Consider the following 72,089-nt stretch of genomic DNA (forward strand, 5'->3'; position numbering starts at 1 on the left):
CCGAGTTGAGTGACGAGGTGGAATGTCTTGTACATGATCTTCAGGCGGAGCAGGAGCAGGGGAACCAGGATCAAGGTTGGGTAGCTCGTCTTCGACCTGTTCATCTTCCACCTGTTCATTAAAAGGGGAACTAGGAAAGGGATCAAGGAGGCAGAAAAAAAAATCGTATACTGCTTCAAAGAGAACACTTTTGTTTTGTTCTTTCATGTGGTCACATCAAACATGAAAAGTATGTTTGCTATACACATCAATCAAACAGGAAATTATTTTAACATCAATCTTATGCATTCATCTTTTCCCTAAAGGTCACTCGTGACTGAATTATATATCTACTCAATTTAGCCGAGTAATATTTTCAAGATTCCCAAGACCGTTTGATAGAGAAGTTTTAATAATGTTATCTGTAGTTTTTTGAAATATGTATGGATGAAAAAGTGTATAAAATTATTTAAAAACTGAAAATGTGTATTAGAACCAATCGGCCAAACAGCTCCACAGTTTCTTTAAATTATTTCCAGCTAATGCATCAGTATCATTCAAATCAGTATAATTATTTACAGACAGTCATGCGTATCAGTTCACTTTCATCAACAATAATTTTTTATTAAGACAAGTTTTCTTCAACAAAATTATCAGTCCAACGAAGCACAAGAATCAGTCTTATCTCTCTTCGATTAAGAATTATTTGGGCTTTTCATTATTTGGTATCAGTTATCCAATAGAATAATCGAAATTATTCAAACTTTTCACTATTTGCAATCAGAAGAATCAAATTATTTAAGCCTACCACTGTTTTTATCAGTTTTGCAGATCATGTACTTGTAAATTATGTGATAACTCCTTATCACTTTGGAAAGGTAAGAGTATAGTTTGCACTGTTTTCATTCAAGAAAATTTTAATTTGTCATGATCTGAGACAAACTTTTCAGGAAAAAAAAATTTCGGTTAGTAATTTTATTTAATATAAAATAATAGTATCATTATTAGACTTACAAATGAAATAAAATTCAAATGATAGTTTAATAGTAATCAGCTCAAAAAAAAAAAAAAAACCCTTATTTATAAGAAATGTCGGTGGGTTAAGACACCCGTACCATGTGTAACATGTTTATGATTAGAGGCAAATTAATGTAACTGTTTACGTACGTTATCTATCACGTGTACAAAATCGTTTATGAAGTGTACAACATTGTCATTAAAAATAAGCAAAAGAAAAGTAAATTGTAATCAACATCAATTGAAGAGTTTGCAGTTCAATAATATTGACATGAGCACATGACTATCAATAATTGTATAGTTTCGTATAAAATAAAATAAAATTGTACAGTTATATTTTAACTTTTTTAAGAGATAGCTTTGACTTAAAGCATTCTTATTAATAATTTTTTATCATCAAACCAAAATATAAATTCAAATATGAGAGATTTTACTAATTGAGTTAACTGAAACTCACTGTGATAATTATACAAATTTATTCTCTAGGTTTTGTTTTTGGTACAAAATTCATTGTCATTAAAAATAAGCAAAAGAAAAGTAAATTGTAATCAACATCAGTTGAAGAGTTTGCAGTTCAATAATATTGACATGAGTGCATGACTATCAATAATTGTACAGTTTCGTATATAAAAAAAATTGTACAGTTATATTTTAATTTTTTTAAGAGATAGTTTCAACCTATAGCACTCCTAATAATAGTTTTTTATCATTAAACCAAAATATAAATCCAAAGATGAGAGGTTTTACTAGTTAAGTTAACTAAAACTCATTGCGATAATTGTACAAATTTGTTCTCTAGGTTTTGTTTTTGGTACAAAATTCATGTGGACAAATAGAGCAAATACTTAGATAGTTTTGGAGCAGTGCTTCAGTCTCTCACAAATGGGGTGGGCCCCACACATGGGCCTCACTATGGGTCCCCTTTATGAGAGCCTAGAGTAGTGCTCCAGGACTAAGTATTGCCCGACAAATGGGGAGGCATCAATTTAAAGTGAAAAAAATGCATACTATCTAATTAGAAACTTTAAAATAATGCTTTTATATCATCTAGTAGGTTAGAGAATGAAACCCTAGAAAAGACATGTCATCATTAGCTAAAAATTAGATATGAGATTTCAGGATCTATGTAGCTCGATAGATCCAGAAGTATCGGTGTTTATTAAATCTTTGATCAAGTTGCTTTCTCTTCTACAAGTGTGTGTAGTGAAGAACTTTGTATCCAACAATAAGTTTCAAGTTCCTTGGAGTTCAAATCAAAAAAGAAAAAAAAGTTTCTGGGAGTTAGTCATAGAATGAAGATTTGTGCAATTAAAGTCTTTACAAGATTAAGTTTAATTGAAGATTAGCTTAAGGGTTCTACTGTAAATAGGTACTTTGGGATAGGGTAGGAGGGTAAGATTCCTTGTCCTTGATTAGTAGATTCTTGGGAGGAGTAACTAGAAATTCACATGGTAGGGTTTTTGCATTGTGAAAGTTTTCTCCGTTAGACAACAAATCACTTTGTCAAATTTCGTTACCACTACACTCTAGATTAACATTGTGATTTGTTGGTACCTCCACTAATTTTATGTAATTTGACTTAATTAATCAATTTGGGTAATTAATTAATTAGGGTTAATTTATAACCCAATATATATAAATTAATTAATGATGTCAGTATATATAAGAAAATATATCAAGAAATGGGCGAAAATGGGCAAATGCCCATTTCGCACAAAAAAAAGGGCAAATGTTCATTTTCCCAAACTAATTAGGGAAATGTTCATTTTTTTAAATTCGATTTTTTCAAAATTGAGTTTCAAAAAAAAAAAAAAAAATTCTGAAGCCCTATAATGACATTTCAATGAGCCTATAGTGACGTTTTAAGGACCTATAGCGGCGTTTTGTAACTCGACCTCCATGAAATCGAGTTACATGCAAGTTTTATTTTATTTTTTATTTTATTATTATTATTATTTTTACTTATAACTCGACTTTATGGAGCTTGAGTTACAAAACGATGCTCTCTATATAAATTTAGTTACCACTACACTCTAGATTAACATTGTGATTTGTTGGTACCTCCACTAATTTTATGTAATTTGACTTAATTAATAAATTTGAGTAATTAATTAATTGGGGTCAATTTATAACCTAATATATATAAATTAATTAATGATGTCAGTATATAAAAGAAAATATATCAAGAAATGGGCGAAAATGGGCAAATGCCCATTTTGCACAAAAAAAATGGGCAAATGTTCCCTTTCCCAAACTAATTAAGGAAATGCCCCTCTTTTGAAACTTGATTTTTTTAGAATCGAGTTTCAAAAAAAAAAAAAAAAAATTTCTAGAGCCCTATAGCAACATTTTAAAGAGCCTATAGTGACATTTTAAGGACCTATAGCGGCGTTTTGTAACTCGACCTGCATAAAATCGAGTTACATGCAAGTTTTATTTTATTTTTTATTTTATTATTATGATTTTTTTACCTATAACTCGACTTCATGAAGCTCGAGTTACAAAGCGCTGCTATATATATAAATTTAGTTATCACTACACTCTAGATTAACATTGTGATTTGTTGGTACCTCCACTAATTTTATGTAATTTGACTTAATTAATCAATTTGGGTAATTAATTAATTAGGGTCAATTTATAACCTAATATATATAAATTAATTAATGATGTCAGTATATAAAAGAAAATATATCAAGAAATGGGCGAAAATGGGCAAATGCCCATTTTGCACAAAAAAAATGGGCAAATGTTCCATTTCCCAAACTAATTAAGGAAATGCCCCTCTTTTGAAACTTGATTTTTTCAGAATTGAGTTTACAAAAAAAAAAAAAAATTTCTGGAGCCCTATAGTGACATTTTAAAGAGCCTATAGTGACGTTTTAAGGACCTATAGTGGTGTTTTGTAACTCGACCTCCATGAAATCTAGTTACATGCAAGTTTTATTTTATTTTTTATTTTATTATTATTATTTTTTTACCTATAACTCGACTTCATGGAGCTCGAGTTACAAAACGCTGCTATATATATAAATTTAGTTACCACTACAGTCTAGATTAATATTGTGATTTGTTGGTACCTCCACTAATTTTAAGTAATTTGACTTAATTAATCAATTTGGGTAATTGATTAATTGGGGTCAATTTATAACCCAATATATATAAATTAATTAATGATGTCAGTATACATAAGAAAATATATCAAGAAATGGGCGAAAATGGGCATATGCCCATTTCGTATAAAAAAAAAGGGCAAATGTTCCCTTTCTCAAACTAGTTAGGGAAATACTCCTCTTTTAAAACTCGATTTTCTCAAAATCAAGTTAAAAAAAAAAAAATTATCTGGAGCCCTATAGCGACATTTTAAAGAGCCTATAGTGACGTTTTAAAGACCTATAGTGGCGTTTTGTAACTCGACCTCCATGAAATCGAGTTACATGCAAGATTTATTTTATTTTTTATTTTACCTATAACTCGACTTCATGGAGCTCGAGTTACAAAACGCTGCTATAGGTCCTTAAAAACGTCACTATAAGCTCCTTAAAACGTCGCTATAGGGCTTAACTAAATTTTGAGAAAATCGAGTTTCAAAAGAGGAACATTTCCTTAATTAGTTTGAAAAAGAGGGCAACATGCTGATTTTTTTTCATGAAAAGGGCAAAAGCCCATTTTGACCTCAAGAAATGTATCATTTTATCCAAGTCTAGATGTCTAATCAAAATCGCTAATCCAAATTTTGTAACAATTTTAAATTACAAGACTTCCATTTATATGCTAATCTTTACGGATAAGGATTCCTCTTATAATTGGAGTTATTTACCGTGTTGAAAGACCTTTGCTTTACTTGATTGATTTGCATCGTAGTAAGAGGTCCTTCAGTGGAAACATGATAGGGTAAAGATTGGGTACAATATCCTGTGATCTGACCCCGCTGAAATGCGACACATGATGTGAATTTAGAAGTGATAGTTAACAGTTAACACACTATATCCTACTTTGACATTTTCTTGCGGAAAAGTTCAAAGAATAATAGTGCATGATTATTGTCTTTTTCTTTTTTAAGATATGAATTAAAATAAAATACAAAGTTCACAAATTTGGAAACGTGGAGGTATACAAGGCAAATCAACTCCAAAAAACAAAAAGAAGAAACAAAGCACAGGTCGGTTTCACAAGGTGAGGCAGAACAAAACATAGATCGTATACTGTATCAAAGAAGAAAAAAAAACATAGTTTTGTTTTGTTCTTCATATGATCACATCAAACATGAAAATTATGTTTGTTATACACATAAAACAGGAAATTATTCCCATAAAAAAAAAAAGGAAATTATTAACATCGATCTAATGCATGCATCTTTTAACCAAAGCCTCACCCATACCCTCATGACCGAGTTTTTTTTTTTTTTAGAGAGAGAGAGAGAGAGAGACATCTACTTAGAATAAGCACAATATGTAAACGAACTTCTGTTTTATTTTAAATTTCCAAATGATAAGAGAAAATTATTAATATCTTATTTATAAAATCTTTGAATTTTAAAATTTTCATATTTTTAAAAATTATGTACAAAACTTAAGTTAATTGATAAAATAATAAATAGTTAATTTTATATCTACACAAAATTAAACGCAGCAATATTTTTAAGATTCCCAAGGTACGTTTGAAAACTATCGAGAGTACCAGTTTCTTTGAATTATTTCCAGCAAATACTTCGGTATCATTCAAATTAGTTTAATTATTTCCAAACTGCATGTCATGCGTGTCAGTTCATTTCAACAAATCATTTAGTACCACTTCCACAATGATTTTGTATAAGACAAGTTTTCTTCAACAAAAGTATCAGTTCAATGAAGCACAAGAATCAGTCTTATCTTTTCAAATAAGAATTAATCAAGCTTTTCATTATTTTATATCAGTTATCTAGTAGTTAGAAGAATAAAAATTATTCAAGTTTTTTACTATTTGCTATCAGAAGAATCAAAATTATTCAAACTTTCCTCTGTTTGGTATCAGCATTGCAGATTATGTGACAAGAACTTTCTAAGGAAGAGGAGATTCATTAATGGTTTTTTTTTAGAGGATCGTAATTCATAATAGATTAATTAGTAAGATATTCATATAACATAAAACCAAAAACATCGAAAAATGTTCAAAAATGACTGAAACACTTTCAGTTTTACCTCTAAATTTATCGAATTAAAAAAGACTATATATGAAACACTTACAATTTTCCCCTCTAAACCTATTAAAATGTGACAGTTCTTGTTATCGGTACTTACATGGTATATAAATTTAGGATCTAGGTCTTTTATATAAATGGATTAAAAAAAAAGTGGTATATTATTAATGCCCAATCTCCCTCAATCTCTAATGTATGTGGTCAAGAGTTTTATAGTTTAGTTGCAATGATTTATCTCATTTTTATATAAGCAAAACTATATATGGTTTGAGTCCTCTCTCTCCAATTTGTAATAATTGAATTATTTTTAAGGAAAAAATACACTAATATATGTGGGCTAATGACCTTTAGGTCAAATGACATTTCTTAGTATTTTAGTGTCCTTTTGGGATCTATTTATTTTGCTGAAACTAATTTTTTTTTGCTGAAAGTACTGTAAATTAAAGTAAAAATTAGCTGAAATAAGACAATAAGACCCATGAATTGTACTAAAAAGTACAGTAGAACACATGAATAGTAATAAAAATAAGCTGAAGTAGTAAAATAATTTGGCAAAAATAATTCATGCCAAATGCACACTTTTAATATTCACATATCCAAATCCTCCCTCCCAACTTAAAATCTACAAATAAATAAATAATGTATATGAGGTATTTATGTCTTTCAATTTTGGAGTCATCTATGTTATAATTTCAATTTTGAGACATATGTAGTAATAATGATTGTTTACATCACCACAGCCACAACTTCCAATTTTAACAAATTACTGAAAAATTATGCAAAATATAGCAGCTTTTTTTTTTTTTTTTACATGAAATAATAGCATAGTAATTACTTGAATTCAAATGGGTAAAGTTTTATCAAACTGTCTCTGTCTCAAAAGAGAATGAAAAAATAAAAAAAAGACGAGCATAATTCTTTAGTGGTAGACAGGTCATGCACAACACGGGTCAATATATATCTCATGCCCTACACAATTTTTTTAAACTATATATATATATATATATATATATATTCATTCATGAAGGTTTTTGACTGGTTAAACATGAGTGTTTCTCCCAGCAAAGTTGTAGAAATTTCAATGGGTACACAATGCTAGCTTATCCATATTTTTAGTAAACAAGACTTTCCCGTTGGACTTCTGAGTATATGAATTGTGAGATGGAAGAGATATACGCATAGACTCAGATGCCAGTTTTGCCAATTTTTCAATGACACACGTGCTTTGATTAAGCTGGTTCATTGTAAGTCTTTGCAATGTTAATTTTATACAAATTGGTAGGAGGAAATAATAAACTAATAAAGTTATTCTTTGGTTGTTTTTAATTGGGTATTTATTTTAAAGAATGAATTCAATCAAACTTCGATGGTGAATTAATCAACTGGACCATTGGCAACTGGGCTCGTTCATATAGATTGGCTCCATAAACCCAAAAAACACGTATTGCAAAGAAAGATTGGCATATTGGCAACTTGTTCATTAAACTATGAAAATTAAACCAAGGATTGCTATCTTGTTCATTAAACTAAGAGAATTTTGAATAAAATATCTATCTTTATGAATGGCCTAAAATTATATAAATCTCTCTCTTTGCAACAGAAAATCAGTTGTGGATCGAGTAGCCAAGAAATCCCTAAGAGTTTGGACCCTGTCAGCTGAGCTTTGTGTGGATCGGTGTGCGCGGTGTGCGTGGTTGGCAAAGCCTATTATTTTATTTAATTGGATCATGCATGTTGAGAATTTTTAAATTAATAAAGAAAAAGTCCCACCGACAGCAGAAGATGGATCAACGTGGGAGGAGTGAGAGGCTCTATGGATGCACAAAAGGGCAGCTTAAAACTAAAGATGCCCTTTAATTTCTTCAAAATGTTTGTGGGATTTTTTTTTGTGTGCATTTAGTATCATTTTAGTTAGTTGTCAAGTTTACAAAATTATTTAGCAAACTAACATCTTGAGTGTCTAAAACTTGAGTTCAAAGATGGAACTCGAGTTTCTGAGACTTGAGTTACAAGCGATGACAATCTGACATGGAAAAAAAAATCTACTTGGAGCTTGAGTTTCACCATTCTCTACATACATTAGTTCCTCTTCTTCTTTTCCTTCCTCTTCCTTCCAGATATGGTCCTTTGTTCTTCTTTTTCTTCATTTTTCAGATCTACTTCTATAGAACTTGAGTTTAAAAAACTCGAGTTCCATGTAGATAAATTGTTTCACATCAACACTAGAACTCGAGTCTTAAAGGCTCGAGTTTGTCACTAAACTCAAGTCTCAAAGACCTAGATGTTAGTTTTTTTAAATAGTTTTAAAATCATGATTACTAACGAAATAGTTGATGCTAGTTGGAAAATTTCCCCCTATTTGTAGGTGTCTAATATATGGGTCCCCTAGCTAGTACAGTACACACACCTTGCTCATCCTATATATTATTAGATCAAATCATTATGAATTCAAATAAGAATAAGATAAGATTTCTATCTGACATGTGAGGTCCAATAATGCGAGTGTATAAGATCAACTCACTGTATATTTCTGGAAAAAAAAATCACTTTATATTTAATATTTTATTCATCTATTAAATTCTGTTCACGATTCTCTAAAAAATGAAATTTTGAACCATGCTTGTATAAAATGCTCTACAAATAAACTTCATTAAGACATTGTTAACCAAAATAACCATTTTAATTTTTAATTGTATTATTATTTTTAGTTACATTGAAAGAACCTAATGTAAATAGGAGGTATTTTTTGACAAATTATAACTTACCCACGTGTGGTTTGCCTGAAATTTAAGTTGCTTACCTGTGATTTAAAATTTGATATTTTACCCACCTGAGATTTGACCAAAATTTAAATTGCCTATCTGTAGTTTGAAATTCCATGATGTATGCAAGTGTTCCAATGAATAGTTTTTGATCTTGTATTTTTATGTTTTTTGTATTTTTGGAGGAGAGAAACATAAAAATGAAGCAAAATTACATATTTAGCTCTATTTTTAACAGATGTGGGTTATAGAAATTCAGCTGAGTTAATCTCATGTGAATAAGGTATCAAATTTTAAATCACAGGTAGACAATTTAAATTTCGGCCAAATTACAGATGAGTATATTGTAATTAATGGCGGAGCTAGAATTTTAGTCTAGAGGGGGCAAAATTAAAAGATGATATTAAAAGTGAAATTTATCTAAAAAACATTAATCAACAATAATAACAAAATAAATAAACAATTGTAAGCAAATATGAATATATTTCATATTATTAAAACAAATAAACAAAAACAACCAATTCATAGCTACTAAAAAATTTACAAACTGATGGAGTAAAAATATGATTAGTGTTACTTAAAAAATATAATGAATAAATGTTTGAAATTATTTTTTGTGATTGGTGACATGCCAATTTGTAAGATATAAGTAGAAAAATTTGTAATATCTCTAGCATCATTCAAAGATAAAATGATATGAAAAGTATCATAAATAGTAAAATTAGTGTAAATAATGATATAAAAAAAAAATAGTGAAATAGGTGGTTTGGTTACTTTCAAGTTTTAACAAGTAGAAGTCTTTTTCTTTTTTCCCCCTCCATGTGATTACTAATAAAAAAAAAAAAAAAAAATTAGAAGTCAGGGGGCAGGTGCCCCTGGCCCCCCTCTAGCTCTGCCAGTTATTGTAATTTCCCTATTTTATTTTTTTTGAGAAGATAAACAGGAGGTTATTAATGGATTTTACTTCCAATGCCATATAATAATTTCAAGTGCTGATAAGATTTACTGTGTACCATCGTCTGTCCTTTTCCTAGTTTCTTTTTTCTTTTTCATTTTTCCCAGTTCCGTAATCATTTCGATAATATATTGCTACTCTATAAAAGGCCCTATGGTGGTACCTAGAATAACCAAGATATCAGTTATGGAGTTTCAAGGCTATAAACTCTTAGGCTTCCTACTTCTGCTTGGCTCTTTGAGTCATAGCATTGCTGTTGCACCAAGAAATGTCACTACTTCACTCAACCGGAACAGCTTTCCGGCCGGTTTCATTTTTGGGACAGCATCGGCTTCTTACCAGGTAAGTCCTTGGTTTTGCACATATTTGTATAGTATCTAATGGAGTTTTGCTTCAAGTGTCCTGAGAGTCTGAGATATCATGCATAACGCATATGTGCAAATGTGTGTTTAAATTTCAGTATGAAGGTGCAGCAAAGGAAGGAGGCAAAGGACCAAGTATATGGGATATTTACACCCATAAATATCCAGGTCTCTCTCTCTCTCTCTCTCTGCGCACATATGCTTACCCTCTATCTCTAAAAGTTACGCACTGAACTCATGACATAACTTAAAAAGTCTCGACTTCAATGCATTTTGAACAATGTATGAATTCACACAGTGTGTAATAAAACTACCTACGATAAAACAGTTCATTTCATTTTTTTGAGTAAAATACAGAAATTATTTTGAGGTTTGAGTTAATTAATGTCAAGTATTATTAAGTTTTTTTCAAAAATATATAATTTTCTCCCTTACACAAAAGTCTCTTAACATCATTGAAAAATTATGTTGTTCCTCTAGCTTCCTTCCTCATCTCTAAGGGGTGGAGTTAGGAATTATTGTTTGGGGAGTCAAGTTACGATACTAATATATTTATTAAGACAATCTTTACACACACATATATATACACACTTTTTTATTTGGTAAGTTATATATATACATACAAAAAAAAAAAAAAAAAGAGCTTAGTATTTTCAATTAGAATTATTTTTGATGGAGATCTTTCATAAAATAAAATTCATTTTTTCCATTTTCATGGCGAAATTATTAAAAAGTTTCATTTTAAATACAAATTATTAAATTTTATACTAAAGTAAGTAAAAAATCTTTCAATTAAACTAATGAAATTTTCAAAAACATGAATGATCTAAAACTTGGAGGAATAAGTAAAGCTTCAAACATATTTAAAGCTACATTGCTCTAGCCCATTATGTGGCACTAAAGACACATTTCATGTGTAGTTTTAGTGACAATTTTTTTAATGAGTCAATGACTTGTTAATTACCACATAACATGTTGAAAAAGATAGATTCAAACATGTTAAATACCTAATTTTATCAAATAATTAATAGATATAAGAGTATATTTTAGAATAAAAAATAGAATTGCAAAAAATAAAATTATATCTCTATAACTATTAGACCAATTATTTTTTTAGAGCATTATTGGATTAATTCAAATATTTTGGGGGGAGGGCAACTTTTATTTTTGTAGACTAAATTTTGAAAATGTTAAAATAATTGTATATATATTTACCCTTATACATACCTTCGCCCTTGCATCTCTAGATACTATTTATTTACCATTGACTACCCAAACACTTTTGCATCTCTAGATACTATTTATAACCCACCACACCGGTAAGTTTAAAAATTGTTAGTTCAAATAGTGACAAACTTAATTATTACTCAAACAGTCTCACACTCTCACGTCATATAAGAGTAAAGATTAAGTTGGTGAGTACAGAGTGTTTGAATATTGTTTATTTTGCTGAAATTGAAAAATTATTGCTGAAAATACTTTAAATAAAGATAAAAGTTAATTAAAATAATATAGCAGGGTCTATAAATAGTGTTAAAAAGTGTAGTAGAACTCATAAATAATAGAAAAAATAAACTGAATAATAAAATAATTTTTTTAATCCTAACATAAACTCACAGTAAAACATAATAAGAGGCATGGGGCCAAATTACTTTTTTTTTGGACGAGGCTCATGACACAATTTCTGCTAAATTGCTGTAATAAAATTTCGACAAGTACTCCGTTGAACCAACTTTTTAAGACCGGACAAAATTGACACCAACCCGATAAAAAAAGAGCATGGAAATAAGAAATTTTGGACTCATTAGAAAGTTTGAAACCAACCCATGGATAACATGAGTTCGCCTATTTTATTTCAAATGGATTTTAAAAATTATTCAATTTAATTTTGTTTTTGTTTTTTCTGAGTCCGTGTTAAATGTTATTTCCTATTTTTTGCCTATGTTTTGTTTTTCTCACAAAAACTTACAAATGATTTTTTCACACTTTAAAGTTCACCTATAAATGTGTAAATTTAAGAATTTAACTTTTGTCATGAGTATTTTTGTTTTTGTTTTTTATTTTATTTTATGTGTATTTGTTCTTTTGAAAGGGAGATAAATTCAATATTAAAGTGATTCTTTTTTATATTTTATTAATTTTGGCTTATGAAAAAAAGGATCATATCGAGTTTGACTTGTGGCTTGAAGTAAGGCATAACAAAATTTATATCTTCTAAATATAAGATTTGTGATGAAATTACAGATAAGATAGCAGATGGAAGTAATGGAGATGTAGCTGTGGATCAATATCATCGTTACAAGGTACATGAACTGATGAACATAACATAAAATGAAAATCAAGCCTCACCCATTCGTGTTTGGAATTTTCTGAAGTTTTAAGGCCCACCCTGCTTACAAAATTTGATTATTCCAAATAATGAGCCCAACTAATATTTACAAACCGGAAAGGAACTTAAACTATTTTTGGTAAATATTTATTTATTTTTGTTTTTGTTTTAGGAAGACGTTGGGATTATGAAGGAGATGAATTTAGATGCATACAGGTTCTCAATCTCATGGCCCAGAATTTTACCAAGTAAGATTTTTTGCATTAATATTTACTTTGAGATTTATGAGGTATCATTGAGTGTACATCAGGGACTTGAATCAATATATTTATGCCCTTCTATGTTTCTAACAATTTTATCATGGGGTCTAATTTCAGAAGGAAAACTTAGTGGTGGTGTAAATAGAGAAGGAATCAAGTACTACAACAACCTCATCAATGAGCTTCTAGGAAAAGGTCAAGATTCAATCTTAAAATTTCATCATATCATCAACTTATTTTACTTTTATAGTTCATGATTTAAATTTTTTCTATTAATGAATGCAGGTTTAAAGCCCTTTGTGACAATTTTCCACTGGGATCTTCCCCAAGCCTTAGAAGATGAGTATGGTGGTTTCTTAAGTCCCCACATTGTGTAAGTGACTGAGTCACCAAATAATCTGCACCTCTTCTCCATCCGTTTATAGACTTTTTACATACATTTATCTTATCATAATTAATATTTAAATGACTCCCATTTTTAGGATAAAAGAAAAAATATTGAGGACCCATAAAGATACTAAGTGAATTTAATTATTTAACAATTATTTTAACACTCTTAGAGTTTAAGTAATAACTAAATGGTAACGACATATTTTATGGTATCTTATTTCTATGATTCAGACTCCATCTCCCTTTCCCATGCTATCTATCTATCTCAAAAAAACCAAAAAAAAAAAAAAAAAAAAAAAAATTCTGCTCTCTTTTGGTCTTAGACTCACATTTGTTAGGTGGGGCACAATCTGGGGTGGAGCATAACATAAGAGACTGAAGCAGAGATAGGTTCAATCTCAATGCCATGATAAAATAAATAAATTACAATTTGTCTCAATAGGTTAAACTACTATGGAAAAAAATTGAATTTAATTATTTAATGATTATTCTAACATACACGTCTAATATTTAGCGATGATTTTCGGGACTATGCGGAACTTTGCTTCAAGGAATTTGGTGATCGGGTAAAGCACTGGATCACACTAAATGAGCCATATACCTTCAGCGATGGTGGTTATGTAACAGGGCAATTAGCACCTGCTCGATGTTCTGCTTGGCAAAATCTAAATTGCACTGGGGGCAATTCAGGAACAGAGCCATATTTGGTGACACATCACCAGCTACTTGCTCATGCAGCCGCGGTTAAAGTGTACAAGCAAAAATATCAGGTTTGGCTTATCAAACTTTAACATAAAGAAACCATATATTTCCATGTTACTCTAAAAAGATACTCATTGCACATGATATAATGAGTATCTCTTAGACCACTTGAATGTCAATTTCTAAATACGATTAAGTGAAGTTTAGTTAAATTAACTGATAAAGTGTCTTACCATTGAATAAGAGATGTAATATTTGAATTTGCCTACACTAAAAATCAAATGGTGTCTTAGTCGATGATATGAGCAATCATAATAAAATTGTTACCATAAGCTAAAAGTCTAACGTATCTATCAAAATACTTAGATAGATATAAAAAATCTCAAGCATAAGCTCTGAGTGTCTCAAAAAATGTTAACAATTCACATGCAGGCAGCACAGAAAGGTGTTATAGGGATAACACTACTGAGTCACTGGATGGTGCCATACTCTAATGCGAACGACAACCAGAATGCGGCACAACGTGCCCTTGATTTCATGCTGGGATGGTAAGTTCTGCTTGCTGGTTTTCATTTTTCATTTTATATATATAATTTAATCCTTACCCTTTGACAAACTTAAATATTTCTACCTACAAAAAAAATCTCAAAAAGAACTAAATCTCTTTTTAAATTCTAATAAATATACAAAAGTTATTACATCCACATAGCTTGTACAAATTTATTCAAGTTATGTATGTACAAATTTAACAGATCAATAGTTAGCATAAATGTTAAATATTCGATTGTTATTGCAGGTTTTTGGACCCATTGACAAATGGTGACTATCCACATAGCATGCGATCTCTCGTTAAAGACCGATTACCGAAGTTCACCAAAGAGCAGTCCATGCTAGTAAAAGGGTCATTTGATTTTATAGGATTAAACTACTATACTGCTTATTATGCAGCTTATGCACCTCAACCAAATGGTTTAAAAGCAAGTTACGCGACAGATTCTAGTGCTAATCTTACTGGTAAGTACAAATTCAACATTGGAAGCCATGCTTATGAGTTTCTTATGAATCTAATATAGGAATACTAACCAGAACATATTTTTTCTTGTTTTCGCAGCTTCGCGCAATGGGAAACTCATTGGTGCTCCGGTATGCACTAGCCAATTAAATACATGTCAACATTTTTGTTCTAGTAGTTAGAGGAAAAAAAGAAACAACATTTTTGTTTTAGTTTAATGAAGGTCCTCAACTATCAATTTTACCAACTAAATACAACGCAATTTATACGACAAAAAAAGTTTGGCTTTAAACATGTTTGAATCTATATTTTCTAATTCGTTTTGTGAAAAATTATAAGACTATCCTTGTCTATTATTTAAACAAGTCACATGATTCATTAAAAAATTCATATGACTAAAATTACACACGGATAGTCTCTTCAATTATTACATCATGGGTTAAGCAATATAGCATCAAACATGTATGGAACCAAAATTTTTTCTTTATATTTTCTTTTTTTGTATTTAAATATAAAGCACATTGTGTTGAAGCTTATATAGTTACGTTAATATCCCTAAATAATCGCAGGCTGCTTCAAGTTGGCTGCATGTGTATCCTAGAGGAATTCGAGATCTTTTGCTCTACACAAAGAGGAAGTACCATAATCCACTAATTTACATCACTGAGAATGGTAATTTCCTCTAAATTTTTTTTAAAATTTTATTTTATAATCCAAAATTATTAGGTTTCCATTTGATGCTAAATTCTCCTAACTATATTTATAGGAGTTGATGAGTTCAATAATGCCACTTTGTCGCTTGAGGAAGCCCTTGCTGACAACCAAAGAATTGAGTATTACCATAGCCATCTTTGGTACCTTCTTAGGGCTATCAAGTAAGTGCTTAACATTAACAACTTTAAATAATATAATTATATAACAATCTAAAATAAAATAGATTTCATAGCCATAGATCTCTCCCTCTCTCTCTCTCCCTACAGAAATCTAACTAGCATTGATTTTTGTTCTATGGTATAGGGATGGCGTTAATGTAAAGGGATACTTTGCCTGGTCATTGTTGGACAACTTTGAGTGGAGTTCAGGTTACACTGTTCGATTTGGAATCAACTATGTAGACTACAAAGATGGCTTGAAAAGACACCCAAAACATTCAGCCCATTGGTTCAAGAATTTTCTCAAAAAGTAGACACGGACTATGCTTGTATTATGAACTAATAATTTCTTCTCCAAATAATAAACTGAAAATAATTTCTTCTCCATTTGTATGGACTTTGAATTGTGTAATCGGTATCTATGTACGTTTCTCAAATTATTGTTAAATAATGACCTAATAAGAGGGCACTCCAACTGATTTGGATTTTCAATGAATTAATTTTGTCATCTTTTACTTGTTTCAAAAATCTCCAAGCGTGAGTACCTACCTAGATACTTTTGAATTATTTGTTACATTGGAATATTTATGTGTGAGTGCTATGGTTACTTAAGCACATAAGTCCCACATTTTTAACTATTTAATTAATAATCTACCTAATGCAAATCCTATAAGCAAATCATTTATATAACGAAAATGATAGCTTGTATTGGAACTAGACACCATTAGGAGGGCTAGAGCCTCCACCCTGTCTAAGCAGTAGAATTATGTTTCTTTTTCTCTGTGAATTCTCTCTTTCTGAAAGAGAAAACAAGGGATAAGATCACGAAAAGGATTCCAAATTAGAGAAGTTGGAGACCATAAATTACTCTTTTAGTTTTGTTTTTAAATAATTGACTGATGTAGGTCCAGTGTCCAGTGGCATTGGACCTGTTGAAATGGTGACATGTGTCCACTTTTAGACACGTGTCACCATTTGACTGGGTTCAGTGCACTGGACCTAAATCAATTCCAATTCAGAAAAGGTGTTAATGTGCGAGTTATGGATGTTTGACATTCATGATATGCCCATTATTTTTAACTACCATGATTCTTTCTCAAAATAATTATAACTTATAATAAAAAAATACATGTAATACAAACACTTTGGGAAAAAACACCATTTATTTATTGTTTTCTAAAAAAGACACCATTTATTTATGATTTGTATACACTTACTTTAAAAACCATAGAATCACAAATGCCATTTTCATCAACTTCAAGAGACAAAGATAATAAAGCTCTTAATGAATTTTTTTTTTCCCTTTTAACTTTCAACATGAACATAGAATCATAGATTATGGTTTTACATCACTATATTATAATAATTATTATTAATTTTTTGAGATATGTTTTCTAATTACCGTTCAAAATTCGGCCCAATTCAGTCCATATCTCCCATTCAGTTCACATTAGTCCAATTTGTTCCATTTTGGTCAACTTTGGTCCAGTTCATTCCATTCAGGTCTATTCATTCCATTCCGGTCCAATTCAGTCTATTTGGTCCACTTTGGTTCCATTTAGTCCAATTCGGTCCACTTCAATGTACTTAATTAAGAAAGGGAAAATACATATTTATGTTGAGATTTGGTAAAGTCTCTAATGGCTATACACCAAAAACTAATTAGTATTTTGGTCTGATAATAAAGAGTTATCATTAGAAGCGGACGCTATAAGTTGAAATTCAAAAAAAAAATTTATTTGAGTAATATTAATTATAAGTTATAAAAATTAGAAGAATGTAGACCACTTCAAAATAGAATAATATCACACAAAAACACCAAAAATTATAAAATTATATATTTTTGTAAAAATAGAGAGAGAGAGAGAGAGAGAGAGAGAGAGAGAGAGAGAGAGAGAGGGAGAAATATATTTACAAACCGAAGTTTATACCTGATACAGAACATATATACAGAAATTTCTTTTCTTCTCCTTGATTAAAAAAATAAAATAAATCCCACAATACAAGCAAACTTGAGTAATTAGAGTGTGTTAGTAATTGGATTACACAAATTGATACCCAACTCTCTTCTATTTTTCGGTTCTTTTTTTCTTTGAGGAGGGGGAGGGAATTCTTCAACTGCACGTCTTGGGAGGAGGAATAGATGTAATATTGAATAGAACCCAAACTTTACCCAAGCAAACAAACTATCCTTCTCCAGTTTACCCATATATTTAAACCACATCAGCTGGCGATTTTCCTTATTATTTCAAGTGCCCTCTCAAATTACGTCTCTTAGTTCATTAGTAATTTTCACTATTCTCCAACCCATTTGTTTTTTATTTATTTACTTTAACTTGAATGAAATCAAATAAAATATGTTTTCCAGAATTTCCCTTGTCAAATCCAACCTCAACCCACAAATCAAAATCCAAATCAGATGCTACCCATAATCCAATTCCACTCCACCAGTAGTTAGCTCTAAACCAAATTAACCATTACCACAAAAATGTCAACCTAATCACACATCAAAACCAATATAACAGCCATATAGTTCAAAATTCAAACCCAACAAATTCAACTATGCCAAATAAACTTCGCTAATCAGCAAAATGCCAATCAGATTCCACATCAAAACAGATATGAATCAAACTTAAGCCAAAGAAAAAAAAAAACTTAATTGTTTCAAATTTAAAATCAGTAATCTTAGTTAGAGCAATTACCTTTCACTAGGAACCCTAGAACCACCGAAGCCCGGTAGCAAATCACCAAAATCTGGCACACTCTCCTTCTCCTCCCTCTGCGATTGCTTTACATTTACTCCCGAACCCTTTGACTCACGCTCCACCTTCTCGAACCCCCCTAGAAGATCGTCAAACGCATCGCTCCCACTACTGCTCCGTTTCGGCGATGACGATGAAGCTAAAACCAATGTGAAAACGTCGGTTAAAATCCTTCTCATATCAAGAGGGGGTGGTGGAAAATGAGAAGCCTTTCTTGATGTAGGTGTAGAATGTATATCCCCATAATCCATTGGTTTGAGTCAAAGGGAGAACGTGAGAGAGAAGGTGAGAGACCGGGTTAGAGAGAGAGAAATCTGAGTTTTTTTTTTTTTTTTTAATAATTAATTTACACCAAACCTGTAGCTGTGTTTAAAGAAACGCAGCTATAGACATGCTTTAAGCCATATTTCAAAGAATCGCAATTGTAGCCAAGCTATAGCGGCGTTTTCAAAACGCGGCTATAGGCCCTTTAATATATATTGATGATGCCGAAATTGTCAATGAGTCACATGATCTTTGCACGCTCTAGACAAAATCTGCATAACAAAAACGAAAAAGAAGACCTTACGAGAGTATCAGTGTGGTACCAGCCAAATACCTTTCAAAGGTTAAGTTAGAGAACTTTCACAAGTCTAGAGTGCTAGAGCTGGGGGAAATTGTGTGTACCTTGACTTCTGAGAGTTTTGAGCTTTTATAGTAGTGTAGAACCAACTTTTGGTTCTTGGCAAAGATGAATTTTTCCTTGTAGGGAAGATCCTCATAGATGTACATATTTTACAAGATTCTTTCCATATAGAGATTCTGTTGACTAGGGTTAATTGTGAAGCATAAGACATTTCCATTCGAAATTTCTTAAGGACCAATTAAACCACGTGGGTGCCACTTGGCTTTGCCATTGTCCACTTTGTATCCATTTGCTCTCTCATCCGTTCGTTATGGAGAGTCCGTCCACCTTCAACACGTTTCATCGTTTTGCTTCCTTCCCTTTGATCGTCCACAACCTAGTGTAGTTGCTCATGGCAGGTTCTATAAAATGAGACCGTCTACTTTAATTTTATGCTCTTCAGTTGCCCCCTCACTCTATGGGTCCGTCGCCTTATTTCACAAATGGACCCGTAGAGTGACGGTTTAACTCAACACTTAGGAAATGCATTATAATTTGACAGGCTAGCCTAGTGCCATTAATGTAGTAGGGCACGTGGCAAGTTCCTAGTGGTTAATTGCTCGTACTGAAATGTCCCTTCGTCTTCCGTGTCGTTCCCTCTATATATATCTATTGCTTCTCCCTCTCATTTTTACTTTCCACAACAAATTTTCAAAGCCAGAGCGCTACCATCTACTTTCTTTTCAGCTTTGTCTTCTCCATCACTTTTTGGTGACCGTTCACTTGTTACGATCGTCTGCTACGCTGCGTCCATTGCCTCTTCAAATTTTTCAACTGGTAAGCATCCGTTGCCTTTCACTGAGTTTTCTTTTGGTTCTTTACTTTAAATATTGCTTGCCCGTCGTCTACGTAGACCTGTAGAGTCTTAGGGGTTTATCCGTCACGTGTAGGTGACAGATGTCTAGTGAGGCGTTGAGTGATCAATCGTGTGTTCGCGAAGGAGCGAGCTGCGATAAGGTGTATCCGTCTGGTCATGATGACCTTGACACCTCTCATGATGAAAGGACGTGGACGTGGTCGAATCAGAGGGAGGTTCAGGTGGTGACTCAAATAGTTTAGACGTAATCTACGTTGATCCTCCCATCCAGTCCGTTTTAGGTCTAGACGGCCTTTGGGACTTAGTTCCCTCTAAGTGCTCTTCATCGTCATCTTCTTCAATACCTGGGGCTTGCCGTCACCTAAATCTCTTAGAATGCATGGAAAGTGCTCCTTGGTGTGGAAGTCTTGTATGGAGTCTTGAGTGACGGGGAGCGTAGGATGACGGTGGAGGAGTTCTTCCACTACTACCATCCATCCGAGATCAGCTAGTCCAAGGGTATGTGCAGCTTCTTACCAAGGAAGCCTGTACTCAGGCTAGTGTGTGACACTCTTGACTCTAACAGAAACTAGAAAAGCCGGTATTTCTTCCTCTAGGGTGGCGATTGGACGTGTCAACCTAATGATCAGGAGTACATGCCCGTAGACAAAACTTGGGGCATAATGCTTTCGTCTGGTAGGTGTCTGTCTGGTTTAAATGTTGTCTTTTACTTGTCGTTGCTGGTCTAATTGTCCTTTTTTTTTTTTTTTTTTTTTTTTTTTTTTTTTTTTTTTTTTTGCAGCTTGAGACCGTCTAGAGGTGACTTTGGAGCAGTGGAGCTTTTAGGAGAAAATTTTTGCTATTAAATTGAATAAGAGAACATGGGCGAAGCTTGTCACCTTGGACATGATCCATTGGTACTACGACAGTCCTGAACCTATAGAAGCTGCCTGTCGCTATGACAGCTAGGCATGCAAACGTAAGTCTGTCATTCTTTATTTTCTCATTTTATTTCTTGTAATTTGTCTAACCTTCTATTTCTGTCTACCTTAATGTAGAAATGGAGGAAGGCAAGAGGAGAGCTCTTATAAAGCAACAGGTTGCTACGAAGAAGAAACAGGAAGGAAGCCTGCCTCCTAAGGCCGCGGGTCAGGTCAACCCGTCTATGAAGAGGAGACTGTCGGAGAAGACTGATCGTCCTCCTAAAAAACCAAAAGTCATGCAGAGACAACCGTCGGGGCCAAGACTAAAACGAAGAAAATGCCTACTCTACTCGGCCTAGGGAAGGGTAAGGGTCTTATGATGGGACAGGTTCCCATCACACAAAAACCACCCGTCCTCCTCCATGAGGACCCTCAATACACCATTGAGCAACTTTCATCCATTATTAAAGCTGATGATTACGAGGACTTATGCAATCATGCAACAGAGGCTATGGGGGAGACGGGTCTCTTTAGCATCGCACAGGTAAATATGTCTGTCCCTTTCCTTTTTTATTTTTTTTATTTTTCAAATTGTCTCCTAACTTTTCTAACCCTTTTTTGGCTTCTGCAAGGGATGCTAATGATTAAAGGGTTTATGGATCGTTGTCTATCCCATGAGACAGCATTGGACTGTGTAAGGGCGAAGGCAAAGGCGATGGCAATGGAGCTAGAGGAGCTGAAGGCCTGGAAGGTGGTCTAGGAGAAAAAACTTGCTGCATTAAAGCAACTCCAGGGTGAACTGGAGAAGCAGACTGAAGTGCTAGGGAAAGATAAAAATCGTTAAGGATCAGCTCAGTTAAGCTAATGAAGATGTGATACAGGAAGATCGTGACTCTGACGCCCTTCTAGCGGAGCTCGGCGGCTCTTTTGTGGACGGCTTTGATGACTGCTTTTGTCAAGTCAAGGCCTTTTTTCTTGACCTAGACATGTCCCACATCTCCATTGACCCCCAAGCCCAGACTCCAGCCCAACCTATCTACTTTGAAAGCACCAATGAGGCTGTTTGCCGATGACACCGTTGCTGACCCTCAAGGTGACGGAGAGACTACTCCTTTAGACGAAGCCAAATCTGTTGGGGATGAAGCCTGTCCACTTGAGGGGGATCAGAATGCCAGAGGGAAGGACGGAGAGGACCCAGTGGATCAAGAGTAGATCTTTCTTTTTTTATTTAACTTTTCTTTTATACATGTAAAGATTTTGGAAAAATAATTTTTTTGTTTAACCATTGCCTATTTTAGGCCTTGCATGTAGACATTTGCCATTTATTGGGCTTTTATAATATTTTAATATTTGGTGTCTGTATTTTGATCATATACCTATCAATATGTGTTTGCAATATATCCGTCCACTTATGGACTTGATAGATTCAAATCATTCCTTGGGATGAACCTGTTCACTTGGGGACATAATGAATGTGAGTCATCCTGTTAAGATGAGCTCGTCTGCTTGTGTATGCAATAAGTATAGGTCATCCCCTTAGGATGATCCCGTCTACTTTTGTGGACTTAATGAAAGTGAGTCATCCCTTTGGGATGAGCCCGTCCACTTGTGGACTCAATAGATATAGGCCACCCTTTTAAGATGATCCCGTTCACTTTGTGGACTTCGTAGATATAGGCCACCCTTTTAGGTCCCGTCCACTTTGTGGACCTAACGGATATGAGTCATCCCTCTAGGATGAGCCCATCCACTTGTGGACTTCATAGATATAGGCTGCCCTTTTAGGATGATCCTGTCCACTTTGTGGACTTAGTAGATATGAGTCATCCCTCTAGGATGAGCCCGTCCACTTGTGGACTTCATATATATGGGCCACCCTTTTAGGATGACCCCGTCCACTTTGTGGACTCAGTAAATAATAATCCCAGTAAACATACGCACAACATATCCAAATAACTCTTCTTATTGTGAAAAACATGCATGTAGAAATTGTTATTAAAAAGAAATAAAAAGTTGCCTTTCGGGCTTAAACAATATTGTGAATAGTAAAAATTATCTAAAAGGAAGTAAACTAGAAATGAGGAGTGTCATTGTTCGTGTCCTTGTCAATTGGTAGTATTTTTTTAGGTGCTCTGCATTTCATGGGTGGTGCAATTTTTGCTCGTCTAGCATCTCCAGGTGGTAGGTACCTCTCCTTTGCCATGATGCGATCTTGTAAGGTCCTTCCCAATTAGGTCCTAGCTTTTCCTCTGCTGGATTTCTCGTGGCGCCCGTCACCTTCCTCAAGATGAGATCCCCAACTTGGAAGTCCCTGTTTCTGACTTTGGAATTGTAATACTTGGCCATGAGGTCCTGGTACCATGCTGACCTTTGCTCAGCTGTTGCTCTGACTTCATCCACCAAATCAAGCTGAAAGCGCATAGCTTCATCGTTCCTACTCTCATCATGATTTTCAACTTTGTAGCTTGTAAGTCCTACCTTAACTGGGATGACTGCCTCACTTCCGTATGCTAGTCGAAATGAAGTCTCTCTTGTAGGCGTCTTTGTTGTTGTCCTGTAAGCCTATAAAACGCTTGGCAATTCGTCTAGCCATATTCCTTTTGCCCATTCGAGCTAAGTCATGATGATTTTGAGCAAGGATCGGCTTGTGACCTTGACTTGTCCGTTGGCTTAAGGGTGGGTGGGTGATTAGTAGCGATTCTTAATTCCTAACTGTGAGAAAAAATTCCTGAACGAATCGTTGTCGAACTGCTTCTTGTTGTCTAAGACCAGTACCCTAGGTATACCGTACCGGCAGATGATTCTTCTTCATCCAAAGCTTTATACATTCTTCTCCATGATGGTGGCCAGTGCTTTAGCTTCCACCCACTTAGTAAAGTAGTCTATATCAACTATTAGGAATGTCAACTACCTAACTATTATTGGGAACGGTCCCATGATATCCAACCCCCATTGAGTGAAAGGCCATAGAGCTATCATTAGGGTGAGCTCTTCTATTAGTTGCCTGATGAGGTTGCCAAACCTCTGACACTTATCACAAGCTTTGGCGTACACATGGGCATCCTTTTGCATGGTGGGCCAATAGTATCCTACCCTAATCAGTTTATGCACTAAAGATCGCAATCTTGAATGGTTCCTGCATACTCCTTGGTGGATTTCTTTCATGACATAATCTGCTTCCTCAGAGTTAAGACATAGCAGGTACGGACGAGAGAAGCCCTTTTTGTACAAGATACCTTTTATTAGCACGAACCGCACTGCCTGTACCTTCAGCTTCCTAGCTGCCTTCTTACTGTCTGGTAGCATACCATCCTTTAAGTAGGAGGTTATTGGCGTGGTCTAGTTGTTTTCAGAACCTACCTCCTGCACATTGACGCCATTTATTAATGGTGAATTTTGAATAAAGGACAGTACCTGGCTAGGGATACGCATGTATTCTGCTGATGCAGCTTTGACGAGGCGGTCGGCTTGCTCGTTCTCTTCCCTTGGGATTTGAACGAACTTTGCTTGGAGGTTGTTCACTCGATACTTCACTTGCTCCAGGTACTTCTTCATCTGTTCGCCCTTGCATTCATAGTCGCAGGTTACTTGACTTGTGACTACCTGAGAGTCACAATACATGACCACATTTGTAGCTTTTGCCACTCTGGCTAGGTCTAGCCCTGCTATTAGGGCTTCGTATTCCGCCTCGTTATTGGTCGTAGGGAAGTCAAGTCGGATCATGCATTTAATCTTGTCACCTTTTGGAGAATGAAGTACTATGCCAGCTTCCCTTCCCTGTTTGTTGGATGATCCGTCCGTGTAGATACTCCATTGTGGCTGTGCTCCTGCACCTTGGTCCTTTGTGTTGGTGAATTTCGCGATGAAGTCAGTGATGACTTACCCTTTTATGGCCGTTCGTGGGCGATACTGTATGTCGAATTTCCTTAACTCAATCGCCCATAGCGCCATTCGTCCAGGTTCTTCAGGGTTGCTCATTGCTCTCCGTAGGGGTTTATTTGTCAAGACGACCACAGTGTGGGCTTGGAAGTATGGTTTGAGCTTATGAGCTGTAGTTACCAACGCGAAGGCAAGCATTTCCACCGGGGGGTCCCTCTCTTTTGCACCTCGAAGCACCGGGTTAGTGTATTATACAGGCTTCTGTACCCTGTCTTCTTCCCTGACTATGGCTGCACTAACAGCTGCCGAGGAGACGGCCAGATAGAGGAACAATTCCTCCCCTGGTTTGGAGGGACTTAGTAGCGGTGGGAAGGAGAGGTATGCTTTCAAGTCTTCGAACGCTTGCTGACATTCAGCCGTCCATTCAAACGACTTCTTCAACATGCAAAAGAAAGGCAGACACTTGTTTATTGCTCTTCAGACGAACCTATTTAGTGCGGCTACCTTGCCGTTGGGGCCTTGCACTTCCTTGATGTTCGTTGGTTGCGTTATCTCCATTATTGCATGTATCTTGTCTGGGTTCACCTCAATGCCTCTTTGGGATACCATAAACCCTAGGAACTTTCCAGCCGTCACCCTAAATGCACATTTATTCGGATTTAGTTTCATGTTGTATGAACGAAGGGTATCAAAGATTTCCTTAAGGTCGTCTTCCTGTAGGCTCTTCACTAACATTTGTCAATGTAGACGTGAACGTTCCTCCCAATCTGATGTGCAAACATCTTGTTCATTAACCTTTGATACGTGGCACCTGCGTTCTTGAGTCCGAATGACATTATTTTATAGCAGAAGAGACCTTGGCTAGTAACGAAAGAAGTCTTCTCCTGATTGACTTTGTCCAGCTTGATCTGGTTGTAACCAGAGAATGCGTCCATGAAGCTCAATAGCTGGTGTCTTGCTATCGAATCCACCAAGATGTCAATTCTTGGAAGAGGGTAGCTATCCTTGGGGCATGCCTTATTTAGGTCCATGAAATCTACGCACATACTTCACTTCTCGTTGGCCTTTTTGACCATCACCACATTGGCCAGCCAGTCGGGGTAGTATACTTCTCATATAAACTCTGCTTCCTGCAACTTGCGAACCTTTTTTGCTATGGCCTTGTCCCGTTCTTGCGTAAATACCCGCTTCTTCTAACGGATGGGAGAAAAAGAGGGCGATACGTTCAGCTTATGGACTATGATCGAAGGATTGATATTGGGCATGTCTTCGTGGCTCCAAGTAAAGATGTCCTAGTTCTCCCTTAGAAATGATATGAGTGCCCAATGGACTGGCAAGCTAGCAAGAGTACCTATTCATGTTATTCGCTTGGGCTTAAAGTCATCAAGGAGTACCTCTTCCAACCCTTCAACTAGTTCTGCCACTGTCCACTGTTCTTCTATCGCATGGTTTGTAAATGGTCGTCCATCTCCAGCATGGCAATGTAGCATTTGCGTGCTGCTACTTGATCTCCTCGTACCTCTCCCACTTCGTATTTGGTGGGGAACTTGATCATTAGGTGGTAAGTGGAGGTTACGACCTTCCACAAATTAAGGGTAGGACAGCCCAGTATAGTGTTGTATGTGGATGAACAGTCTACAACCAGGAATGTGGCATCCTTAGTGATTTGGTGAGGGTAGTCACCGACTGTTACCAGCAAAGTGATCGCACCGAGTGGGTACACTCTTGTTCCTCTGAATCCAATAAGTGGTGCGTTAGTTAGAATCAGCTGTTCTCTCCCAATCCTCATTTGTTGGAAGGCTGGGTAGTAGAGTATATTAGTAGAGCTCCTGTTGTCCACCAGGACCTTGTGAGTGTTGTAGTCCCTAGTTCGTATGCTCACTACAAGTGCATCGTCGTGTGGGTGGTGGAGACGTCGGGCATCATCCTCTATGAACCAGATTACAGGGTTATTGATGTGCGCCATCTTCAGGACCAAACCCATCAGCTGGACGTTTTGAACCATCCTGAGATAGGTCTTGCGCACCTTCTTGGTCGAACTGGAAGTTGTGGTACCTCCTACAATCATCCTTATTTCTCTTATGTGTGGTTTGAGACGCTCATTTTCCCTCTAGGCGCCTTGCTTTTGAGGTTGGTCCGTCCTTTCTTTGCAGACGAACCTCTGTAATTTTCCTTATCTGATTAGGGTTTTTATTTGTTGCTTCAAGTCATAGCAGTTGGACGTATCGTGGCCATGATCTTGGTGGAAATGGTAGTACTTGTCTTTGGACCTTTTGTTGGGGTCACCTTTTAGTTTGCCAGGAAATGTCAAGGATCCTTCTTCTTGATTTGCATCAGGGCCTGATCGATTAGGGCATTCAGTGGGGTGAAACTCGCGAACCTTCTAGTGGGGGGTTTGGAGTGCCTATCCTCTCATCCATCACCCGTCCTTGTGGCCTTCCGTCCTTTATCTTGTCGTGTTTCTTCTTGTCTTTCTCTCTTTTTGGGCTTTTCTTCTCAAGCAAGCAACGCATCTTCTGCGTTCATGTACTTAGTAGCCCTGTAAAGTACATCCGACATGGTTTTCTGGTCGTTTTTCTATAGGGAAAACAAGAACTTCCCCTTCTGTAACCCATTGGTGAACTCAACCACGAGTATCTTGTTGTCAGCTTCATCAATCAAGAGGGCCTCATTGTTGAAGAAGGTAATGTAAGACCTCAATGTCTCATCCTCCCATAGCTTGATAATCATCAGGCATGCAGTGGACTTCTTATACCTGTTCCCCCTGATAAAGTTCGAGGTAAACTGGGCACTCAACTCTTTGAAGGTACTGATTGAGTTTGGCGTCAACTTGTTGAACCATACTCTTGCGGGACCTCTCAATGTAGTAGGAAAGGCTTGGCACATGAGGGTCTTGAATGACTCCAGGTGGTCTAAAGGATCCCTTGACCCATCATAGGCTTCTACTTGTGTCATACAAAACTTTAGCGAGAAAGGGAATGAAGTGACGGGTGTAGTGAAGGGTGAATCCGTCTGATGTACCAGTTCATCGAGATTGATTGATACCCTTCCTATGAGGGCATTCATCATCAGATCCATTTGTTCCTTCATCATCTGCATCTCTACGACCAAGTACGGCGGGGTGATATCTGTGGCAATTGGTCTTCTTAAGGCATTGCTGCCTTCTGACCCTTCTTTATTCTGCCTACCGTTGGTGTGCTGAAGGCTGTCTCCCTCTGACTCCCTTTCTTGATTTCGGAGCTTGATGTCTTTTTGGCGCAGTTGCTTTTCTAGGTCATGGTTTTGCTTGGTGAGGTGTTCAACAGCCGTGGCAAGAGTCTGAACCTATCTCTCAAGGGTGGTGGTACGTGGTTCGTCTCCTTGGTTATTGTTGGTGGTCGCCATTGAGTGAGTAAGCGCCATGCAACTTTTTGTCCGGGAAGCAGTAATATGGCTTAGGACCTTCCCACAAATGGCGCTAGTTGATGATGCCGAAATATTCAGTAAGTCACATGATCTTTGCATGCTTTAGACAAAACTAGCACAATAAAAATGAAGAAGAAGACCTTACAAAGAATACTGGTGTGGTACTGGCCAAATACCCTCCGAAGGTTAAGTTAGAGAACTTTTACAACTCTAGAGTGCTAGAGTTGGGGGAAATTATGCGTACCTTGACTTCTGAAGGTTTTGGGCTTTTATAGTAGTGTAGAACCAATTTTGTTTCTTGGCAAAGAGGAATTTTTCCTTGTAGGGAAGATCCTCATAGATGTACATATTTTACGAGATTCTTTCCATATAGAGATTCTATTGACTAGGGTTAATCGTGAAGCACAAGACATTCCCATTTGAAGTTTCTTGAGAACGAATTAAACCACATGGGTGCCATGTGGCTCTTCCACCATCCACTTTGTATCCGTCTGCTCTCTCATCTGTTCATCATGGTGAGTCCGTCCACCTTCAACTTGTGGCATACGGAACTTCAGCGGGAGGGGGAATGAAGTGACGGGTGTAGTGAAGGGTGAATCCGTCCGATGTACCAATTCATCGAGATGCTTGATACTTGTCCTCTGAGGGCGTTCATCATCAGATCCATTTGTTCCTTCATCATCTGCATCTCTGTGACCAGGTGTGGTAGGGCGATATTTGTGGCAGTCGGTTTGCTCATGGCGTTGCTACCTTCTGGCCCTTCTCTATTCTGCCTACCGTTGGTGTGCTGAAGGCTGTCTCCCTCTTGCTCCTCTTCTTGATTTTGAGGCTCGACGTCTGGCGTAATTGCTCTTCTAGGTCATGATTTTGCTTGGTGAGGCATTCAAAAGCCGCGGCAAGATTCTGAACTTGTCTCTTAAGGGCAGTGGTACGTGGTTTGTCTCTTTGGTTATTGTTGGTGGTCGCCATCGAGCGAGTAAACACCATGCAACTTTTTTTTTTTTTGGGAAGCGGCAATATGGCTTACAACCTTCCCACAGACGGCTGTGGACACGCCCACGAGACGCTTCTCGGGAAAGGTTTTTCAAGAAAAAGAAAGGTTTGATTTTTGGAGTATTTTTTACTACTAAGAAAATCATAAGTCTAAAAAAAAGGTTGAGGAGTCGCCACTTATTTTATTATTTTTTTTTTTGCAAGGGAAAACAAAATAAGAAATAAAAACCCTTTCTTTTTTATTTGATTGACTCAATGGATAAGGAAAACGGTCTACGTCCACCAAGGACAAGTTCGGAGGTCAAATTACGCCGTGGGAAGGTATGAAGCACCCACGCACGCTCGATATGTCTACCGGCCTTTACTAAATAAGTAAGGACTATTTGATGTTCAATGGACACAATATTATTAACCAAATTCATTACACCAAATCAAGCAAGTAGTTGATTTTATGGCATGGTGGCCTAGAGCTAGATCATAACACAAGATAACGATAAATAAAAAGAAGCGGCAAGTTAATAACAAAACAAAATGACAACCAAGAAATTAACAAGCATGTTAAGAAATTGACATAACAACTACTAAAAAAAAAAAACATATATAAGCTTAAACTCATTCAAGATATGATGTGAGTAATATGAGAACATTTCATTTGAAGGGACTAGAAAGATTATAATCTTTTTAAAGAAAAGAGTGGGGGCTTAATCAGATTGGCTTGTGACTTGGCTTTGATTTGAAGTAAAAACAAAGTTTTATTCTTACTTTTGCTTGTGAAAACCGAAACCATGGATTTGGTAAAAAAAATGCATATTTTTGTTTTTTGTTTGTGGGATCCAGAACATGGACTTGCTTTTGATTTGAAGTAAAAAAAAAGTATATTTTTTATATTTTGTTTGTAGAGACCGAAATAGTGGGAGTTGTTGGGAAGATCATGGGTCTAGGCAACTAGGGGAGATTAGCTATGGTGAGAAAAAAAAAAGAAAAAGAAAAGAACCTATGTCCTCATCACAAGCCATCAATGCACGGTCCATTTTCTAATAAATCACATGCTTTAAGCCCACTCTTTCAGTTTAGCTTTCTTTTTATTACGTCCCAGCTCTACTCTTTGTTCAAGGCAGCCAAGATTCAAGTTTTAACTTTCAGACTGAAGAGGAAAAAACCAGCAAAGCAACCAAGCTTCAAACGGCTAAAACACACAAGAATGAAAGAGTGGGAAGGATGAATACATACCCAGCACCCTCAAATGAGTTTGATGGTGACTCCACTGAGACGAATAGCAACGGCAGCGGCAACGGCATTCTCTGACAGATGGTCCTCCCACCACGCGACGCTCCACCGGCAACGGTTGAGGGAGAGGCACTGAAAAAGCCATATACAGTGTGGGATTTGTCCCCCCTCAGGACCGGATTTTCCCTCAAGAAATCTCAATCTCTCAATTTTTTTTTGTTTTTTGAAAGCTTTTTATTTATTTATTTATTTTTTTATGAAGATTAGAATCAAAGAGGTGTGATGAAAATGAGTTTTTGAAATGAGAAAAAACAATGGGTCTATCCTCTTTCTAGGATCCAGTGGAAAACCAAGGAAAAATGGTCTCCTTGTTTTCTTCCTTTTTTCTTTTTTTTTTTCACTCTCTGTTGCTCCCCTTTTTTCCTTCTCCGTTTTTTCAAAATTTCAAAATCCCCGCCTGCCCTCCCTGGAACAGTGGTATGACAGCCAGGACCAAAAATCCCCCAGAGGAGGGTATGTCGGACTGGCTTAATGTGGGAGGTGTCTGTCCTGTGTACCCTCTCACCATTCTGTTGTGTTTTTTGTCTTTTCTTTCCCCACTAAAGCTGGGTTTATACCAATATATTTTGAAATAAAATGCAATTTTTTTTAAGTTAAATTAACAGAGAGGGAGATTAAGGGACAAAACTTGATTTTTTTTTATATAACTTTCAAAAATTAAGGATTTTGTGAAAAATGGAAAAAAAGAGAGGCATGCATGGATTAAAATAAAAAATGGTTGGTTCAAATGCATTTAAAATAAAAAAATTGACATTTAAAACTAAGAATAAATAAATATAGGAGTTAAAAAAAGTAAAAAATAAAATAAAGATGTGCCAAGTAAGAGAGAGATTAAGGAGTTATACATATCATTTAATCAGTTCATCATTGGGGGGACGCATGCGCAAAAGATATGCATTATAATTGAGGAATGAAATAGGGTGTCTACAATGGCACTAGCTGATAATACCGAAATCGTCAGTAAGTCACACGATCTTTACACGCTCTAGACAAAACCTGCACAACAAAAACGAAGAAGGAGACCTTACAGAGAGTATTGGTGTGGTACCAGCCAAATACGCTCCAAAGGTTAAGTTAGAGAACTTTCACAACTCTAGAGTGCCAGACCTGGGAAGAAATTATGCGTACCTTGACTGCTGAGGGTTTTGGGCTTTTATAGTAGTGTAGAACCAACTTTTGTTTTTTGGCGAAGAGGAATTTTTCCTTGTAGGGAAGATCCTCATAGATGTACATATTTTACGGGATTCTTTCCATATAGAGATTATGTTGACTATGGTTAATCGTGAAACACAAGACATTTCCATTTGAAGTTTCTTGAGGACGAATTAAACCACGTGGGTGCCATGTGGCTCTGCCATCGTCCACTTTGTATCCATCTGCTCTCTCATCTGTTCGTCATGGAGTGTCTGTCCACCTTCAACATGTTTCATTGTGTTGCTTCCTTCCCTTTGATCGTCCATAACCTAGTGTAGTTGCTCATGGCAGGTTCTGTAAAATGAGACCATCTACTTTAATTTTGTCCTCTTCATATGTATTTTGTTCAACCTATAACCGTGATTAGAACACGCAGCTACAAGCAACACTATAGCCGCGTTTTTGTAAAATGTAGCTTTAAGTGTACCTATGGCTGCGTTTTCTAAACGCGGCTGTAGGACTTCTTCTTCTTCTTCTTTTTTTTTTTTTTTTTTTTTTTTTTTAAAAAAAAAAAAAAAATTAGGCTGGATCTAAAAACGCAACTATAGAGCCGTCCTATAGCCGCATTTTATAAAACGCGGCTATAGGTTCATAATTTTAGCCGCATTTGCTAAAAAAAACCCCTATAGCTAGCTTTTTTTGTAGTGAGAGTTGCACCGTTTTTGTACCTTGGATTTTTAATAAAATCAAAGGTTGAACAAATAACATTAAATGATTATTACTTTCCACCTTATTTTCCTAATTGATAATTTTTTTTCTCTATCATCATTTATTACTTTCCATAGTCTTCATTGGGTGTTGTTTAACTGTGTCTCTTTCTTCCTAAAGTTGCTGGATATATATGAATCTGTGCAAAAAGTAAAGACTAAAAAAGTTCAAAATTTTCTTCTCTCAAAATCCTTGGGTGTCGGTGAGTAAGATTTAAAGATATATAATTTGTGATTTGACAAGTACACTAAGTGTGCCAGATCTGGCCCTAAACAATTCACAAAATGAGTAAGAGCCTTATAGTTTCAACACATTATAGCAAAAACACACGACAAAACTCAAATCTATTAAAGATAGGGTGGATATGAGATCAAAAAATAAAATAAAGAAGGGAGCAGGACGAGAAGATTGTTTATGTAAAGAAAGCATTAGATCTTGTGGAGTGCCAGTCAATGAGAGAAGATGGCAGTGTCAAAAGTGTGTTCTATAAGAAATATAATTTTCATTACTAAAAGCTTGCAAAAAGTTTTTTATTTTTTTATTTTTTAAGGAAGAAGGACATAGTTAAACTACACCTAAGGAGGTCTATGGAAAGTAATAAATGAAGATAGAGAAAATATGTTATTAATTAAGTAAATAAGGTGGAAATCTTTAATCATTTAATGCTAATTTTTCAACCGTTGGTTCTATTAGAAATCTACGGTGCAAAAAAAGGTGTAACTCTGAAGGAGTTATACCAGGTGCAACTCTTAAGGAATTATATCAAGTGTAACTTGAACTCAGAGAGAGAGAGAGAGAGAGAGAGAGAGAGAGAGAGAGAGAGAGAGAGAGAGAGAGAGAGAGAGAGAGAGAGAGAGAGAGAGAGAGAGAGAGAGAGAGAGGATCTCCTCGACTGTTTATTATATCATAAGTTTTGGCCATTTTTATTAAATTTGCTATTCTTTTCTTTTCTTCCCTTTTTTTTGGGGGGGGGGGGGGGGTAGATAAAGGCATATGCATTGAAACTAAACCTAGCATCAAATGACCTGTATGCTGTGTCCCGTGTATATATTTTTTCTTAGCCAAACCTATAGCTAGCATGAAAAAAAGATGCCCATTTACCCTGGCCAGGCATCAATAATTCAAAATATGCTCATTTTTGTTTATGGGATAAACATATATGACTTATAGATTGCTGAAGAGTCAGAGAACTCTATGACAATATGACCACAAAATCCGAAGGTAAAATGGACCATTAAGGATAATTCAAAATATATATGCTCATTCCAAATACGTTTTTCGTTGGATGTGTGAAGTTGCATATTAATTATCACCAATGAATCGGATATGATTTTGTCGATGCCAATAAGGATAATACAAATAATGTATCGGTGAACATAAATCCAACAAACATAAATCATTGAACTTGTACACAACTACACATTTATCTATAGCACAGAATATCAAATTATAACGTGGTCTAATCTGATGCAGTAGTTTTTTTTTTAAGCAAAAGGTAAGTAATATTTATAGATAAAGTAAATCAGTTTGAAAAACATCATCCAAATCAGGTGGAAGATCTTCTATCCATACATCAAGATTTGCAAATTGCTTCTAGCAAGGAAATGAGCAAGTTAATTACCTCCCCTCTTAGTATGCCTTAAACTCCACTTCTGTAGGGAACTTGATAGGTGGCAAATTTCTTCTATTACATGGCCATACATGGTCTGTAGTAAATTTAGCATTTTCTCCACCTTAAAAAAAACATTAATAGATATACAACCCATTCACCATTAAATGAATAAAAAATGTTAAAGCTAATACAAATTTTACAACCAAAAACTTACAAACTGAAGACAGGAATATGATTAGTGTCACTTATACAATATAATAAATAAATGTTTAATGGCCATCTGTCTGTCTCTTTCAAATTCCACTTGGAAAATACAAAGCTCCCTTGCAAATTACACTGCCATAACTTCTACTAAATCCAAAAAATGTGGCAACTGAATTCAGGGCCGCCCTAGGCTTAGGCCATTTAGGCGATGGCCTAAGGCACCTAATATAGAAAGACCTTTAAATATAAATATAAATATTCTGTATTATATTTTATATTTTACATTTCACTTTATGTTCCACCAATCACAACTTGTCATATATTTGTTTAATTTTCATTATATAATAGCCAAAGTTTGAAATGAAAAAAAAAAAAAACACATGACAAGTTACGATTGATGGAATATCAAGTGGAATACAAAATGTGGTATAGAGGATTAGTATTCCTCAAAATGTGAGGTCTTTTTTTTAAATAAAATAAAATAAAATGTGAGTTAGGTGTACATGTTTTTCTCATTCTTAAGAGGGTCTAAAATATTAGAGTTATACCAGAAGAAAGAAAAAAAATATTAGAGTTGTACTAGTATATTAAAAGTTTTGTTACATAGGTCCTATAAATTGACAAGCTAATAATTCAATACTCATTGATTCTCTTGTTGAAGGGAAACCTATTACCACATTGGTTTGTAAGTTTTTTGTACTAAAATTTGTAGTAAATTTAGCATTTTCTCCACCTTAAAAAAAAGCATTAAAAGATATACAACCCATTCACCATTAAATGAATAAAAAATGTTAAAGCTAATACAAATTTTACAACCAAAAACTTACAAACTGAAGATAAGAATATGATCAGTGTCACTTAAACAATATAATAAATAAATGTTTAAATAACCTCTATTTTTTTTATTGGTTATATGTCAGCTTGTAAAACCTATATACTAGGTACCATTAGCTCATTTAGTCATTTTAATAAGTTAGAATTAATAATAGATTTGAAATAAATAAATAAATAAATTTATATATATAATAAAAAAATAAACGACTAAATAATATTTAAGTAATATTTAGATGTAAAGCCGCTTTAAAATTTTTTCCCTAAGCCTCAAACTATCTTGGGCGGGTCCTGATTAAATTTTCTAGCTAAGAGTTGCTATGACAGTCCCACAAGAGTCATGAATCACCACACCAATTCCAGCTAAAATAGATGAGGACAAATAAAAAGCTCCATCAAAGTTGCCTTGTAAAGGCCTTCATGAGGAGGGTTCCATTTAATTATTTTCTTAGGTTGTTTTTTGTGTACTTCCAGGAACTCGTGGAGGAGTTCTTTTGCTTACGATGAGGCCTGTTCACGTAACGCCCATGTGGGTTGCTGTTCATCTAATCACACCTTGGTGCTGTATTTTCTTAGATTATTTTTTCCCTATGATAAGGAATAATAAAGTACAATAATCCCTATATATCCTTTCTCACACACTCACAATACTCAAATAATTATGTTTTGAATATCTTACAGGGAAAAAAAAAAAATTTAGTTTTGTATATGACAAACTTAAAAAAAAACCAAATATGAAATTAAAATAATTTAAATTTGAAATTGTCATATGGCATTCCACATAACGAGGAACAATGTTCGAGACTAAGAAGGCAGACCGGTAAATAAGGATTTAGCAATTGATTTTGACTTATCAACGCTTAATGTACATGTACATGTTAGTTTTTAGACCCTTGAACAAATAATTTTAACAAATTTTATGCTAAGTTATTAAGGACCCGTTTGGTAGAGAAGTTTAAGTAATATTGTTTGTAGTTTTTTGAAATATGTGTGGGTGAAAAAATATGTGTAAATGCGTGTAATGTTGTTTAAAAATTGAAAATGTGTATTTAAGATGCTCTACCAAACGGGGAATAATTAAGTCATCTATGCAAGCCTTAAGTTAAACATAAATCAAACATATCAAGTATCATAAATCTAAATAGCACAAGATATGATGACTAGTGGCGGCTCCAAGAAATTTCTTCAAGGTGGTTATTAAGAAACTTAATAATAATAATTGTAAGGATAAAGGGCCCAGAAATGGATACTAGGCCGTGGGCCGTGTCCGAGGACAAGTAGGTACTAATGAGGGTATACAAGTCAGTAGTTCGCGGAAGAAGCCTGGTCATAAGTGATTGGAAGTGTAATCCGAGGAGAAACACCTCCTCGACTAAGTAGAGTAGAGGTCAAAAGCTTGACCTCTCATTAAGAACAAGGCACTAGATGATCATGTTGATAAGGATAAGTATCAAATAGGGATAAGACCAAGGAAATGTGAGAAATATCTAAGAAGAAAGCTGCTACCATCACATTGAATGCTCTGCAACTAACTTTCTAGCTGCATTAACGTGGAGGTGATACCTGAACAGTAACCACCAGCCTTATAGCTATTCACGAAGATTTCAGGAAGGTGCTGATGAGATAAGTATCAAAGCCAGCAAATTTGATCTACACATGGAGGGCAGAGATGAAGTGAGGAAGAAGAATATAAAGAAGGAAATCCCCATTACAAGATGGGCAGGAGATAATTTGTGGAAAAATCACTGTACACTCAAGAACTATAATTGTGTTCAAGTTTAAAAAATATATAAGAACTACCATCTTTGGACTTTGCCGAGGAGGATTTTCTTTACACAACTATTTATTCCTACTTTCAAGTATCATTAGGTCTACTGTAATTATTGTTTGACTCATTGGAGTTCAGTTTCTAGCCTACTCTCTACAAATTTGTTGTTTTGGGTTCTTTGGGCTTTAGTCCTTTTCAATTTTGGGCTTTGAAGCCAAAACACATCCTTACAATAATAATAATAATAATAATAATAATAATAATAATAAACTTGAATATATCGACTTCACATAAAAAAAAAACATGCAAATACATAAAGTTTAAATTTTTTATAAGTTTTCATATTTGAAAATCGTTGTAATGATAACTTCATTATTAATGCTATCAACTACACCCCTTCAATTTACACAATTAAGCAATCATTCATCTACCGACATCTGGTCTAAATAAGTAACTATATAAACAAAATGCATCATCCTTTTTTATTTTATGATCTATTCCAACTAATTTTTGAATTCTTTAAACCAATAAGGATTGTGTTGATGCAACGCTCCGCTATATTTTTTATTAGGAAATCATGACTAAGAGGTTGACGAACTGCTTTGTAAATATGCTTTTCTTATTTCGCATGATCATTAAAATGAAGATATGAGACATTTTCTCATATCCTAGAATTAGAAATAGTATTATTCAAGTCAATACAAATTTAATTAGAAATTTTTTTTTTGAGAAAGTTTCAACCTATGATGTCTACTTCTGATAATTACTCTTTATCATCAGTATTGTAGTTTTGGACTAGTATTGTAGTTTCCGCTCGCTAGGTAGGACCTATTTTTTGTTGAGCAAAAAGTTATATTCACAGTTTTACTTTATTTTGCAGTTGAATCACATTAAGGTTTTTCAAATACCCTTTTGAGGTATTTTATGAGTTGCTTCCAGCTTCTTGTTTGGGTTATTTGTAGGTTCTTTGAAATAGTTGTGGCTTTGTTCGAGTTCCACGGTGAATTAATGACGATCTTTAGTTCTTGGCAGAATGGGAGTACTCAGTGCCCTTAGATTGGAACCCAATAGCATTGACTCCATTGAGAGTGGATTAAAAAGTCTTTGCAACCATTTTTATACTCAGATACCGTAGTTCAAGGTGCAAAGCTAGTAGAGGCTGCTTTATAAGTTTACAGCACAGACGAAATATTTTTAGAAATCCTAGCTTTATTTGTTTTCATGTAAAACTCTATATTGTAAAACTTTATTTGTTTTTAGTTTACTTTTCTTATAAATATTATGAGTATTGTCAGATCTAAAAACGTGATTGCTGAGCTGTCTTTACTCATACAAAGCACTGCTAATATGTGATAAATTTGAAAACTACAGGAGAGATTGGAAGAAATCCTAATGTGGATTGTGAAAAGTTCCACTTCAGGGTGTTTTGACATTGGCCTTGCCAAAGGGTTTTGACGTTGAATTAAATTTTCTTTATGGATCATTGATGGGTGAAAGTTGTTTTTGTCTAAGTACTTGGTTTATCCTTAAAAACTGTTACTCCTTTGTTTCATATTGTTGGTCCTATGAATCCTATTTAGAAAATAGCTTAGAGCTCGTCTATAGGCTCTTCAAATACAAATTTCTGTCTATTTAGGAGAGTAAACAAGCAAATTTGGCCCCAACAGACTGTTTATTTACTTAAATTTTTTTTAAAAGGCTACAGTGACTCCACATGAAAAGCCTCTTTTTTATATGATGAATCAATATGTTCATTAGCAAACAAACCAGAATACAAGTCATAGCTCTGTAAACCCTCAATTTAATATTTTTCCCAACGACAATAAACAATCCCAAATACAACACCAAGAAAATTCTCCACACCTATCTAGCCTTGAGGGCTTTTGTTGAGTAACTGGCTTTGAGGGCCTTTGATGAGTGAGGTGGTGGATGAGTGCAACGGCAAAGGAAATGTGAACTAGAACCGGTGCCAGCAATACCATCAGTAGCCCCCAATCACAATGCGCCACGAGGGCAATGTTGTTGCCGTGGACCCAAATTGTTTGCAAAGAATTTGAGTTGACGATTGTTGCTAATACTCCTTGCTCCTCCTTGGCCTTGACAGCAGTTATTGAGCCGGCCGGTTGTACCCTTAGGCTCTCGCTCTGGTTCCACCTCGTGTTTGAAAAAGGTGGAGGCAATGATGGCGGAGAGCTCGAGCTTGGAGAATGAGACAAATGGCAAAGGGGGGAAAGAGGCTTGCCTAGAACAAGTGTTGCGAAGGTTGGGTCAATCATGGGTGTATAGTCCTTTAAATAAAATGTATAAGTTTACAAAATTGCTCTGCTTAATTTAAGTGGACAAAGGGTATTGACATTTTAAATAAAGTTAAGGTTAAGTTACGAAAGTTATCAACATTGTGTTTATTGATGATTTTCTCATTTAACACTAAATCTTGACCACCATTTTGATATTATATAGATTTGTAAAATTTTGCATAGAGTATTTTATTTCTGACTAGATATTGTGAAAATTTTAGGTTCTGGTTTAAGTTTTGATGCCTCCACTATTGTTTAATGTGAGGTCTTGACAATGGGTCAAGTGCAGGTTGTTTAAACATATGGGGTACGCCTACAAACGTGAGCAGTGGTTGTTGTAATGGCCATTCAACCTCATTTTCTAACTATATAACAATCAAGCTTTAGTTTCAATATCAAAATGCATATAAAAAACCAGGCTTGACTTTGTATAGCTCAGGGAAAATAAGGATTGTGAACTATCAAGCAGGGATAGTGAACGCAAATTGAAGAAAGTTGACGAGTAACACTGAAGTGACGATGAATACAGCAAGGCTTTTGAGTATGTCCTAACTTCTAATTGTAAACATGTAATTCTGAAGGATTCTTATTGCTTGGTAATGTTCCACAAGGCTTAAGAAATTGTACTCCTTTAGGCTTGTAAACAAGCTTGATCTCTTCCTAAGCCATGTGGGCCTTTACTTGAATTGATTACTTGTGCTTCGCTAGGGTCTGGCTTTTGAAACATAGTTCTTTACCACTATGGAAAGGATATAAGCTCTTGGGCTCATTCATAGGTTAAACTTCAACCAATCAATTTTGAAGTAGTCCGATTCTCTCTCTCTCTCTCTCTCTCTCTCTCTCTCTCTTGCAAAAAGGCTCTTGATATCATTCTATACTATGAGGAAAAGACAAAAGAGACCCCATTTCAATTCTTTATGTCAACTTGGTTTTAGACATGTTCTTGGAGCCCAATCTCAACAATTGGGCTCTATATCTATAGATCCATAATATATATTATTTTGGGTCCAAATTTAGATTTCATATAAAGGCTATTAGTTTCTTACTTTCATCATTATTTTTCATCCATTATATCTATTTTATACTTCTCGAATCAACCTTTATCCATCCCCGGTTTAGTACTCCCTCACTTGTAGCCAAAAATAAATAAACAAATATTCCAAATCTCAGGGAAAGTGAAATTAGATATGAAGCATCACCCTCCTTAGCGTACGTAGAAATGTAAAGATGACTCTCTTTCTTCTTCTTCTTCTTCTTCTTTTTTTTTTTTTTTTGAGAGAAAAGATGTCTCTATCTAATTCCACATGTTTTATTATTTTAATAGTTTCATTATTTTCACCCTATGTTATGCCTATGGAGGTGACTAAAATAATCCATAATATATGCATTTTTCACATTTGTGATGGCTTTGGTCTTTTATACGTTTGCAGACAATTCAATCACACTTGACAAATTGACATAGAAGTTAGATTATTTTAATCCTTATAAAATATTTATTGCATGACACATGATACACGACGGCATGACCAGTCAAAACCTTGACCAATCGATCAATTCCTACGTGGAATGAGACTGCCGAAGTTTATTCTTTATTGGTACATTAACATGTAACAAAATCTTGTACATGATTATTTTGGTTCTATGATTAGCTGTTCGTTGAAATGTAAGTTATAAGCATAGCCTATTTATAATATTATAAGGTAGCGGTCTATTTAATATAGAGATATTTCTCTGATTTAGATAGGTTCAAGTGAAATCTTTTTAGGTTGTTTAGAGACTTGAAGTCCTTCAATCTTGCCCTATTGGCTAGACAGGGCTGGAGACTTCAAACTAATTCCTATTCCCTATTTTCTCGGGTTTATAAAGCTAAATACTTCCCTAATGGGGACTTCATGGATGCTGTGGTAGGCAAGAAAGCTTCCTTTGCTTGGCAGAGCATAATGGCAGCCCAAAACGTGGTCAAACGTGGCTTGAGATGGCAGATAAGAGATGGTTGTAGTATACGGGGCTGGCCCAACAAAATTTGGGGCCTAAGGTGAAAATTTTATTTAAGGCCTTTTTATATATAAACATTAATTATATATATATATATATATATATATATATATATATATATATAATACTAATTAAATTAAGACTAATTTGATGTAAATACAAAAATTGATGAATAATAATAATTAAACTAAGGTTAATTTCATACAGAGGATTAAATATTATAGTTGAATCATAAATTTAAACAAAAAGAACTAGAAAAAATATTTTTTTTAAAAAACTTACTTTAACTTGGATATATAACTATGCATAGTTAAGTACAGTTGTAATCTAAATTTTAATTTATATATTCTTTTTAAGAGAAAGAGATAGATAAATATTATTTGGTGTGTGGCTTTATAGGATATTAGTTTACAAAAATTAAGATCTCAAACTATTAGAGGAGATTAGTCATCATTGATGATCTATCACATTTGCAGCATTTTTTTTGAAACATTTTAGGGTTTCAATTGGTTTTAATTTCTATTGGTCTCCTATTTTGGAAGCCTTGTTAGAAAAGAAAAAGAAAAATACTAAAGATACTATAAAATGTTCACAATATAATGTGATAATGACTGTAATTAATGAAATTCAACAACTTAATTTATTTGTGTTTGAATTAATTTTTTATGTGATTGGTGACATGTTAGTTAAATTTAAACTTAAACTTATAGTAAAATTTGTGGTATTTTTAACATCACTTTAAAAAAAAGTACAAATTATTTAAAAAATGTTATATTTTTATAAAATTTTGAGCCTTTACAGATAAAAATTGGGCCTTTTTTTAGTCGGGAATTTTTTTTTTGGTTGTGTAGGGCCTTAGGCCTAGGCCTAAGTTGCCTAGGCCTTGAGCCGGCACTGGTAGTATACAGGTCTGGCAAGATCAGTGGCTCACTACCCATAGCACTCATAAGGTGGTTACTCCTGAAAGGCCTGGGACTCAAGTTAAAATGGTTAGGGACCTGTTGAAAGATGGAGGAAATGAGCGGGACATAGAGCTAGGGGTCACTTTTTACCCCATGATGTAGAGGCGATCCTAAGTATCCCCATTAGCATCTCGGTTGCAAAAGACAGACTAGTATGGGCTAAAGATAAGAAAGGTAGATTTACTGTGAGTAGTGCATACAGGCTGGCACAAGAAATAGAGGCAAAGGGTTGTAATGCTAGTTGCTCTAACCGGACGAAAATGCATGGAGTTTGGTGTGGGGTGTGGAGCATGAACTTGCCAAAGAAAATCAAGTTTTTTGCTTGGAAGGCCTGTAATGGTATTTTGGCCACAAAAGACTCTCTATTTCGTAGAAAGATCATGACCAGCAATATCTGTGAAGCTTGTGGTATGAATGTAGAAACAATCATGCACATGCTCTGTTTTTATTGCCGAGGAACAAAGGTGTGGAGTTCAAGTAAACTCACTTTGCCTTTCAAGGTGCAAGAGTCATGGAGCTTCGTGGATACATTTAGTAGGCTACGGGTTAGTTGGTAGGCACAGCAGGGGCTGTTGGAGAAGTGGGCCACGATTTGCTGGGGCATTTGGAAGAGCAGGAATGAGTTTCAGCATGGAGGAAAGAGGCGACCTGGTCTTGTAATAGCGAGAAGTTCTTTGAAATTATTGGAGGATTTACAATTAGCCAATAAGAAGCTGAGTCGGGTTAGATTAGACAACCAGAACATAGCAGTTTGGAAGCCACCACTGTTGGGATATTTCGAGGTCAATGTAGATGGTGCACTATTCTCAAAATCAAAACAGTTTGGCATTGGAGTGATTGTACTCAACGGGGAAGGTAATGTGGTAGCTGCCTTGTGTAGGAAGCTGGACTTACCTCTCAGTGCGTTAGAGACTGAGGCGAAGGCCTTAGAGATTGGTGTTCAATTTGCCGAGGAGGTGGGGCTTAGGAATGTAGTGTTTGAAGGAGACTCGCAGCTGATAATCAATGCAGTTTAAGGAATTGGGGAGGCAGTGTCATCGGTGCAGAACATCATCCAGGGAGTGTTGCGGAGAGTCTAGAGCTTCAGGACGTTTGATTTTCTTCATATTAAAAGGCAAGGAAATGTCCCTGCCCACGTGTTAGCTCAGCATGCTCAAAATGTTGAGAACTTGGTTGTATGGCTGGAAGAGTGTCCCAATCAAGTGGCACATGCGTTTGCAAATGATGTAACTTCTTTACAATGTATTGAATAAAAGTTTGAGTATTTCCCCTAAAAAAAAAAAAAAACTGTAACCTAAGTACCTAACTTGACTAGAGTTTCGTTTAATATTGTACCTTTCACTTCAAGTTAAACCATATTTTGCTTTTATTTTTTTGACCGAAGTAATCATCAATTTTTGTCTTTTAGACACAGAAGGTAAAAGAACTAAGAACTGAAAAAACATACATGAGAATTAGAATACAGTTTACCAGTGTTTAAAGCATTTTAGAAATTACTTTGATTCTTTTGAGAGGCTTTCCGATCAATCTATTCTTTTATCCTCCACCTTTTCACCCTAATAAAAAAAAAAAATCAACAAAATGGTTAAAGACTCAAAACATGTATTATAGTTAAAAAAAAAAATTGAGATTGTGACTTTAAGTCATGATTTTTAAATTTAATTGTTTTTTTTAAATGTATGTATAATAACTTTTATCAATGATTCTATGTGTAACGGTACAAGTAGAAATCTTTGTATAATAAGCACACCTATCAAGAAAAACAAATGCTATTCAAATGGTAATAATAGGCTTGAACCTGTGGCCTACAAGTAACTAAACTAATTGATATTTTGATTGGTATAATAATCAAGTGTGAATAGTATGATTAGTTAGGTAACAGAATCTTATATTATATAATAATAATAAGATTAAGTGGTTAATATAATATGATTTTTTTATGCATAATATGATTATTTTCAAACTAAGTAGAATTAACCTTTTAATCAAGTTGTATCCATATTCTCATATAAAAAAAAGTTGTATCCATATTTGATATATTAACTTCATAATTGAAGTTTGCCCAAGATATTATCCCCCGGCACTAACATTACTAATTTTTATTATATCATAAATGTCGGCCACACCTATTAAATTTGCTTTCTTTTTTCTTTTCTTTCCCTTTTTTTTGGTAGAAAAAGGCATATGCATTGGAATCAACGTCACGAAAAAACTTGAATATATCAACGTAGTGGCGGCTCTAGGAAATTTTTTAGGGTGGTCACAAAAAAACTTAAATTATACAAAATTTAATAAAGAGACAATTTGAATATATCAACGTCACGAAAAAAAACACGCAAATACAATTTTTTTTTGTACTAATAAAGAGAATAAAAAAAAAGAATAATAAAAGATAAAATGCAAATTAAAAGTGCTGATATGAGAATAATAAAGTGACCATAACAATTTCATAACAAATCTTATATAACAAGTTGTTAGCCTATTTATTGGTGGGTAAAACATGTCAACATTGAACCCAAGTTAGAGTAACAGCTTACCACATAAGATTTATTGTGAAATTATTGTGAAAATATTGTGGATGTAGCATTACTCTTATATTTATTGAACTCAATTTCTTATGAGTCTCAAGTAAAAGTGTTCAAAATTTTTATTAGGATGGTTAAAATAGGTTAATTTAGTAAATAATATATTTTTTTAAAGTATATATATACAATTTTTTCAAGTTAGGATGGTCACAAAACATATTAGTTTAAAATAATTATTTATATAATTTTTTTTTTTTGACGAGTGAGGGTGGTCCTAGTAGAGCCGCCAGTGCATTTCCCAGGCATCAATAATTCAAAGTCTGCTCATTTTTGCCTGTGGGATAAACATACATGACTTTTAGATTGCTGAGTCAGAGAACTCAATGACCACAAGATCCGAATATAAAATGGACATACATGACTTATTCTGGTGAACATTCTTCTTATAACAAAACCAGCGGAATATTATTTTGATAGGGATGTATATCTAATACTGTACCTAATGCATATATGTATTTGGTTCATCAAAAAAGAACAAAAAAAGCATAAATGTATTTTGTTGGATGTGTGAAGTTGCATATTAATTATCACCAACGAATCGACTGTGATTTTGTCGTTGCCAATAAACTCAATAAGGATAAACAAGGACACAAATAACTAGCTAGTAGACTAGTACTCCTTTGTCTGGCTAACTCATTCTGTTTATTCAGGCAAGGTTGAAATACAGGATACATAAAATCAGTCGAGTAAATATGATTTGTATATGTGAACATAAATATATATATATATATATATATATATAGGAGATGTTAAGGAAGAATTATTGTGGAGTCCACCTAATAAAAAATCGGTATAAATTGATGAATTGAATAAAAATAATACTGAAATGATAAGTAAAATTTAAAAAATTGACTTTATTGGCTCTACACTCTATAAAATGGGTAAGAAATCTGACAAAAAGTTGACTTTATTATATAAGGTTGTTTATTAACAGGCACTGCACGGTGCCGCATTAACACTACCCATGTATGATTATTAAAAAAAAAAAAGTACACGTTTATATATAACATAGCAAGAATATCAAATTATATAATGTGGTCTGAGCTGATGCTGTAGTTTTTTTACGCTAGGATAAGGACTAAAAAGAGAAAAATCCCTATATCCTTTGTCACACTACTCCTTATATAATTATGTTTTGAATATTTTTAAGGAAAAATTTTTCAGTTTTGAATATCACAAACTTAAAAAGGACCAAATATAAGATTAAAATAATTTATATTTGAAATTGTCATATGGCATTCTACATAAAAAGGAACCATGTTTGAGGCTAAGATGGCAGACCAGCAATAATGTACAAATTGAAACTGGCCTAGCATGCTCCATTACCCTGAATCTTTTGGATTTCTTCTCAAAAAATGAGTCTTTTCACTTTCGAATTTCTAATAACATGTTGAACAGGTGGTTCACATTTACATTTGAGCTTCTTATCTTTTTTTAATTTCAATGGCATAGAAATTCAGCAAAAAAAAAAAAAAAAAAAAAAAACCATTTTTATCATAGAAATAACTGGCATCTTTCGTCAAAGAACATTGAGGGGTAAAAGTGGTTTTTTCAAAATATAGGATCCATTTGGTTAAGCATTTTGGGAGATTAAAGAGTGTTTTTAAAACTCAAAATTCTGTTTTATAACCGCAACTTCTCATAACTTTTTTTAACAAATACTCATTTTAAACTCAAAATATAGTTTTTAAAAGATTTATACAAACGCACCCATAGTTTGGTATTATTGTTTTGGGATTTAACAATACCCATGTGTGCGTAGAGAGTTTATTTATTGTTTGAGCGAAAACTTTTTGTATTGGAATTTTGGGTTTATAAGAGATTGTCGAGTTTTAAGTTGGTATTAAGAGTTTGTTTTGGATGTATCAGGATTTGGGTAGATTAGTTTGTGTTTGTTATGGGGTTTAAGAATGCTAGTATTTTGAGAGTTTCTGAGTTCGATTTGTATAATTTGAATGAGTGTGATGTAATAATCCATAATACTGATAGTAAATTTTGATTATTGTGGCATGTTAAAGGTTAATACTTGATAAAATCATATTAAATATTAATATGTTGCAACGATTTTTTTTTTATTTGATTGTTTTCAGTCTCAAATTTCAACAAGAAGGTGCTAGAGGATTTCGCTGCTGCAAAACTATTATCAGCACGGGGGAAAATTTTTATCTGACATGTTTTTCTCCTTTTAGAAAATCTTGGTCTGTGTGGAATTCTGTAATGTACTAAATACTAAAACTTTCTGTAAAAATTAAAATTTTCAAATTTGGAGGCTTTGATTTTAAGCATTGAAAGAGAAGCTAACGACTTGGACACAAACAACTATTTTTTCTAGAATAGTTGTTTATAGGATAAACATATATGACTTTTTACAGCTGAGGTTGATACATTTATCAACATACTGAAAATTTGAGGTACTTCATCATTTCAGACTTGGCTATGACTTTCTTATTAAATGAACATCATCTTATATGACCGTGAAAGAAGAAAAGTGTTAAATTAAATGAATAAATTCATCATTTCCTATAAGCTATCTTATTTGCATAGCTAATTAACCCATTCAACAAGAAAAAGTTTGCAAATTCGAATTTCTTATGATTTCATCCCTTTTTGGTCAACGTTTTGATTTAATGCAGTCCTGTTCAACCAAAAAGATATATAAAAGAGAATAAAAGATAAGGGTAAAATTTTAATTTTTCCTATATTTTTACTTTCAAATTAATTGATTTTAAAAAGTTTAAGTTATTGATGATGATGCAAAAGGTCGTCAGGGAGTTGTGCAGTCCTCACGTGTTCTAGACAAAACTTGCTAAACAGAAACAAAGAAAACCCTATAGAGAGTACCAGTGTGATACTGGCAAAATACCCTTCGCTAAGTTAGAAATAATTTCTACAACTCTAAAGTGTCAGAGCTGGAGAGAATTACGCGTACCTTGGTTTGTAAGGGATTTTGGGTTTTTATAGTGGTATAAAGCTGACCTCCGTTTTTTGATAGAGAAGGAGTTTCCTTGTAGAGAAGATCATCTTTAGTGCTCATATATCGTGGGATTTTTTCCTTGTAGGGATTTTGGGCGTGAGATGCAAGAAATTTTCATATTAGGTTTGTTGGAGACCACTTAGGCCACGTAGGTGCCACGTGGCTTGGCTACCCGTCTCCCTCGTGTCCGTTCATCTCATTGGAATCCATCCACTATGAAGAATTCGTCCGTCTTTCTGCCTTTCCATTTGAGAAATGATTCCCTCTACCAGTGCTTTGACTGTTAGGCCATCTAGACCGTCTCCTTTGGCAACACCGTCGCTTATGACTATCTCTGTTAATTGGATCCATCTGCCTTAGGCTTTATCCTAGACGGACACGTGGAATGACGGTCTCACCTAGTTCTAGGGAGTCGTGTTTTGATTGACAGGTTAGTTGAGAGTCATTAATGCTGGGGGGACACGTGGCATAATTTCAGTGGTTGGTTACTTGGACCAAAGTGTCTCTTCATCTTCCGCGCCATTTTTCCTATATATATGTTGCTTATCCCCTTCATTTCTACTTTTCGCAACCATTTTCCAGTGTTAGAGAGCCACTGTCACCTGCAGGAATCTGTCACTCCGTCTCTTCAGTGCGTCCGTTCACAGCGCCATTTTTGTCCCTTTTCTGCACCATAAAACTGTAAGTGCTCTCCATCCTATACACGTATTTTTTCTTTTCTTGTTTTCTTTAAGTATTATATGTCCGTCGCATATGCAGACCTGTAGAGTCTTAGGAGTTTATCCATCATGTGTAGGTGTAATAGATGTCTAGTGAAGCGTCGAGTGAGCAATCGTGTGTCCACGAAGGAGTGGGCTACGATGAACTTTACCCGTCAGGTCAGGATGACCTCGACGCCTCTTATTTTGAAAGGATTTTGTCTGCCAACTCACCTTCTGAGGAGAAGGATGAGGACTTGGACATGGACAGGTCAGAGAGTGATACAAGTGGAGACTAAGACGGTGAGGAGAACGTTGAGAACGTTGAATCCCCTATTATATCTGTCATTGGCCCTAACGGCCTTAGGAAGTTTATTCTTCCCCTTATGTGGACAGTCAACGATTTTAACTCGACCATTAAAAGGAAACACTTCGATACCTTACGGGAGAGATATCAGATTCCTATCGACATCCCCATCCGTCTACCTTTTAAGTTTGAGAAGTGTTATTACCGTGGTGATGATGACATCAGGGTGTATAAGCAAATGTTCAAGGCGGGATTTAGACTGCCTTTAAGTCCTCTCCTCCGTCGCTTACTCTAGTACTTGGGACTAGCCGTCACCCAGATTGCTCTGAATGCTTGGAGAATCTTTCTTGGTGTAGAGGTGTTGTACAGGGTTCTAAGTAAGGAGAGACATCAACTAACTATGGAGGAGTTCCTCCATTGTTACCGTCTCTCTGAGATTGTCAAGTCTAGGGGGATTTATAGCTCCCTGCCGAGGAAACCGACATTTAGGCTAGTGTATGAGACCCCTAATTCCAACTGGAACTGGAAGAACTGATATTTCTTCGTCCAAGGGGACAATTGGTTGTGCCACCCTGATGAGCGGGAGAACATGCCCCTTGTTGATAAAACTTGGGGTATAATGCCTCCTCTGGTATGCGTTCGTTTGCTTAAATGTCATTGTTTACTTATTTTGTCTGTTTTACTTGTTAGTCTAACCGTCTCTTTTTGCAGGTCAGGATCGTCTAGAGGTTAATCTTGAACAGTGGAGTTTTTTGGAGAAGATCTTCAAAATTTCACTTAGAGAGAGGACTTGGAAGAAGCTCGTCACTTTAGACACCCTGCACTGGTATTGTGAGGGTCCTGAGCCAACAGATACTGCCCGTCACTACGATGCATAAGCACACCAACGTGAGTCCATCGCTTATTTCTTACTCTTTTAGTTCCTCTTGTAATTTGTCTGACTTTTTCTTACCGTTCCCTTTGTCACAAAAATGGAAGACGGGAAGAGAAGGGCTTACATCTGTCAACAAGCCGCCATGCAGGCAAAGAAAAAGAAGGAGGATGGCGTGCCTCTTATTGGAGTGACGGGCCCAATCAAGCCGCTCATCAAAGCAAAACGACAGACAAGATTGACCATTCAGTGAAGAAGCCGAACGTGGTCCCTCTTATTGTTGGGGAGATGCCTCCGGCTACCCAACTGCCTTTTCTGCCCCATCACGGGATTGCGAAGGGTTTGATGACGGCCAAAGGTCCCGTTGCTGAGTAGTGCCTCGCCTCTTTTGTGAAGATTCGCGATATGCCCTTGGCCAACTATCGTCCATCATCAAGGACGACAATTATAAGGAATTGGGCAATCATGCAATGGAGGCCATAGGGGCAACCGGCCAGTTCAGCTTGGCTCAGGTGTGTGATTTTCCCCTTTTCCCTTCCGTCCTTTTTCCTTCCATCTTTCAATTACCTTCATCTCTAACCATGTGTTTTACACTTGTAGGGGGTGCTGATGATGAAGCGACTAATGGACTGTTGCATGGCCCATGAGAAGTTGGTTGACCGTCTAAAGGAAAGGGCCGAGGCCGTGGAGAAAGAGCGAAATTAGCTTAAGGCCTCGTGGAAGGTTCAGGTCAAAAAACTTGACGTGACGAGGAAGGCCCAAGAGGAGTCGGAGACTTAGGCTAAGGCGCTGAAGAAGGTACTCAAAGACAAGGAGGGGGAGATCTCCTTGTTGAGGAAGCAAATCCGTCAGGCTAAGAAGGACGAGGACATGGAATTTCACAACTCCGACGATTTCCTTACCAAGCTTGACGGTTGCTATGCTGATGGCTGCTATGCTGACGGCTTTAATGAGTGCCTTCGTCAGGTCAAGGCCCTTTTTCTCGACTTGGACGTGTCTCAGGTCTCCTTTGATGACGTGGCCCAGACCCTAGCCATATTCGTCGAGTTTGAATGCATCGACGAGCTATTTGAGGATGATCCTACTCCCCACGCTCAAGGTGATGGGGGAGCCGCTCCCTAGGATGGACAAGCCAAATCCATTGGAGATGAGAACCTTCCAGTTGAGGATGCCAAGCTAGCTGAGAAAGTAGTGGAGAGGAGGCCCCTATTGACCAGCCCTAGTTTTTGTATACTTTATATATTTTTTATTCTATTGTGGAAATTTTTTTGAGAACAATGGTTGTGTAATCTTAACATTGCCCACAAATTTTCGTTGTTTTTAATTATAAGTTTATTTGCTTCCGCTCTTATTTAAAAAATTGTAATTTGTCGACTTTGTAGGTTTTAGATCACTCGCTTTAGATTCAGACCTTAGGAATGATCCGTCTCTTTTATAAGTGGGATGTACCCATCCATACGAGGACGTATATAAAATTTCAAGGTACCCTTTGGGATTCCTTGCATTTGTCCACTTCTAGACTCATAAATTTCAAGGTATCCCTTGGGATGTACCCTTCCCCTCGTGGACGTTAATAAACTTCAATGTATCCCTTGGGATGTATTCGTCCACTAATGGACTAATAAAGTTCAAGGCATCCTTTGGGATGCATCCGTCCACTTAAGGACTTATAACTTTTAAGGCATTCCTTGAGATGCATCCATCCACTTATGGGACTTATATAAATTTCAATGTATCCCTTGAGATGTGTTTGTCCACTTATGGACATAGTTGTAGACGTGGTTTTGTAGAAATGTATATATGTGTATGGTATATCTGAATAACTCCTCTTATAATGATAAACACATGTAGAAGCCAAAAATTGTTAGAAAAAATAAAAAGCTGCCATTTGGGCTAAAAAGTATTGTAGATAATAAAAATTAACTAGAAAGAAATAAATTGGAAATAAGGAATGGTGGTTTGTATGTCGTCATCTCCTGGTAGTATTTCTTTAGGTGCTCTGTGTTCCATGGATGACACAACTTTTGCCCGTCGAGCGTCTCCAGGTGATAGGTGCCTTTCCTCTGCCATGAAGTGATTCTATAAGGTCATTCTCAATTGGGTCCTAGCTTCCTTTGGGAGGGATCTCTTGTAGCGCCCATGACCTTCCTCAAGATGAGATCTCCAACTTAAAAGTCCCTATGTCTGACTCTGGAGTTGTAGTGCCTGGCTATGAGGTCTTAGTATCGTGCTAACCTTTGTTCAGTTGTTGCTCTGACATCGTCCCCTAGGTCAAGATGCAGGCACATGGCTTCGTCGTTCCTACTCTCATCATGATTCTCTACTCTCTAGCTTGTGAGTTCGACCTCAGCAAGGATAACGGCTTCGCTCCCGTATGCTAGTCAAAATGGTATCTCTCCTGTAGGTGTTCTGGCCATTGTCCTGTACGCCTATAGTACACTTGGTAGCTCGTTTGGCCGTATACCTTTTGTCCCCTTGAGTCGAGTCTTGATAATTTTGAATAAGGATCGGTTTGTGACCTCAACTTGTCCATTGGCCTGAGGGTGGGTGGGTGGGTGAGGAGTAGTGATTCTTGATCCCTAACTGTGAGAAAAAATCCTTGAATGACTCATTGTCAAATTGCATTCCATTTTCCAAGACCAAGACTCTAGGGATCCCGTACTTGTAGATGATGTTTCTCCAAACAAAGCTTTATACGATTTTCTCCGTAATAGTGGCCAGCACTTCAACTTTTGCCTATTTGGTAAAGTAGTCTATACTGACTACTAGGAACTTTAGCGACTTGCCGCCATCAAGAATGGGCCTATGATGTCTAACCCCCATTCGACAAAAGGCCACAGAGCTGTCATCGGGGTAAGCTCTTCTACGGGCTGTTTGATAATGTTGCTAAACCTCTGACATTTATCGCAAGCTTTGACATAGGCTTGGGTGAGGTCGTTTGACACTTGTCCCCTAAAAGCTTTCATCATGAAGTCCATCCTCTCCTTCATCGTTTGCATCTTTGCAACCATGTAAGGTGGTGCCGTATCTACGACGGATGGACAGTTAGTGTCTTGTCGCTCTTGTCTGCTCGGGGTGTTATTGCCTCCTGGTCCTTCTTGGTCCCTTCTTTTGGCGCTGGTATCCTCTTGCTCCTCCCCATGATTGTTGGGTCTCGCGTTCCTTTGGCGCAGCTGTTCTTCCAGGTCGTGGTTTTGCTTAGTAAAGCGTTCTACAGCCGTGGCGAGAGTCTGTACCTGCCTTTCGAGGGTAGTAGTGCGTGGTTCATCTCCTTGGTTGTTGTTGGTTGCCATCAAGCGAGCAAGTACTATATAAATCTTTGTCTGGGAAGTGTAGTATGTCTTCTACTACGATCTTGTTCTTTCCCACAAATGGCGCCAACTGATGATGATGGAAAAAATTGTCAGTGAGTTGCGTAGACCTCACGTGCTCTAGGCAAAACCTGTGAAACAAAAACAAAGAAAACCCTACAGAGAGTACCAGTGTGATACCTGCCAAATATTCTCCGAAGGCTAAGTTAGGGAGAATTTCTACAAATCTAGAGTGTCAGAGCTGGGAAGAATTACACGTGCCTTTGTTTGTGAGGGATTTGAGGTTTTTATAGTGGCATAGAGCTGACCTCTATTTCTTGATGGAGAAGGAGTTTCCTTGTAGAGGAGATCCTCTTCGGTGCTCATATATCATGGGATTTTTTCCTAGTAGGGATTCTGGGCGTGAGATGCAAGACATTTCCATATTAGGTTTCTTGGAGACCACTTAGGCTACGTAGGTGCCACGTGGCTTGGCTACCCGTCTCCCTTGTGTTCGTCTGTCTCATTGGAATCCGTCCACTACGAAGAATCCGTCCGTCTTTCTGCCTTTCCATCTGAGTCACGATTCCCTCTACCAGTGCTTTGATTGTTAGGCCATCTAGACTGTCTCCTTTGGCAACACCGTTGCTTATGACTAACTCTGTTAATTGGATCCGTTTGCCTTAGGATTTATCCTTATCAGTTATAATCATGAACTTTTACTAATAATCAGCTCAAAATTTAAGAGGCACTAAATAAAATTTAAATGATAGTTTAATAATATTTAGCTCAAAAAAAAAAAAACCTTATTTATAAGAAATGTCGGTAGCATAAGACACTCGTATCTATCACATGTAACATGTTTGTGATTTGAGGCAATTACTATAACATGTTTACGTACGGTATCTATCACATGTATAGTATCGTTTACAAAGTCTACAACATTGTCGTTAAAAAGAAGCAAAAGAAAAGTAAATTGTAATCAATGTCAATTGAAGAGCTTACAGTTCAATAATATTGACATGAGCACATGACTATCAATAATTGTACAGTTTTTTTTAAAAAAAAATTTTTAAAATTTTTTAATAGGTAATTTCAACCTATAGTATCCGTTCCTAATAATAATTTTTTTATCATCAAACTAAAATATAAATTCAAAGATGAGAGATTTTACTAGTTGAGTTAACTGAAACTCACTGCGATAATTGTACAAATTTATTCTCCATGTTTTGTTTTTGGTACAAAATTTCATGTGGACAAATGGGGAAAATACTTATATAGTCTTGGAGCACTGCTTCAGTCTCTCACAAATGGGATGGGCCCCACACATGGGCCCACTATGGGTCCTCCCTTTATGAAAGGCCAGAGTAGTGCTCTAGGACTATCTAAGTATTGCTCGACAAATGGGGAGGCATCAATTTAAAGTGGAAAAAAAAATGCATACTATCTTTTGAGAAACTTTAAAATATTGCTTTTATATCATCCAGTAGATTAGAGAATGAAAACCTAGAAAAAACATGTCATCATTAGCTAAAAATCAAATCTGAGATTTTAGGATCTTTGAAGCTCGATAGATCTAGAAGTATTGAGTTTCATTAAAACTCTGATCAAGTTGCTTTCTCTTTTACAAGTGTGTAGTGAAGAACTTTGAACTCAACAAGGAGTTTCAAGTTGTTGGGAGTTGGTCATAGATTGAAGATTTGTGCAATTGAAGTCTTTACAAGATCAAGTCTAATTGGAGATTAGCATAAGGGTTCTACTGTAGATAGGTACTTTGGGATAGGCTAGGAGAGTAAGATTCCTTATACTTGTAACCGCTTGTTCTTGATTAGTAAATTCTTGGGAGGGGTGACTTAAAATTCACCTGGTCGGGTTTTTGCGTTGTGAAAGTTTTTCTTATTAGGCAGCAAATCATTTTGTCAAATTTAATTGCCACTGTACTCTAGATTAGAATTGTGATTTGTTGGTGCTTCTACGAAATTTCATGTAATTTGATCTAATTAATTAATTTGGTTAATTGAATTAATTAACTGGGGTCAATTTATAACTCAACATATATAAATAAACTAATGAAGTCAGTATATATAAGAAAATATATCAAGCAATGTGTCATTTTATCCAAGTCTAGATGTTCAATCAAAATTGCTAATCCAAATTTTGTAACAATTTCAAATTACGAAACTTCCATTTATATGCTAAACTATACGTATAAAGATTCTTCTTATAATGGAGTTATTTACCGTGTTGAAAGACCTTTGCTTTACTTGATTGATTTGCATCGTAGCCAGAGGTCCTTCAATAGAACATGATAAGGTAAAGATTGGGTTCAGTATCCTGTGGTCTGGAGCCATTGAGATACGATGCAGACATGATGTGAATTTAGAAGTGATAGTTTAACACTATCCTACTTTGACATTTTCTTGCGGAAAAATTCAAAGAATAATAGTGCGTGATTATTGTCTTTGTCTTTTTTAAGATATAAATTCAAAAAAATACAAAGTCCACAAATTTGGGAACGTGGAGTACACAAGCAAAGCAAATCAACTCCAAAAAACAAAGGAAGAAACTAAGCACAGGTCTGTTTCACAAGGTGAGGCAGAAAAAAACATAGATCGTATACTTTATCAAAGAGAACAGTATTGTTTTGTTCTTCCTATGATCACATCAAACATGAAAATTATGTTTGCTATACACATCAAACAGGAAATTATTAACATCGATCTAATGCATGCATCTTTTGACCAAAGCCTCACCCATACCCTCATGACCGAGTTTTTTGAGAGAGAGAGAGAGAGGACATCTACTTAGAATAAGCACAATATGTAAACGAAATTCTTTTATACTTCAAATTTCAAAATGATAAGAGAAAATAATTATCTTATTTATGAAATCTTTGAATTTTAAAATTTTCATATTTTTAAAAATTATGTACAAAACTTAAGTTAATTGATAAAATAATAAATAGTTAATTTTATATCTACACAAATTAACCTCAGAAATATTTTTAAGATTCCCAAGGTACGTTTGAAAACTACCGAGAGTACCAGTTTCTTTGAATTATTTCCAGCAAATACATCGGATGCACCCAATAAATAGTAACCGCTAAATCAATTATGTGACAAGAACTTTCTAAGAAAGAGGAGATTCATTAATGGTTTTTTTTCTTTGAGGATCGAAATTCATTAAAGATTAATTAGTAAGATATTCATATAACATAAAACCAAAAACATCGAAAAATGTTTGCAAAAATGACTGAAAAAGTGTTACCTCTAAATTTATCGACTTAAAAAAGACTATGAAACACTTACAATTTTCCCCTCTAAACTTATTAAAATGCGACAGTTCTTGTTTTCGGTACTTACATGGTATATAAATTTAGGATCTAGGTCTTTTATATAAATGGATTTAAAAAAAAAAACAGTGGTATATTATTCATGCCCAATCTCCCTCAATCTCTAATGTATGTGCTCAAGAGTTTTATAGTTTAGTTGCAATAATTTATCTCTTTTTTATATAAGCAAAACTATGGTTTAAGTCCTCTTTCTCCAATTTGTAATAATCGAATTATTTTTAAGGAAAAAAAAACACTAATATATGTGGGCTAATGACCTTTAAGTCAAATGACATTTCTTAGTATTTTAATATTCACATATCCAAATCCTACCTCCCAACTTAAAATCTACAAATAAATAAATAAATAAATAATGTATACGAGGTATTTATGTCTTTCAATTCTGGAGTCATCTATGTTATAATTTTGATAGAAATGAAACTGTAAGTTTTGCAATTACGAATAAAGTATGGGTTTCAAAAAACTTGAGACATTTCATAAACAAAAAAAACCCTAAGAGAATTTTTTATAATTTTCCAAATGAGGAAGCTAATTAATTCCAATTGAATAAGTCCAATGAAACTTAAAAAAAAATTTGAGATAAATCATTAAAAAATAATAATAAATGTTATGCTAGTGATTGGTATATGTAAAGATGATTGTTTACATCACCAGTCACAACTTCCAATTTTAACAAATTATTGAATAATTATGTAAAATATAGCGGCTTTTTTTTACATGAAATAATAGTATAGTAATTACTTGAATTCAAATGGGTAAAAACTTTGTCAGTGTGCAAAGTCTTATCAAACTGCCTCTGTCTCAAAAGAGAAGGAAAAAAAGAAAAAAAAAACAAGCATAATTCTTTAGTGGTAGATAGGTCATGCACAACTCATTGTTCACGGGTCGATATATATCTCATGCCCTACACAATTTGTTTAAAGTTCAAACTATATATATCCATTCATGAAGGTTTTGACTGGTTAAACATAAGTGTCTCTCCCAGCGAAGTTTTAGAAATTTCAATGGGTACCCAATGCTAGCTTATCCATATTTTTAGTAAACAATAGTTTCCCGTTGGACTTCTGAGTTTTGAGTCGTGAGTGATGGAAGAGATATATACGAATAGACTCAGACGCCAGTTTTGCCAATTTTTCTATGACACACGTGCTTTGATTAAGCTGGTTCACTGTAAGTCTTTGCAATGTTAATTTTATACAAATTGGTAGGAGGAAATAATAAACTAATTAAGTTATTCTTTGGTTGTTAGTTTGCACCCATCGTTTTAATTGGGTATTTATTTTAAAGAATGAATTCAATCAAACTTCGATGATGCATTAATCAACTGGACTATTGGCAAATGGACTCGTTCATATAGATGGATCAAATGGACTCGTCCTTTAAATTAATAAAGAAAAAAGTACCACCGATAGCCGAAGATGGATCAACGTGGGAGGTGTGAGAGGCTCTTTGGATGCACAAAAGGGTAGCTTAAAACTAAAGATGCCCTTTAATTTCTTCAAAATGTTTGTTGGATTTTTTTTTTGCGCGTTTATCATCATTTTTGTAACATTTTAGTTAGTTGTCAAGTTTCGAAATTATTTAGCAAACTAGTATCTCGAGTGTCTAAAAATCGAGTTCAAAGATGGAACTCGAGTTTCTGAGACTCGAGTAACAAGTGATGGCAATCTGACATGGAAAAAAAATCTACATGGAACTCGAGTTCCACTATTCTCTACATACATCTGTTCCTCTTCTTCTTCTTCCTTCCAGATCTGGTCCTCTGTTCTTCTTCTTCTTCTTTTTTTCCCTTCCGGATTTGGTTCTTCTTCTTCTTCCTTCCGGATATGGTCCTCTGTTCTTCTGAATTTGGTCCTCTGTTCCTCTGTTCTTCTTTTACTTCCTTTTACAGATCTACTTCTATAGAACTTGAGTTTAAAAAACTCGAGTTCCACGTGGATAAATTGTTCCACATCAGCACTAGAACTCGAGTCTTAAAGGCTCGAGTTTGTCACCAAACTCAAGTCTCAATGACTCGATATGTTAGTTTTTTAAATCGTTTCAAAGCCATGCTTACTAACGAAATAGTTGATAAAAATTAATGCTAGTTTGGAAAATTTCCCCCTATTTGTAGGTATCTGCTATATATGGGTCCCTATTACAGTACACCCACCTTGCTCTTCCTATATATTATTAGATCAAATCATTATGAAGTTGAAATAATAATAAGATATGATTTCAATCTGACAAGTGAGGTCCAATTCTTCCTATATATTATTAGATCAAATCATTATGAAGTTGAAATAATATTAAGATATGATTTCAATCTGACAAGTGAGGCCCAATACTGGGAGTGTATAAAGATCAACTCATTGTATATTTCTGGAAAAAAAAAAAAAAAACTCACTATATATATATGTGTGTATGTGTGTGAGTGTATTCCCTTATCCCATCTCCCTTCCCCTATATGTGTGTGTGTGTGTGTTTCTAAAAAAAAAAAGATACTCAATGTTGTTGAGTAGTCTCACATGGTAAGGTGTGATATTGAGAAGGAGTTTATCATTTGCTCCGTGACACTAACTGCCGCATGTAGTTTTGGTGTTGGCTTGTGAGTGTATTCTCTTATCTCATCCCCTTCCTCTATACATGTGTGTGTGTCTGTGTTTCTAAAAAAAAAAAGATACGCAGTGTTGTTGAGTAGTCCCACATCGGTAAGGTGTGATATTGAAAAGGAGTTCATCACTTGCTTTGCGACCCTAATTGCCGCATGCAGTTTTGGTGTTGGCGTATGTGTGTGTGTGTTTTAAAAAAAAAAAAGATATTTAGTGTTGTTGAGTAGTCCCACATCAGTAAGGTGTGATACTGAGAAAAAGTTTATCACTTGCTCGGCGACATTGACTGCCGCATGCAGTTTTGGTGTTGGCGTGTGAGTGTATTCCTTTATCTCATCTTCCTTCCCCTATATATATATATATGTGTGTGTGTGTGTGTGTGTGTGTGTTTCTCAAAAAAAAAAAAAAATCATCTATTAAATTCTGTACACGATTCTCTAAAAAAAGAAATTCTGAACCATGCTTGTATAAAATGCTTTACAAATAAAGTTCATTAAGATATTGTTAACAAAAAAAAAAAACCATTTTAATTTTTAATTGTATTATTATTTTTAGTTACATTGAAAGAATTTAATGTAAACAGGAGGTTTTTTTTTTTTTTGGGTTAAATTACAACTTATACACATGTGATTTGGCTGAAATTTAAGTTGCTTACTTGGATTTAAAATTTGACACCCACTGAACCAGTTTCAAGGGTCCCCCGAAGAAGTTGATTAAGTTCTATTTTCATTTCACTACTTCGAATTCGGGGATCTAAATCTGACTCTTTCTCTTTCCGGCTTAGGTGACGAGATGGGCCTTTCGCTCGGTAATCACTCAAAAAAAATGACCTTTCGCTTAGTAGCAGCCCGATACCTTTAAGCTAATCACAAATCCTTACTATCTTCTCTCTTTCTGTTAGAGATGCCAATATCAACTCGTCTCTTTGACTTAAGAAGGGAGGATCGTCTCTCTCGCCTGCGAATCCGTGGCTAGTCATTCCCACCTTCATAGCATAGGAAAGATCTTCAAGTCCGGATCTAATCTAACGGCTATGTGCGGATCGCCTTTCGCTGAGCCGGTTGTGAGATCGATCCCTTCGACTAGGAATTCCGACAAAAACGTATTAAAAGATTGCCGAAATACAGTCTTCGTCTTCATTGTGTAAAGCCTCGAGCTACCACCGATTCCTCTTCCTCCCCGAAATGAATGCAATGAAGCAAGCTACCCGAGGCAAGTAGCTAGTTGACGTAGGTTTAGAGCACGCTAGGATAGATTCTAACTAATTCTCTCTCTCCGGCGAGGTTTGAACTTCGCGTGGTGGGAAGCGGATTGATAACCGGCCTCGAATCCCTTCGAACCAGGCTTTTTTCTCCATTTTAAATGTTTCACTCACCTTATTCAACTGTCTTGCATGGTTTTTTGGGAGGACCTTTTTATTCCAATAAGACTATTGGGGCCTATTAATCAACACTCCTTGGGACCCCTGTGCCTCCGGATGACAAAGCAAACAAGGACCTTCCATCAACAAATCTGGTCAAAGCCAACGGCCAACAAGGGCCGTTGATTTGATGGGAGTTGTTTTTGTTGTTTTCCGAGTAGACGAGTGCTTGGAGTGGGAGTCAAAAAACCTCGCCAGGTACACTTTCGAGCTAAGTTGGTGTTACGCGCGTGGATAGTAGGGCGGAAGGGCAAGCTTAGTCCATGGCAAAAGAGGGGCTCTCAAACAGCCTCGTGCGCAAATCGAGGGTTTTGGTGTCAACCGAATCATGGGCATTTCCTTTCCGTGAGATAGAGATATTTACACTCTATTTTCGGAACCATCTAATTTTTTGGAAATATCGAGGGTTACCGTCAAAAAAGTCTTCCTTTTTGGCACTTTTTGGAGTTCAATAGCTAGTAGTGCTATTTTTGTTTGCTTCTTATGACCAATAAGAAAGAAAGAGGCAAGCCCGCTAACCCCGATCCAGAAAGACCGATAATAGTGACACAGGACCGGAAAGACCGACTTCCATTTTCTAGCAGAGTCTCTCGTGCTATGGCACTATCGGACTAATCATACTATAGGTCTAGAGTCTGCACGATCTTCTTCTAGCATAGTATAAAATACCAAAATCCCGTTCCCGAGCTTCCCGATCTAGTATGTGAGGCGATCCCTCCAAACTTTGTCCGGTTTACCGGCTACCTGCCAAGATTCAAGATTTCCCCGTGGATTGCTTAAAGAGCTTTTTTTAAGCGAAAAAGACGCTGTTTCTAAGAGAAAGACTTCTTCAACTCCTTCCTATTCTAAACCTAAAGTGAAGACGCCTCCCTTAGTTCTTCGTCTTTCGGGCTTCTAGACGAATAGCGTAGTAAAGCAAGAAATGAGATTGTCATTTTTTTTATTATTGAACTTATGAGCGTAAGGGATCCCCCCGCCTCACCAATGAGGGGAGCCCGAGAGGTAACTCCTGAATGAACTCTTAGGTAGTCTCCCCTTCTTATATGCACTACTTCCTATTTGATTGGAATTTATGTTCTTACTTGAAGGTTGGTCGTAGATCTCTTATTTTGGAAGTTGGGTCATGGCTTTATTTCCTTACCGTGTTGGGAGTTCTCTAAGGCTAGTGCAGCGATGTGACTCAACCCAAAGGATTCACGGGTATTTCACAAGAAAGCAAATGTGCCTATCGTAATGATAGCCAACAAACTACAAGCTAGCATGAGAGATCGTGACCTTTAGAGCAAGGTACATAAGGATGAGACTATCATCAAATATACATGATCTAGATGAAGGCGGGATTATCGCAACACTTTGGGGCTTCCTTCGAAGAATAAGGGTGTGCAATTCCCCCTTCGCCTTCTTTAGTACGACACCAAATCATGTTCACTTTTACTATAATTATTGCGAGGGGTACTTTATCCCTTATCTCCTCGATCCAGAAGAAAGAAGCTTTTGCAAAGATTATATGGACTCATATCTAAAATTCGAAAAAGAGAGACTATTTCACGCAATAAGTGAGGATGAAGACCTATTAAAAGGAATCTTTTTCACAAAGCACGGACGGTGCGCCTTGAGTTAAAGACACAGATTAGTGACGGATAATAATGAGACCGGTAGAATGGAAATCTTAATCAACCTCGGGAGAGATTGGCAAAGCTATAGGTTCAAAGAAAAAAAGAAGAATAAGCTACACTCTCTTTCCATTATTGACTTTGCAAAATCCCTTTGAAGAAACCTAACTTAGAAAAGAGAAGTGAGAAAAACAAAGAAGAAAGAAAGCAAAGTAGAGGTCGTTGCATTCGAAGAGCCGAACGGATCACTTGGCAAAAACAACTTCTAAAGCAAGAATGGAACTTTTGTCATTGTAATTTATGGAGAAATTAATAACCAAACAAGATGGATTACGCAACCTGGCACTTTGAAATAACTCCAAACAAGGTAGAAAACGGCAGTAGTATAAAATCGATATCGATTACAACCAAGTAGTTGTACTAAGACTCACGCTAGTTTACGAAGACGAAGAGATGGAGACGGAGTTCCATTGGCAAACCTACAGGGAAATCTTAGCGAAAGAAGAGTATAATGCAACCGGGAGGCTGGCTAGCTTATAAAAAGTAAAATTCGCCCACTGCGGGGAGGATCAAGAGTGGAAGAATGACGACTAAGAATAAACAGAGGGAGGAAGAGGGATTTCAAATCCTAATATCTTCTCACGAGGGCGGATACGTTAAGGTCTTTGTTGGGAAGACCTTGCTAGCGAAGTAAGCAAGAAGAGGTATGCGCGGGTGCAGTAGTTCAAGAACTACGTTATGACTTGATCCCTTCAAAAGGGTAGGTAGGCAGCTTGAGAAAAAGATCTCAGGTTCAGTCGCCAAAAAAAACAATCGTTCGAATTCTAAAAACTCGAATAATAGGGGAACTGCGGGGAAAAAGGGTAGAAATCGAGGAGTAGCTATGACAAGGTGACTTCTGGTAATTGAGGTTTGACCAAAATTTAACTTGCCTACTTGTGGTTTGAAATTCCATAATGCATGCAAGTGTTTCGATGAAAAGTTTTTGATCTTGTATTTTTATTTTATTTTTGTATTTTTGGAGGAGAGAAACATAAAAGTGGAGCAAAATTACATGTTTAACTCTATTTTGCTAACCTCAGGTGAGTAAAGTATTAAATTTCAAACCACAGATTGACAACTTAAATTTCGACTAAACTATAAATGAGTAGGGAGTGTTTGGCAAGTGTATTTAAACACACGACTATACATTTTAAACAATATTACACACATTTTCACACACATTTTCATTCACACGTATATAAAAAACACTCAAACAACATAACTTAAACTACTCTACCAAACACCCCTAAATTGTAATTTTTCCTCTTTTTTTTTTTTTTTTTTTTTTTTTTTTTGAGAAGATAAACAGGAGGTTATTAATTGACAATGATTTTATTAAAAAAGCCATATAATAATTTCAAGTGCTGATAAGATTTACCGTGTGCCATCGCCTGTCCTTTTCCTGGTTTTTTTTTTGTTTTTTCAGTTCCGTAATCAATTCGATAATATATTGCTACTCTATAAAAGGCCATAAGGTGGTACCTAGAATAACCAAGATATCAGTTATGGAGTTTCAAGGCTATAAACTCTTAGGCTTCCTACTTCTGCTTGGCTCTTTGAGTCATAGCATTGCTATTGCACCAAGAAATGTCACTGCTTCACTCAACCGGAACAGTTTTCCGGCCGGTTTCATTTTTGGGACAGCGTCGGCTTCTTACCAGGTAAGTCCTTGGTTTTGCACATGTTTGTATAATATCTAGTGGAGTTTTGCTTCAAGTGTCCTGAGAGTCTGAGATAATATGCAGAACGTATATGTGATGTGTGTTTGAATTTCAGTATGAAGGTGCAGCAAAGGAAGGAGGTAAAGGACCAAGTATATGGGATACTTACACCCATAAATATCCAGGTGTCTCTCTCTCTCTCTCTCTCTCTCTCTCTCCACTCACACTATACATATGCTTACCCTCTTATCTCTAAAAGTTACGCACTGAACTCATGATTCACACCATGTGTAATAACACTACCTACGATAAATAAGTTCATTTCATTTTTTTTTGAGTAAAATACAGAAATTATTCTGAGGTTTGAGTTAACGCTAAGTATTATTATTATTTTTCAAATATATTGAATTTTCTCCCTTACACAAAACTCACTTAACAGTCAACATCATTGAAAAATTATGTTGTTCTTCTAGCTTCCTTCCTCATCTCTAGATACTATTTATTTACCATGACTACCCAAACATTTTCGCGATCATATAATTGCCACAATATAGTCATTTGTAAGAGTAGGGTTATGGAAGGAAAGTCTTTATGATCTATCACACCCGTGAATTTAAGAATTGTTAGTTCGAATAGTGACAAGTCTAATTATTGCTCAAACAATCCTATACTCTTACGTCATACAAGAGTAAAGATTAAGTGGGTGAGTACAGAGACTACATGCACAAGCTTTCTTTAATTTTTGAAAAAGTCTGGTGCAACAACTTGTGACGCAACTTGTGACGCAACTCGTCCATGTGGCGAGTTGTAATTGGTGGAGAAGTGTCCTCACATGGACTCATTTTTTGTTTTATATGTTTTTACTAAAGCAAAAAAGCTTTGACTTTAAGGAGAAATAGATTTACAGAAATCAAACCATGTGGTTTCAGCAGCTTTAGGGGGAGAAGAGGACATAGATGAAAGCTACGAAATTGCATTTCTGCTAAATTGCTGTAATAAAATTTCGACAAAGACTTCTCCGTTGAACCAAATTTTTTTAGACCGGACAAAATTGACACTAACCCGATAAAAAAAGAGTATGGATAAGAATTTTTGGACTCATGAGAAAGTTTGAAACCGACCCGTGGATCACATGAGTTGGCCTACTTTATTTCAAATGGATTTTTTAAATAATTTATTTTTTTTGTTTTTTCTGAGTCTGTGTTAAATGTTAATCCTATCTCACATTTTCACTGTTTGTTGGTTTCGTTATTTCCTATTTTTTGCCTATGTTTTGTTTTTCTCACAAAAACTTAAAAAATCTTTTTTCACACTTTAAAGTTCACCTATAAATGTGTAAATATAAGAATTTATGCATTATTTAACTTTTGTTATGAGTATTTTTGTTTTTTTATTTTTTATTTTATTTTATGTGTATTTGTTCTCTTGTTAGCATTGAAAGGAAGATAAATACAATATTAAAGTGATTCTTTTTTATGTTTTATTAATTTTGGCTTATAAAAAAAAAGAGAGGATCATATCGAGTTTGACTTGTGGCTCAAAGTAAGGCATAACAAAATTTACATCTTCTAAATATAAGATTTGTGATGAAATTACAGATAAGATAGCAGATGGAAGTAATGGAGATGTAGCTGTGGATCAATATCATCGCTACAAGGTACATGAACTGATGACCATAACATAAAATGAAAATGAAGCCTCACCCATACGTGTTTGGAATTTTCTGAAGTTTTAAGGCGCATCCTACTTACAAAATTTGATTATTCCAAATATTGAGCCAAACTAATAATTACAAACCGGAAAGGAACTTAAACTATTTTTGGTAAATATTTATTTATTTATATTATTTTATTTTATATTATTTTTTGTTTTAGGAAGACGTAGGGATTATGAAGGAGATGAATTTAGATGCATACAGGTTCTCAATCTCATGGCCCCGAATTTTACCAAGTAAGATTATTTGCATTAGTATTTACTTTGAGATTTATGAGGTATAATTGAGTATACATCAGGGACTTGAATCAATATAATCATGCCCTTCTATGTTCCTAACAATTTTATCATGGGGTCTAATTTCAGAAGGAAAACTTAGTGGCGGTGTAAATAGAGAAGGAATCAAGTACTACAACAACCTCATCAATGAGCTTCTAGGAAAAGGTCAAGATTCAATCTTAAAATTTCATCATATCATCAACTTATTTTACTTTTATAATTCAGGATTTAATTTTTTCCATTAATGAATGCAGGTTTAAAGCCCTTTGTGACAATTTTCCACTGGGATCTTCCCCAAGCCTTAGAAGATGAGTACGGTGGTTTCTTAAGTCCCCACATTGTGTAAGTGACTGAGTCACCAAATAATCTGCACCTCTTCTCCATCTGTTTATAGACTTTTTACATACAGTTATCATATCATAACTAATATTTAAATGACTCCCATTTTTAGGATAAAAGAAAAAATATTGAGGACCCATAAGGATACTAAGTGAATTTAATTATTTAACCATTATTTTAACACTCTTAGAGTTTAAGTAATAACTAAATGGTAACGACATATTTTATGGTATCTTATGTCTATAATTTAGATTCCATCTCCCTTTCCCATGCTATCTATCTATCTCAAAAAAACCAAAAAAAAAAAAATTCTGCTCTCTTTTGGTCTTAGACTCACCTTTGTTAGGTGGGGCACAATGTGGGGTGGAGCATAACATAAGAGACTGAAGCAGAGATAGGTTCAATCTCAATGCCATGATAAAATAAATAAATTACAATATGCCTCAAAAGGTTAAACTACTAAGGAAAAAAATTAATTTAATTATGTAATGATTATTCTAACATACACGTCTAATATTTAGGGATGATTTTCGGGACTATGCGGAACTTTGCTTCAAGGAGTTTGGTGATCGGGTAAAGCATTGGATCACACTAAATGAGCCACATACCTTCAGCAATGGTGGTTATGTAACAGGGCAGTTAGCACCTGGTCGATGTTCTGCTTGGCAAAATCTAAATTGCACTGGGGGGAATTCAGGAACAGAGCCATATTTGGTGACACACCACCAGCTGCTTGCTCATGCAGTTGCGGTTAAAGTGTTCAAGCAAAAATATCAGGTTTGACTTATCAAACTTTAAAATAAAGAAACCCAATATTTCCATGTTATTACTCTAAAAAGATACTCATTGCACATGATATAATGAGTATCTCTTAGACCACATGAATGTCAATTTCTAAATATGATTAAGTTAAGTTTAGTTAAATTAACTAATAAAATCTCTTACCATCGAATAAGAGATCTAAGATTTGAATCCTGCCTACATTAAAAATCAAATGGTGTCTTAGTCGATGATATGAGCAATCATAATGAAATTGATACCATAGGTTAAAATTTTAATGTATCTATCAAAATACTTTGATAAATATAGAAAATCTCAAGCATAAGCTCTGAGTGTCTCAAAAAATGTTAACAATTCACATGCAGGCAGCACAGAAAGGTGTTATAGGGATAACACTAGTGAGTCACTGGATGGTGCCATACTCTAATGCGAACGACAACCAGAATGCGGCACAACGTGCCCTTGATTTCATGCTGGGATGGTAAGTTCTGCTTGCTGGTTTTCATTTTACATTTTATATATATAATTTAATCCTTACCCTTTGACAAACTTAAATATTTCTACCTACAAAAAAAATCCCAAACAGAACTAAATTTCTTTTTAAGTTCTAATAAATATACAAAAGTTTTTACATCCACATAGCTTGTACAAATTTATTCAAGTTATGTATGTACAAATTTAACAGATCAATATTTAGCATAAATGTTAAATATTCCATTGTTATTGCAGGTTTTTGGACCCATTGACAAATGGTGACTATCCACATAGCATGCGATCTCTCGTTAAAGACCGATTACCCAAGTTTACCAAAGAGCAGTCCATGCTAGTAAAAGGGTCATTTGATTTTATAGGATTAAACTACTATACTGCTTATTATGCAGCTTATGCACCTCAACCAAATGGTTTAAAAGCAAGTTACGCGACAGATTCTAGTGCTAATCTTACTGGTAAGTACAAATTCAACATTCGAAGCCATGCTTCTGAGTTTCTTATGTATCTAATATAGGAATACTAACGAGAACATATTTTTTCTTGTTTTCGCAGCTTCGCGCAATGGGAAACTCATTGGTGCTCCGGTATATGCACTAGCCAATTAAATACATGTCAACATTTTTGTTCTAGTAGTTAGAGGAAAAAAAAGAAACAACATTTTTGTTTTAGTTTAATGAAGGTCCTTAACTATCAATTTTACCAACTCAATGCAACTCAATTTATACGACAAACAAAGTTTGGTTCTAATTTCTAAACATGTTTGAATCTATCTTTTCCAATTCGTTTTGTGGAGAATTATATGACTATTCATGTCTATTATTTAAACAAGTCACATAATTCATTAAAAAATTGATATGACTAAAATTACACATGGATAGTCTCTTCAATTATTGCATCATGGGTTGAGCAATATAGCATCAAACATGTATGGAACCAAAATTTGATTTTTATTTTCTTTTCTTTTATTTAAAAATAAAGCACATCGTGTTGAGGCTTATGTAGTTACGTTAATATCCCTAAATAATCGCAGGCTGCTTCAAGTTGGCTCTATGTGTATCCTAGGGGAATTCTAGATCTTTTGCTCTACACAAAGAGGAAGTACCATAATCCACTAATTTACATCACCGAGAATGGTAATTTCCTCTAACTTATTTATTTATAAGCCCAAATTATTAGGTTTCCATTTGATGCTAAATTCTCCTAACTATATTTATAGGAGTTGATGAGTTCAATAATGCCACTTTGTCGCTTGAGGAAGCCCTTGCTGACAACCAAAGAATTGAGTATTACCATAGCCATCTTTGGTACCTTCTTAGTGCTATCAAGTAAGTACTTAACATTAACAATAGAAAGTTTGATTTACCAATGAAACAGTCTTTAAATAATATAATTATATAACAATCTAAAATAAAATAGATTTCATATCCATAGATCTCTCTCTCTCTCTCCCTCCCCGCAGCAATCTAACTGGCGTTGATTTCTTTTCTATGTTATAGGGATGGCGTTAATGTAAAGGGATACTTTGCCTGGTCATTGTTGGACAACTTTGAGTGGAGTTCAGGTTACACCGTTCGATTTGGAATCAACTATGTAGACTACAAAGATGGGTTAAAAAGACACCCAAAACATTCAGCCCATTGGTTCAAGAATTTTCTCAAAAAGTAGACACAGACTATGCTTGTATTATGAACTAATAATTTCTTCAAATAATAAACTGAATTAGGGCACTCCAACTGATTTGGATTTTCAATGAATTAGGGCCCGTTTGGTATAAGAGTTTAAGTAATGTTATTTGTGGTTTTTTGAAATACGTATAGGTGAAAAAGTGTGTGAAAAAGTGTGTAATGTTGTTTAAAAACTGAAAATGTGTTGTTTAACTACTCTACCAAACATGGTCTTAATTTTTCCATCTTTTACTTGTTTCTAAAATCTTCAAGAGTGTGAGTACCTACCTAGATACTTTTGAATTATTTGTTACATTGGAATATTTATTGAAAGCTCAATTAGTGTGAAAACACTAATGCTTGTTCAGATCCCAATTTTAAAATTACGGGTAGATTGCTTTTACTCTAACTTATCAAAGTGCAGAATAAGAGTAAATAAACACAATAAACCGGTAACACTACTCTAAGCCATACTCAACCACAATGAACAATAAAAGAAAATCATAAAGAGTTGGGAAGAGAGATACAAACACAAGATAACACTAAGACGTATTATCGAAGAGGAAACCGAGGAATTTGGTGAAAAATCTCTTCATGACTCTCCAAATAGAAATCGATCCACTAGTGAATAAGTTGGAGTACACGAATAATAAAAGACCCTCTAAAACTAATCTACCCCATGTACTTGAGCCTTCCAAGCACCTACAACCAACGGACTTCTTGGAGTCTTGTCTTTACTAGCTTTTCGGATCCCGCTATTCAACTCGATTACATCCGCCACTTAATGGCTCCTTCCAATGCTTCCCAAATGCACCAAAACTTGACTCAACACTCATATTGGGTGAGGTAAGTGTTTGCGATTGATAGGCCAAAAATGTATTGACCTCTTTGGCAAATTAATTAATTAATTAAGTTAATTTAACATGCAATAGTATGGTAGCACAAACAAATCACCAACTAAGTTAAATGTAGCGAAAAATAAATTTGACACAGGTGATTTGTTTAAGAATGAGAAAAACCACCAGGCAAAACCCCACCGGGTGAATTTAAGTTCACCATTCCCGAGAATCCACTATTATTAAAACAAGCGGTTACAAATAAAAAGAATCCTAGTACTTAATACTAACCTACAGCTGAACCCTTACCTCAATACCCAATTGGACTTATATTGTAGTGACAATCTCTCATTTCAATGCACGAATCCTAGTACGCAACTAACCAATGATGCACGGATCTCAGTATGTAACTAACTCCTTTGCACGAATCCCAGTACGTGACTAACATACCAACTTAAGGAAGATATTGGCTGCAAAGTTCTTCAGTTCATCAACATGAAGATCAAGAAACTCCTTGGTTACAAAACCCTTGGCGTAAAAACATAGTAACTTTTATAGAGAAAAATATGAACTAGAGCAATTTATGTCTCTGGTAACAATATAGAGAAATGACAATCTCTCATTTCAATGCACGAATCCTAGTACGCGACTAACCAATGATGCACGGATCTCAGTATGTAACTAATTCCTTTGCACGAATCCCAGTACGTGACTAACATACCAACTTAAGGAAGATATTGGCTGCAAAGTTCTTCAGTTCATCAACATGAAGATCAAGAAACTCCTTGGTTACAAAACCCTTGGCGTAAAAACATAGTAACTTCTATAGAGAAAAAGATGAACTAGAGCAATTTATGTCTCCGGTAACAATATACATGTAGGGACACCAGAAGACCTTGAGACATCTCTTAAAATAATCCTTATATATGTCTAAGGTTGTGAGAAAAGAAACCCTACACAAATACTTAAGGATATGCATGAAATCAGATCTGAAAATTTTGAGTTCGTAATTCTCAACAGATATAGCTTCTGTCGAGCATCAGCATTAATCCTCGACAGATAGGCTTCTGTTAAGATATCTGTTGAACTTTAATGAACAACACTTCTTCACTTGTTTCTTGGACAGATTTGCATGGTTTTAACACTTGACTTGAACAACATGTTTCTTGAAGTCTTAAACCATCATAAATCTATCCAATTACAAGTAAAGTACGTTTTGTCAAATGATTAGCTAATTACATCAAATATGTCCCTAACAGGGCTAAGAACCTATCAAGAATGTAGAGATGGAGAGGTAGGAGTAGAGGAAAACTAAGAGAAAATGTGTAGAAGATTGTGGATATAACAATCTCTAACTCTCAAGTGTTTTTGCTAGGGTTTTCTCTTTGAAAGCACTCCTTACATTTCGTAGGTAATGAGAGTATATATAGTGTGGGTAAAGAATTTGGTAAAACACTTTTTCTTTTTGCCAAATAGAGAGTTTTGCGGGTACTTCACGAGATGGCCTTTCTTGTGAAGTACTCGTGAATATGACAGCCTGGCATGACTCTTCAACTTCTAGTCATGTGCTTCACACGTGAACTTTTGCGGGTTACGTTTCTCACGAGCTTCTCGTGAGCTAGTAGCGAACTGCATTGATTCTTCTTTGACGCTTGATTCTTCACTAATCTCTCACACTCATCCCTTACAAATAAACCCACATATATACAGGGAAATGATTGAAGAAAATACAATCAAACTTGACACAGAATTGAAGCCAACAAAGGCTATACGGAAATCACAACTTTACAATGTGTGAGTCCTATGATTAATTATGCACAAAAGTCCCACATTTTTAACTTTTTAAATAATAATCTACCTAATGCAAATCCTATAAACAAATCATTTATATTATGAAAATGATAGCTTGTGTTGGAACTAGACACCATAAAGAAGGCTGGAGTCACTGCCCTTTCTAAGAGGTAGAATTGTGTTTTTTTTTTTCTCTGTGAATCTCGTTTAGAAGGAATTTCTGTTACCTCTGGTATGTAATAGGTTTACTAGCTAGTAGGTCTCGTGGGTTTGTCTTATATGGGACTTGGGAACAGTTTAGCTTTTAGAAGATGGAGGACATCACAAGGAACTAGAGCAAGCTCTCTCTTTCTTAAAGAGAAAACAAGGGATAAGATCACGAAAAGGATTCCAAATTAGAGAAGTTGGAGACCATAAGTTACTTTTTTAGTTTTGTTTTTTAAATAAGAGACTGATGTAGAGAGGTTAGGCTTAGGTTCCGTATCCAATGGCACTGGACTTGTTGAAATGGTGACATGTGTCCACTTTTGGATACGTGTCACCATCAAATCTAATACAGTGCATTGGATGCACTGGACCTAAACCAAGTCCGATACAGAGAAGGTGTTAATGTGCAAGCTGTGGATGTTTGACAATCATGATATGCCCATTATTTTTCACTACCATGATTTTTTCTCAAAATAATTATAACTTTA

The 72,089-nt window shown here is 35.3% G+C and overlaps 4 protein-coding genes across 4 annotated transcripts; 3 read left to right on the top strand and 1 right to left on the bottom strand.

The window, feature by feature from the left end:
• The first annotated feature begins 9,866 nt into the window (after positions 1–9,866).
• LOC142607478 (beta-glucosidase 12-like) lies at positions 9,867–16,312 on the top strand. Its single transcript, XM_075778988.1, has 13 exons — positions 9,867–10,231; positions 10,350–10,419; positions 12,496–12,554; positions 12,753–12,828; positions 12,958–13,035; positions 13,126–13,213; positions 13,745–14,000; positions 14,365–14,480; positions 14,729–14,946; positions 15,044–15,075; positions 15,514–15,616; positions 15,711–15,819; positions 15,962–16,312. Exons 1-13 carry the CDS (start codon positions 10,043–10,045, stop codon positions 16,128–16,130), a joined length of 1,563 nt encoding a protein of 520 aa, XP_075635103.1. The 5' UTR covers positions 9,867–10,042; the 3' UTR covers positions 16,131–16,312.
• Positions 16,313–26,278: 9,966 nt separating this feature from the next.
• LOC142606489 (uncharacterized) lies at positions 26,279–26,908 on the bottom strand. Its single transcript, XM_075777829.1, has one exon. It carries the CDS (start codon positions 26,906–26,908, stop codon positions 26,279–26,281), a length of 630 nt encoding a protein of 209 aa, XP_075633944.1.
• Positions 26,909–42,120: 15,212 nt separating this feature from the next.
• On the top strand, positions 42,121–43,112 carry LOC142606490 (uncharacterized). Its single transcript, XM_075777830.1, has 2 exons — positions 42,121–42,174; positions 42,654–43,112. Exons 1-2 carry the CDS (start codon positions 42,121–42,123, stop codon positions 43,110–43,112), a joined length of 513 nt encoding a protein of 170 aa, XP_075633945.1.
• Positions 43,113–63,305: 20,193 nt separating this feature from the next.
• LOC142607504 (beta-glucosidase 12-like) lies at positions 63,306–68,857 on the top strand. The gene is made up of 13 exons (XM_075779024.1): positions 63,306–63,500; positions 63,616–63,685; positions 65,099–65,157; positions 65,375–65,450; positions 65,580–65,657; positions 65,747–65,834; positions 66,353–66,608; positions 66,977–67,092; positions 67,341–67,558; positions 67,656–67,687; positions 68,134–68,236; positions 68,320–68,428; positions 68,600–68,857. The coding sequence occupies exons 1-13, from the start codon at positions 63,345–63,347 to the stop codon at positions 68,766–68,768; spliced, it is 1,530 nt and encodes a 509-aa protein (XP_075635139.1). The 5' UTR covers positions 63,306–63,344; the 3' UTR covers positions 68,769–68,857.
• The last annotated feature ends 3,232 nt before the right edge of the window (positions 68,858–72,089 follow it).

The sequence above is a fragment of the Castanea sativa genome, chromosome 8, assembly GCF_040712315.1.
Source record: "Castanea sativa cultivar Marrone di Chiusa Pesio chromosome 8, ASM4071231v1".
Taxonomy (NCBI): domain Eukaryota; kingdom Viridiplantae; phylum Streptophyta; class Magnoliopsida; order Fagales; family Fagaceae; genus Castanea; species Castanea sativa.

What these genes read in the sequence shown, in the direction of transcription:
- LOC142607478 (XM_075778988.1), top strand. Translation starts at nt 10,043, where the DNA reads ATGGTGGTACCTAGAATAACCAAGATATCAGTTATGGAGTTTCAAGGC. An exon ending in CAGCATCGGCTTCTTACCAG is followed by an intron (nt 10,232 to 10,349) that starts GTAAGTCCTTGG and finishes TTTAAATTTCAG; the next exon opens with TATGAAGGTGCAGCAAAGGA. An exon ending in TTCTAGTGCTAATCTTACTG is followed by an intron (nt 14,947 to 15,043) that starts GTAAGTACAAAT and finishes TTGTTTTCGCAG; the next exon opens with CTTCGCGCAATGGGAAACTC.
- LOC142606489 (XM_075777829.1), bottom strand. Translation starts at nt 26,908, where the DNA reads ATGATTGTAGGAGGTACCACAACTTCCAGTTCGACCAAGAAGGTGCGC.
- LOC142606490 (XM_075777830.1), top strand. Translation starts at nt 42,121, where the DNA reads ATGGTTAGGGACCTGTTGAAAGATGGAGGAAATGAGCGGGACATAGAG. An exon ending in AGCGGGACATAGAGCTAGGG is followed by an intron (nt 42,175 to 42,653) that starts GTCACTTTTTAC and finishes GTTAGTTGGTAG; the next exon opens with GCACAGCAGGGGCTGTTGGA.
- LOC142607504 (XM_075779024.1), top strand. Translation starts at nt 63,345, where the DNA reads ATGGAGTTTCAAGGCTATAAACTCTTAGGCTTCCTACTTCTGCTTGGC. An exon ending in ATGGCCCCGAATTTTACCAA is followed by an intron (nt 65,451 to 65,579) that starts GTAAGATTATTT and finishes GTCTAATTTCAG; the next exon opens with AAGGAAAACTTAGTGGCGGT. An exon ending in CAATGAGCTTCTAGGAAAAG is followed by an intron (nt 65,658 to 65,746) that starts GTCAAGATTCAA and finishes TAATGAATGCAG; the next exon opens with GTTTAAAGCCCTTTGTGACA.